The sequence below is a fragment of the Hemitrygon akajei genome, chromosome 2 (assembly GCF_048418815.1).
Source record: "Hemitrygon akajei chromosome 2, sHemAka1.3, whole genome shotgun sequence".
Classification (NCBI taxonomy): domain Eukaryota; kingdom Metazoa; phylum Chordata; class Chondrichthyes; order Myliobatiformes; family Dasyatidae; genus Hemitrygon; species Hemitrygon akajei.
In genome coordinates this window covers 194,251,713-194,323,801 of record NC_133125.1, presented here as the reverse complement: position 1 = coordinate 194,323,801, position 72,089 = coordinate 194,251,713, and the positions used below count along the sequence as shown (strand labels likewise).

Genomic DNA, 72,089 nt, shown 5'->3' with positions numbered 1-72,089 from the left:
ACGGAATAGGCCCTTCCGGCCCTTTGACCCCCACCACCCAGCAACCCCTCATTTAATCCGAGCCTGACCATGGGACAAGTTACAATGGCCCCCACCACCCAGCAACCCCTGATTTAATCCAAGCCTGACCATGGGACAAGTTACAATGACCCCCACCACCCAGCATCCACTGATTTAATCCGAGCCTGACCATGGGACAAGTTACAATGGCCCCCACCACCCAGCATCCCCTGATTTAATCTGAGCCTGACCATGGGACAAGTTACAATGACCCCCACCACCCAGCATCCCCTGATTTAATCCCAGCCTGACCATGGGATGTTACAATGACCCCCACCACCCAGCATCCCCTGATTTAATCCGAGCCTGACCATGGGACAAGTTACAATGACCCCCACCACCCAGCAATTCGTGATTTAATCCGAGCCTGACCATGGGACAAGTTACAATGACCCCCACCACCCAGCAACCCCTGATTTAATCCGAGCCTGACCATGGGACAAGACACAATGACCCCCACCACCCAGCAACCCCTGATTTAATCCGAGCCTGACCATGGGACAAGTTACAATGACCCCCACCACCCAGCAATCCCTGATTTAATCCGAGCCTGACCATGGGACAAGTTACAATGACCCCCACCACCCAGCAACCCCTGATTTAATCCGAGCCTGACCATGGGACAAGTTACAATGGCCCCCACCACCCAGCATCCCCTGATTTAATCCGAGCCTGACCATGGGACAAGTTACAATGGCCCCCACCACCCAGCAACCCCTGATTTAATCCGAGCCTGACCATGGGACAAGTTACAATGGCCCCCACCACCCAGCAACCCCTGATTTAATCCGAGCCTGACCATGGGACAAGTTACAATGGCCCCCACCACCCAGCAACCCCTGATTTAATCTGAGCCTGACCATGGGACAAGTTACAATGGCCCCCACCACCCAGCAACCCCTGATTTAATCCGAGCCTGACCATGGGACAAGTTACAATGGCCCCCACCACCCAGCAACCCCTGATTTAATCTGAGCCTGACCATGGGACAAGTTACAATGACCCCCACCACCCAGCATCCCCTGATTTAATCCGAGCCTGACCATGGGACAAGTTACAATGGCCCCCACCACCCAGCAACCCCTGATTTAATCCGAGCCTGACCATGGGACAAGTTACAATGACCCCCACCACCCAGCAACCCCTGATTTAATCCGAGCCTGACCACGGGACAAGTTACAATGACCCCCACCACCCAGCAACCCCTGATTTAATCCGAGCCTGACCATGGGACAAGTTACAATGACCCCCACCACCCAGCATCCCCTGATTTAATCCGAGCCTGACCATGGGACAAGTTACAATGGCCCCCACCACCCAGCAACCCCTGATTTAATCCGAGCCTGACCATGGGACAAGTTACAATGACCCCCACCACCCAGAAACCCCTGATTTAATCCCAGCCTGACCATGGGACAAGTTACAATGACCCCCACCACCCAGCAACCCCTGATTTAATCCGAGCCTGACCATGGGACAAGTTACAATGATCCCCACAACCCAGCAACCCCTGATTTAATCTGAGCCTGACCATGAGACAAGTTACAATGACCAATTAACCTGCCAATCGTATGGGTTTGGACTGTGAAACCGGAGAACCCAGAGGAAATCCACACGGTCACGGGGAGAACGTACAAACTCCTCACAGCCAGTGACGGGACATGAACCCGGGTCGCTGGTACTGTAAACCGTTGTGCTAACCACTATGCTACCGTACCGTCCATGCAGAAAACCAAGCTGGGTCTCCCTGATTAGTCCTCGCCTTTCCAAATGAATGTCGATCCTGTCTCTCAGAATCCCCTCCATTAATGAACCCACCTCTGACTTTAGGCTCACCGGTCTGTACTTCCCTGGCTTTTCCCTACAGTCGATCTTCAATAAGTGTTCAACATTAGTCTCCCTGGCCTATCACCCATCGCTATCGATGACAAATCTCCAATAGGGCCCCACACTTTCCTCCTGAGCTTCTCACAAAGTCCTGGGATACACTTGATCAGGACCTGGGGATTAATCGACCTTTCTGCATTTTAGGACCTGCAGCATATTTGCTTCTGTAATGTGGTAGAAAATGAGGTCGATCATCTTCTGTAACACGGGGGGATTGAAGGCCCTGTGGAACTGGCACAGAAGAGGAGTGGAGGCCTGGGACTGAGAAGGACAGGGAGGTTTAGAAAGATACGGGCCAAATGAAGGTAATTGGGCCGAGGGGTGATCTAACAGAAATATATAAGGTTATGAGGGGTGTAGACTGAGCAGAGGAGAAGGGGAGTGATGAGACAGCAGTCTGAAGTGACTGTGGACTGAAGATTGGTGAAAGATGGCAGGCAGCTTGTTCCAGGTAGCGGAAGGGTGGGGAGTGTGGACTGTGGAGTTGGGAGACACTGGGAAGTGAAACCAACACCAACACAGTGAAAGTTTTGATCGCTAGTCGGAGCGGGGTTGCGGGGATAGTTGGGAGATGGGAAGGTGGGAGACAGCTGTGGGAGGGTGAGAAACAGGAGCACAAAGGCTAACCTGTGCTGGAATCTGATCAGTAAAGGAGGTTCCACTCTATCCGCCCAAAGGGGAACTTCCCAGTGGCCAAACATTTTAATTCCCATTCCAAAATATTGGTCCATTTCCGCCTCTTGCGCCAAGATGAGGCCATCCTCAGGATGGAGGAGAACACCTTATATTCTGCCTGGGTAGCCTCTGACCTGATATCATTAATATTGATTTCCTCTTCAGGTAAATTTTTTCTCACCTCCCTCCCCTCTTCTATTCCCCACTCTGGCCTTTAACCTCTTCTCACCTCCTTATCACTACTCCCTGGGCCCCCTCCTCCTTCCCTTTCTCTTATGGTCCACTCTCCTCTCCGATCAGATTCCTTCCTCTCCAGCTCTTTAACATTCCCACCCCCTGGCTTCACCTATCACCTTCTCGCTAGCCTCTCTCCCCTCTCCCCACCTTTTTATTCTGGCATCTCCCCCCCACTTCAATTTTAATCCTGAAGAAGGGTCACAGCCCAAAACATCAACTGTTTATTCATTACAATAGATGCTGCCTGACCTGCTGAGTTCCTCCAGCATTTTGTGTGTGTTGATTTGGATTTCCAGCATCTGCAGACTTTTTCCTGTTTATGACAATGGGAACCATTAGGGGAGAGATGAATGGCAGATGGAACCAGGACCAGATGGGGGAGGGGTGGAAAGCCTGTGGTGAACTGTGTGTGTAGACGGAAACAGAAGGTGAAGGGGGATGAATATGGGTGATAAGGGTCTCCTTTCTCACAAACCCTCTCCCCACAGCCCCTCATTAGGACAGAGGATGAATTTGCAGAGACTCTGGCAGATATATTTGCTTCACATTTCCCCACAGGTGAGCTGCTGGAAGACGGGAGGGTGGCTCAGGTGCTGCCGTAAGAAGGGCTGGAAGGTCACACCAGGGAACTCCAGGGGAGTCCAGAACTAGAGGGCCGAGATTGAAGGTGAGAGGGGAAAGTTTTTCTAGGGATCTGCAGGGCAACTGTCTCACTGTGAGGGAAGTGGGTACGTGTGGAATTTGCTGCCAAAGGAAGCCGTAGAAAAAGGTAAAATTAAAATATTATAAAATCAATTTAGACAGGTACAACAATAGGCAATGGTTAGAAGGATATGGGACAAACACAGGAAATGTGTCTGTGTCTCTGACAATGTGTCCCACTCCGATGGTGCATTTGGATATTATCAATATATCAATGTATCAATGTGTGCGTGTGTGTTGGTTGTGGTAAATATCAGTGAGTGTGTGTACACAATGAAGGTGAGTGTGCACATTGAACTATTTGGATGTTACAGTGTGTCTTCACATGTCCAGTGTGTGTTGACAATGTGTGACACGTGTGTGAATTGTTCAAATAGAAACCATTCACTGTATGTTTCACCTCGCTTAATGCTGTCCAACGGTTCTCCCAATACTATGTCGACCAAATAGAGGAGATAGAATGTTTCAACCAGCAGGGCACCATCTGTCACTCACAATGTCTGTTCTTCATTACTAATCCTGTAAATATTATTCTTCTGGTTATAAACTGAACATCAGTGATATTTGAACTATTTTGCAAATCCATACAGAGTTTCAGTAAAGACTATGTCTTACCTCCTCTTCCGACGAGCTTCCTCCTGAAATAAATAAAACACATATTTCAATTGAGAAGATCATCGGCATCCGAACAGCAGGAATCTGAGACAAGTTATTACAAGCTGCTGAAAATTCCCACTTAACTCTCTCCCACTGAAACGAATGGAGAAAGAGGGGAACCACGGAAGAAAGTACAAGGAATGGGTATGAAATTTATACCATAACTGAAAGGATGGAACTCACAGGAGAGACTGGACAAGTTGTGTATTTTTATCTGGATACGAAGTTAAGAAGGATTGTTACAATCCAGCAACAATGAGAGAGCTTTTTATGACACAAGTAAAACATTTATTAAACACTGCTAAAAAACCCAAAAGTAAACAAACGACTAACTTAACCGGAAGTCAGCTGTGATACATCAGCTCCAACAGTTCTTAAAGTGAGAAACGTTCTTTACAGTAGTATTGCAAAAAATCCAAAAAGATTTACACAGTCAAAGGACAGACTTTCCTTGAAGTAATTAAATCCTCTTTCACGATGTTACTGCTGATCCCAGCCGAAGTATGCTTTGCCGAGGGATTTACGATTGAAGGAAATAAAGCGGTTTAAAGACACTGACCTTTCCTTGGCGAAACTCTGCATCCAACTCTGCTCTTTTTTGCAAAGCAGGAGTTAACACAGACACAGGTTACTAATTCATCATGCGAAGATTAAATAAAGATTGAACCTGCTTCACAGCCCACATCAACTTTCCTGGATCTTTCAGCTTCCGGAACTTAGACAAATCTTCACTCTCCGACTGGATTTTAGCTGGCAGTGTTGTAGCAAAACTGCCGGCAATAACCTTTGACTTCAGGCAGAAAGTAAAACTCCACTTTCAAATAAAACTGCGTCATAACGTTGAATACGCAGCGAAACAGGAGTGTCTGGCGAATTCAACCAGACTGCCCCCCAACACAGGGAGGGGCTCTCCTTTTATACCCATTGAAGAAAAACTATCACATGACCTCTCACTGGCGGGAAAATGACGTCACTCCACCATCACAAGACCATTATCTCATGTCCAGCATGAGATCTCATGGTCACGTGACAGGTACAAGATACCCACAGGTACGTAACAGGATCAGATGGAGGAATTTAACATTCTGAATGGATTTGATGGGGTGGGAGTGGAGAAAACATTTCTGCTTGTGTGAGACCAAAAGTCAAAGATAAGACATCATTTGGTTGTTAATAGATCCCACAAGAAATGTGGTGAAGAGAATATCAGAAACACACTCACAGCCTGTGACTGTAACTGGGTGTTACTCTGAGTCTCAGGGGATATTACACGTGGGAATCACAGAAACGATCACCAGCTCAGTGCTCTGATCAGAGTAACTCATTCCCGAGAAGGTTGCAGACTGTCCTGTGATGTACAGATGTTGTGGGAGGCCGGTTTGGGACAATGACAATCCTTTACAGTCAAGAGGTTGGCATGGTGGAAATCAGTTTCCAACAACGGTATTTGAGATAAAATACATCATGTTGTGACTGGTCACTTTTACAGAACCAAACTGAAATCTCTCACCATGAGGAATGTGATATTTTCTTGTTGATCCATTCGTTCCTGTAACTTTAAGATTTCCTCCTGGATAGAATTTAAATTCTCTTGAATCTCTCGAAGATTTTTCTCCATTAGATTCAGAATCCTCTCCTCTTCTTCCCTGAGATCTCGGAGTGCACGCTGCTCTTTCTCAGTGAGAACCCGGCGCAGTTCAGCAAACTGGGATGTGATCTGGGACTGAAGGCTGTGTGTCTGTTCCTGTCAAATGAAAGGAGAGGCTAGTTTATTATTTGAGGCTATTTTTTGTATTTCCTTCTGACATGGAAGGTAACCATTCAGCCCATTAACGTCTCTGCTGCTTCCTAGAACAATCCCCTCCATCACATTCCCCCACATCTCCCTGAAACCTATACTCCGTCTCTGACCCACTAACTCTGACCTGATTCACAGAACACCCAATGTCACAAGGTTAATTACAGTCGCCAATTTACCGTTCAACCATGCAATGTCGGCTAAAGGAAGGTACTGGTTACAGGGAGAACATGCAAACTCCACGCAGACAGCTCCAGGGGTCAGGATCGATCCCAGGTTACTGGAGCTGCGATACTTTGCTATTCTGCATTAAATGGAACAAAACTACACAGCAAATTTGTAAATTCTGCTCTGGAAGCCTCACCCGAACTCCAGAAATCTTCTCTTTCTGTTGCTCCATTTCCTCGAAGTCTGATTTCTTTTTAGTGAGAGAGTCTAAGGAAGATTTAACCCGACCCTGGGAATCAGACAGTGAAGACATTAGACCAAAATATGCAAGTAAGTAAACAGCTGATCAAAACCTATTGAATAGTGCAAGTGAAGGAATAATGGGGGAATCAGTGGGAATCTCTGTGTCATCCCCGGCACAAAGAAGATGGTTGTGGTGTTTGGAGCCGATAATCTCAGCCACAGGACATCTCTGCAGGAACTCCTCAGGACAGAGTCCTCGGCCCAAACACCCTCAGCTGCTTCCTCAACGACCTTCTGTCCATCGTAAGGTCAGAGGTCGGGATGGTCACTGATGACGACACAATGTTCAGCTCCATCTGCCACCCCTCAGGTAATGAAGCAGCCCACAACACAAATGCAGCAAGACCTGGACAATATCCAGGCCTGGGCTGATAGGTGGCAAGTGACAATCACACCACACAGTGTCAGGCAGTGATGTCTGAGGAAGGGTTCCCACATTGGTTCTACAGAGATAGCTAATTGCAGAGCCATTAATATGAAAAATAACCTTGGACAGAAGGTCGTTGAGGAAGCAGCTGAGGGTGTTTGGGCCGAGGACTCTGTCCTGAGGAGTTCCTGCAGAGATGTCCTGTGGCTGAGATGATCGGCTCCAAACACCACAACCATCTTCTTTGTGCCGGAGATGACACACAGATTCCCACTGATTCCCCCATTATTCCTTCACTTGCACTATTTATTTTATAATTCATAGTGATGTTATGTCTCTGCACTGCACTGCTGCTCAAAGCAACACATTTCACATCATATATAACAGAGATAATTAACCCGATTCTGAATCTGTTTCCACAGATTAGTCAGGCCCAGTGACCTGTCTGATCCGACCTCTTCCAATCATGTGTGTAAACCTTCCCAACATCCCATAATTTCTCCGTTCATCCATCGGATCACCCCTTCCCACACACACAACTGTAAACACAACTCCTTCCCTCCACAACAGTGAGATTTGCAAATATGTTGTTCTACTTGAGAGACACATTCAGACAGTTCCTTTTGATTTAGAGGTGATCTACTGTAAACAGAGTACAATTTGTCCATTAAATGATTGAAAATGATTTATTCCATGAACTTCTCTCTCTGAATCGCCTACTGCAAGTTCTAATCTGTGATTAAGATAGGGCCAAATTATCACATCAGGGTAATGTTCCTTGAGAATTGTAGCAACACTAGATTTGACACCAAGCATTACACTCACCCCATCACTAGCCAATGCTACAAGGTTCTGTTTCAAGTAAGTGTCATCAAACCCATGGTTATTGAGACAGTTCAATAGTTTCAGCTTTCTGATCAGGCAGTTCAATGAGATCTAAAAACAGAAAATGGGGATCACCTTCCTTATCACTTTCACATTTCAAATAAACTATTAGAACAGTCTCAATGCTCAGGCTTCTTGATTCATCAATGACAACAGAAAATTTGTCATTTATCTGCTTGATATGCTGGCAAATTTGCTTTTTCATATTAATGGTTCTGCGATTAATCATCTCTGTAACACCAGTGTGGGAATGTCCAATTCCAATGTCAATGCCATCTTTTACTGAAGCTCCAATAAGCCAAAGTGATCAGAGTATGGTCTGTCGTTCTGAGCTAAATAATATGCAGGATGAAAAATTTCAGCTTCTTTCTGCTTTATTGTGCGAATGCTCGATTTGTTCTGACCGACCTTACGGCCCACTTCGGCAAGCGACATGTCAATTTAAAAAGATATCAGAGCCTGGACTGACACCATCTTACTGCCCTCTACTGTGCCTATTGTCTTGTTTATTATTTATTGTAATGCCTGCACTGTCTTGTGCACTTTACGCAGTCCTGGGTAGGTCTGTAGTTCAGTGCAGTTTTTGTATTGTTTCATGCAGCACCATGGTCCTGAAAACGTTGTCTCGACTTTACTGTGTACTGTACCAGCAATTATGGTCGAAATGACAATAAGAAGTCACTTGACTTGACCTGAAGCAGAAAATAGCACAAATCTTAAAACAACACACACAAAATGCTGGTGGAACACAGCAGGCCAGGCAGCATCTATAGGAGAAGCACTGTCGACGTTTTGGGCTGAGACCCTTTGTCAGGACTAACTTCTCCTATAGATGCTGCCTGGCCTGATGTGTTCCACCAGCATTTTGTGTGTTGTTTGAATTTCCAGCTTCTGCAGATTTCCTCGTGTTTGCTCAATGAATCTTAAATATCATTTTCTTTATACCCTGTGTGACCAGCAGGGGGCGGAATTGCTCCAGTTATTCGCTCTCACTCTCTGCTTTCACCCAGTCGGGACGGAGTGTGTCAACAGATGCCAAGTGCACACTCGCCGCTCCCCACTGTCCAGCAGGGGTTGTGGGAATTACTCTGGTACACCTTCCCCCCCCCCCCCCCCCCCATCCTTGCTGCTCTGTTAGATATTAGTGCCACGGAGTAACCGAAAGTACACTGCATTCAAATAAAGGAAATATATTTATGAATCTTAACCAAAGGGTTAGTAAAGAAAAACAAAAAGAGAAGGGCCGTTTTAATTAAACAGTTAAATGTTCACAAGTTGGAGCTCAACGTTTCACCATATTCACCGAACCTCAATCGGTCTCGGCACCGGACCATCGAATCACAGTCCCGCACCGGATCGAATCTCACGACCTGTTCTCTCCAGAATCTTCTCTCTTCATCTACCCCCGAACAAAAGCCCCAAGCCCAACTTCAGTGTCCCTCACCAGGAAACCTCCCCTAGTTCCACCATCCTGACTGGATGACACATTTATTCAGAAAGGTAGGCTTATTCAGAAAGTCAGAAGGCATGGGATCCAGGGAAGTTTGGCCAGGTGGATTCAGAATTGGCTTGCCTGCAGAAGGAAGCGGGTTGGGGTGGAGGGAGTACATTCAGATTGGGGGGTTGTGACTAGTGGTGTCCCACAAGGATCTGTTCTGGGACCACAACTTTTTGTGATTTTTATTAACCACCTGGATGTGGAGGGAGAAGGGTGGGTTGGCAAGTTTGCAGACGACAGAAAGTTTGGTGGTGTTGTAGATAGTGTAGAGGATTGTGGAAGATTGCAGAGAGACATTGATAGAATGCAGAAGTGGGCTGAGAAGTGGCAGATGGAGTTCAACCTGGAGAAGTGTGAGGTGGTACACTTTGGAAGGACAAACTCCAAGGCAGAGTACAAAGTAAATGGCAGGATACTTGGTAGTGTGGAGGAGCAGAGGGATCTGGGGGTACATGTCCACAGATCCCTGAAAGTTGCCTCACAGGTAGATAGGGTAGTTAAGAAAGCTTATGGGGTGTTAGTTTTCATAAGTCGAGGGATAGAGTTTAAGAGTCGCGATGTAATGATGCAGCTCTATAAAACTCTAGTTAGGCCACACATGGAGTACTGTGTCCAGTTCTGGTCACCTCACTATAGGAAGGACGTGAAAGCATTGGAAAGGGTACAGAGGAGATTTACCAGGATGCTGCCTGGTTTAGAGAGTATGGATTATGATCAGAGATTAAGGGAGCTAGGGCTTTACTCTTTGGAGAGAAGGAGGATGAGAGGAGACATGATAGAGTTGTACAAGATATTAAGAGGAATAGACAGAGTGGACAGCCAGCACCTCTTCCCCAGGGCACTACTGCTCAGTACAAGAGGACATGGCTTTAAGGTAAGGGGAGGGAAGTTCAAGGGGGATATTAGAGGAAAGTTTTTCACTCGGAGAATGGTTGGTGCGTGGAATGCACTGTCTGAGTCAGTGGTGGAGGCAGATACACTAGTGAAGTTTAAGAGACTACTAGACAGGTATATGGACGAATTTAAGGTAGGGGGGTTATATGGGAGGCAGGGTTTGAGGGTCGGCACAACATTGTGGGCCGAAGGGCCTGTACTGTGCTGTACTATTCTATGTTCTATATTGTATCTGTGTAATGACTGCATGGTATAAAAAGAATGGTATTTGCTTCAGAGGAGACAGACCTTTGAAGCAGCCCCCTAGACAGAGTGCTTAAGGAGGGTTCTCTCAGGTAACTTGCTAATAAGGAGTTAAGTTAGTCGCTCCCTCTGTCACTTTTCCGGTTTAATCGTCTCTCTCCCCCTGATCCATCTGCCCATCACCCACACACTCCTCCACCACCCTCCACATCTGCCCATCACCCACACAGTCCTCCCCACCCTCTCCATCTACCCATCACCCACACACTCCTCGACCACCCTCTGCATCTGCCCGTCACTAACACACTCCTCCCCACCCTCTCCATCTGCCCATCACCTACACATTCCTCCCCACCCTCTCCATCTGCCCATCACCCACACACTCCTCCCCACCCTCTCCATCTGCCCATCACCTACACACTCCTCCCAACCACCTCCATCTGCCCATCCCCCACACACTCCTCCCAACCACCTCCATCTGCCCATCCCCCACACACTCCTCCCCACCTCTCCATCTGCCCATCACCCACACACTCCTCCCCACCCTCTCCATCTGCCATTCACCCACACACTCCTCCCCATCCTCTCTCTCTGCCCATCTCCCACATACTCCTCCCCACACTCTCCATCTGCACGTCACTCACACACTCCTCCCCACCTCTCCATCTGCCCATCACCCACACACTCCTCCCCACCCTCTCCATCTGCCCATCACCCACACACTCCTCCCCCAACCTCTCCATCTGCCCATCATCTGCACACTCCTTCCCCTCCCTCTCCATCTGCCCGTCACCCACACACTCCTCCCCACCCTCTCCATCTGCCCATCACCCACACACTCTTCCCCACCTCTCCATCTGCCCATCACCCACTCACTCCTCCCCACCCTCTCCATCTGCCCATCACCCACACACTCTTTCCCACCTCTCCATCTGCCCATCACCCACACACTCCTCCCCATCCTCTCTCTCTGCCCATCTCCCACATACTCCTCCCCACCCTCTCCATCTGCCATTCACCCACACACTCCTCCCCATCCTCTCTCTCTGCCCATCTCCCACATACTCCTCCCCACACTCTCCATCTGCCCATCACCCACACACTCCTCGACCACCCTCTCCATCTGCCCATCAACAACACACTACTCCCCACCCTCTCCCTCTGCCCATCACCCACACTCCTCCCCACTCTCTCCATCTGGCCATCAAACACACACTCCTCCCCACCCTCTCCATCTGCCCATCGCCTACCTACTCCTCCCCATCCGCCCATCAACCACACACTCCTTCCCACCCTCTCCATCTGCCCATCAACCACACACCTCCCCTCCCTCTAACTCACCCGCACAGTCCTCCCCACCCTCTCCATCTGCCCATCACCACACACTCCTCCCCACCCTCTCGATCTGCCCATCACCCACACAGTCCCCCCCACCCTCTCCATCTGCCCATCACCCACACACTCCTCCCCCACCTTCTCCATCTGCCCATCGTCTGCACACTCCTCCCCCACCCTCTCCATCTGCCCATCCCCCACACACTCCTCCCCACCCTCTCCATCTGCCCGTCACCCACACACTCCTCCCCACCCTCTCCATCTGCCCGTCACCCACAAACTCCTCCCCACCCTCTCCATCACCCACACACTCCTCCCCACCCTCTCCATCTGCCCATCACCCACACACTCCTCCGCACCCTCTCCATCTGCCCATCACCCACACAGTCCCCCCCACCCTCTCCATCTGCCCATCACCCACACACTCCTCCCCACCCTCTCCATCTGCCCATCACCCACACACTCCTCCCCACCCTCTCCATCTGCCCGTCACCCACACACACCTCCCCTCCCTCTAAATCACCCACACAGTCCTCCCCACCCTCCCCATCTGCCCGTCACCCAAACACTCCTCCCCACCCTCTCCATCTGCCCGTCACCCACACACTCCTCCCCACCCTCTCCATCTGCCCATCACCCACACACTCCTCCCCAACCTCTCCATCTGCCCATCACCCACACACTCCTCCCCACCTCTCCATCTGCCCATCACCCACACACTCCTCCCCACCCTCTCCAACTGTCCATCACCCACACTCTTCCCCACCCTCCCATTCTGCCCATCACCCACACACTCCTCCCCACCCTCTCCATCTGCCCGTCACCCACACACACCTCCCCTCCCTCTAAATCACCCACACAGTCCTCCCCACCCTCCCCATCTGCCCGTCACCCACACACTCCTCCCCACCCTCTCCATCTGCCCGTCACCCACACACTCCTCCCCACCCTCTCCATCTGCCCATCACCCACACACTCCTCCCCAACCTCTCCATCTGCCCATCACCCACACACTCCTCCCCACCTCTCCATCTGCCCATCACCCACACACTCCTCCCCACCCTCTCCATCTGCCCGTCACCCACACACTCCTCCCCACCCTCTCCATCTGCCCATCACCCACACACTCCTCCCCAACCTCTCCATCTGCCCATCACCCACACACTCCTCCCCACCTCTCCATCTGCCCATCACCCACACACTCCTCCCCAACCTCTCCATCTGCCCATCACCCACACACTCCTCCCCACATCTCCATCTGCCCAACACCCACACACTCCTCCCCACCCTCTCCATCTGCCCATCACCCACACACTCCTCCGCACCCTCTCGATCTGCCCATCACCCACACAGTCCCCCCACTCTCTCCATCTGCCCATCGTCTGCACACTCCTCCCACACCCTCTCCATCTGCTCATCACCCACACACTCCTCCCCACCCTCTCCATCTGCCCGTCACCCACACACTCCTCCCCACCCTCTCCATCTGCCCATCACCCACACACTCCTCCCCACCCTCTCCATCTGCCCATCACCCACACACTCCTCCCCCACCCTCTCCATCTACCCATCACTCACACTCCTCCCCACCTCTCCATCTGTCCATCCCCCACACAGTCCCCCCCACCCTCTCCATCTGCCCATCACCCACACACTCCTCCCCATCCTCTCCATCTGCCCATCCCCCACACACTCCTCCCCACCCTCTCCATCTGCACCATCACCCACACAGTCCTCCCCACCCTCTCCATCTGCCCATCAACCACACACTCCTCCCCACCCTCTCCATCTGCCCATCACCCACACACTCCTCCCCACCCTCTCCATCTTCCATCACCCACACACTCCTCCCCACCTCTCCATCAGCCCATCACCCACACACTCCTCCCCACCCTCTCCATCTGCCCATCACCCACACAGTCCTCCCCACCCTCTCCATCTGCCCATCACCCACACACTCCTCCCCCACCCTCTCCATCTGCCCATCACCCACACAGTCCTCCCCACCCTCTCGATCTGCCCATCACCCACACACTCCTCCACACCCTCTCCATCTGCCCATCACCCACACAGTCCTCCCCACCCTCTCCATCTGCCCATCCCCCACACACTCCTCCCACCCTCTCCATCTGCCCATCACCCACACACTCTTCCTCACCTCTCCATCTGCCCATCGTCTGCACACTCCTCCCCCACCCTTTCCATCTGCTCATCACCCACACACCTCCCCACCCTCTCCATCTGCCCATCACCCACACACTCCTCCCCCACCTTCTCCATCTGCCCATCGTCTGCACACTCCTCCCCCACCCTTTCCATCTGCTCATCACCCACACACTCCTCCCCACCCTCTCCATCTGCCCGTCACCCACAAACTCCTCCCCACCCTCTCCATCACCCACACACTCCTCCCCACCCTCTCCATCTGCCCATCACCCACACACTCCTCCGCACCCTCTCCATCTGCCCATCACCCACACAGTCCCCCCCACCCTCTCCATCTGCACATCACCCACACACTCCTCCCCACCCTCTAAATCACCCACACAGTCCTCCCCACCCTCCCCATCTGCCCGTCACCCACACACTCCTCCCCACCCTCTCCATCTGCCCATCACCCACACACTCCTCCCCAACCTCTCCATCTGCCCATCACCCACACACTCCTCCCCACCCTCTCCATCTGCCCATCACCCACACACTCCTCCCCCACCCTCTCCATCTGCCCATCACCCACACACTCCTCCCCACCCTCTCCATCTGCCCATCACCCACACACTCCTCCCCCACCCTCTCCATCTGCCCATCGTCTGCACACTCCTCCCCCACCCTCTCCATCTGCTCATCACCCACACACTCCTCCCCACCCTCTCCATCTGCCCATCACCAACACTGTCCTCCCCACCCTCTCATCTGCCTATCACCCACACACTCCTCCCCACCCTCTCCATCTGCCCATCACCCACACACTCCTCCCCACCCTCTCCATCTGCCCGTCACCCACACACTCCTCCCCACCCTCTCCATCAGCCCATCACCCACACACTCCTCCCCACCCTCTCCATCTGCCCATCACCCACACACTCCTCCCCCACCCTCTCCATCTACCCATCACTCACACTCCTCCCCACCTCTCCATCTGTCCATCCCCCACACAGTCCCCCCCACCCTCTCCATCTGTCCATCACCCAAACACTCCTCCCCACCCTCTCCATCTGTCCATCACCCACACACTCCTCCCCCACCCTCTCCATCTGCCCATCACCCACACACTCCTGCCCATCTTCTCCATCTGCCCATCCCCCACACTCTCCTCCCCACCCTCTCCATCTGCCCATCACCCACACACTCCTCCCACCCTCTCCATCTGCCCATCACCCACACACTCCTCCCCCACCCTCTCCATCTGCCCATCACCCACACACTCCTCCCCACCCTCTCCATCTGCCCATCACCCACACACTCCTCCCCCACCCTCTCCATCTGCCCATCACCCACACACTCCTCCCCACCCTCTCCATCTGCCCATCACCCACACAGTCCTCCCCACCCTCTCCATCTGCCCATCACCCACACACTCCTCCCCACCCTCTCCATCTGCCCATCACCCACACACTCCTCCCACCCTCTCCATCTGCCCATCACCCACACACTCCTCCCCACCCTCTCCATCTGCCCATCACCCACACAGTCCTCCCCACCCTCTCGATCTGCCCATCACCCACACAGTCCCCCCCACCCTCTCCATCTGCCCATCGTCTGCATACTCCTTCCCCTCCCTCTCCATCTGCCCGTCACACACACGCACCTCCCCTCCCTCTAAATCACCCACACAGTCCTCCCCACCCTCCCCATCTGCCCGTCACCCACACACTCCTCCCCACCCTCTCCATCTGCCCGTCACCCACACACTCCTCCCCACCCTCTCCATCTGCCCATCACCCACACACTCCTCCCCAACCTCTCCATCTGCCCATCACCCACACACTCCTCCCCACCTCTCCATCTGCCCATCACCCACACACTCCTCCCAACCCTCTCCATCTGCCCATCACCCACACACTCCTCCCCAACCTCTCCATCTGCCCATCACCCACACACTCCTCCCCACCCTCTTCATCTGCCCATCACCCACACACTCCTCCCCACATCTCCATCTGCCCAACACCCACACACTCCTCCGCACCCTCTCGATCTGCCCATCACCCACACAGTCCCCCCACTCTCTCCATCTGCCCATCGTCTGCACACTCCTCCCACACCCTCTCCATCTGCTCATCACCCACACACTCCTCCCCACCCTCTCCATCTGCCCGTCACCCACACACTCCTCCCCACCCTCTCCATCTGCCCATCACCCACACACTCCTCCCCACCCTCTCCATCTGCCCATCACCCACACACTCCTCCCCACCCTCTCCATCTGCCCATCACCCACACACTCCTCCCCACCCTCTCCATCTGTCCATCCCCCACACAGTCCCCCCCACCCTCTCCATCTGCCCATCACCCACACACTCCTCCCCATCCTCTCCATCTGCCCATCCCCCACACACTCCTCCCCACCCTCTCCATCTGCACCATCACCCACACAGTCCTCCCCACCCTCTCCATCTGCCCATCAACCACACACTCCTCCCCACCCTCTCCATCTGCCCATCACCCACACACTCCTCCCCACCCTCTCCATCTTCCATCACCCACACACTCCTCCCCACCTCTCCATCAGCCCATCACCCACACACTCCTCCCCACCCTCTCCATCTGCCCATCACCCACACAGTCCTCCCCACCCTCTCCATCTGCCCATCACCCACACACTCCTCCCCCACCCTCTCCATCTGCCCATCACCCACACAGTCCTCCCCACCCTCTCGATCTGCCCATCACCCACACACTCCTCCACACCCTCTCCATCTGCCCATCACCCACACAGTCCTCCCCACCCTCTCCATCTGCCCATCCCCCACACACTCCTCCCACCCTCTCCATCTGCCCATCACCCACACACTCCTCCCCCACCTTCTCCATCTGCCCATCGTCTGCACACTCCTCCCCCACCCTTTCCATCTGCTCATCACCCACACACCTCCCCACCCTCTCCATCTGCCCATCACCCACACACTCCTCCCCCACCTTCTCCATCTGCCCATCGTCTGCACACTCCTCCCCCACCCTTTCCATCTGCTCATCACCCACACACTCCTCCCCACCCTCTCCATCTGCCCGTCACCCACAAACTCCTCCCCACCCTCTCCATCACCCACACACTCCTCCCCACCCTCTCCATCTGCCCATCACCCACACACTCCTCCGCACCCTCTCCATCTGCCCATCACCCACACAGTCCCCCCCACCCTCTCCATCTGCACATCACCCACACACTCCTCCCCACCCTCTAAATCACCCACACAGTCCTCCCCACCCTCCCCATCTGCCCGTCACCCACACACTCCTCCCCACCCTCTCCATCTGCCCATCACCCACACACTCCTCCCCAACCTCTCCATCTGCCCATCACCCACACACTCCTCCCCACCCTCTCCATCTGCCCATCACCCACACACTCCTCCCCCACCCTCTCCATCTGCCCATCACCCACACACTCCTCCCCACCCTCTCCATCTGCCCATCACCCACACACTCCTCCCCCACCCTCTCCATCTGCCCATCGTCTGCACACTCCTCCCCCACCCTCTCCATCTGCTCATCACCCACACACTCCTCCCCACCCTCTCCATCTGCCCATCACCAACACTGTCCTCCCCACCCTCTCATCTGCCTATCACCCACACACTCCTCCCCACCCTCTCCATCTGCCCATCACCCACACACTCCTCCCCACCCTCTCCATCTGCCCGTCACCCACACACTCCTCCCCACCCTCTCCATCTGCCCATCACCCACACACTCCTCCCCACCCTCTCCATCTGCCCATCACCCACACACTCCTCCCCCACCCTCTCCATCTACCCATCACTCACACTCCTCCCCACCTCTCCATCTGTCCATCCCCCACACAGTCCCCCCCACCCTCTCCATCTGTCCATCACCCAAACACTCCTCCCCACCCTCTCCATCTGTCCATCACCCACACACTCCTCCCCACCCTCTCCATCTGCCCATCACCCACACACTCCTGCCCATCCTCTCCATCTGCCCATCCCCCACACTCTCCTCCCCACCCTCTCCATCTGCCCATCACCCACACACTCCTCCCACCCTCTCCATCTGCCCATCACCCACACACTCCTCCCCCACCCTCTCCATCTGCCCATCACCCACACACTCCTCCCCACCCTCTCCATCTGCCCATCACCCACACACTCCTCCCCCACCCTCTCCATCTGCCCATCACCCACACACTCCTCCCCACCCTCTCCATCTGCCCATCACCCACACAGTCCTCCCCACCCTCTCCATCTGCCCATCACCCACACACTCCTCCCCACCCTCTCCATCTGCCCATCACCCACACACTCCTCCCACCCTCTCCATCTGCCCATCACCCACACACTCCTCCCCACCCTCTCCATCTGCCCATCACCCACACAGTCCTCCCCACCCTCTCGATCTGCCCATCACCCACACAGTCCCCCCCACCCTCTCCATCTGCCCATCGTCTGCATACTCCTTCCCCTCCCTCTCCATCTGCCCGTCACACACACACTCCTCCCCACCCTCTCTATCTACTCATCACCCACACTCCTCCCCACCTCTCCATCTGCTCATCCCCCACACAATCCTCCGCACCCCCTCCATCTGCCCATCACCCACACACCCCTCCCCACCCTCTCCATCTGCCCATCACCCACACACTCCGCCCCACCCTCTCCATCTGCCCATCCCCCACACACTCCTCCCCACCCTCTCCATCTGCCCATCACCCACACACTCCTCCCCACCCTCTCCATCTGCCCGTCACCCACACACACCTCCCCTCCCTCTAAATCACCCACACAGTCCTCCCCACCCTCCCCATCTGCCCGTCACCCACACACTCCTCCCCACCCTCTCCATCTGCCCATCACCCACACACTCCTCCCCAACCTCTCCATCTGCCCATCACCCACACACTCCTCCGCACCCTCTCGATCTGCCCATCACCCACACAGTCCCCCCACCCTCTCCATCTGCCCATCGTCTGCACACTCCTCCCACACCCTCTCCATCTGCTCATCACCCACACACTCCTCCCCACCCTCTCCATCTGCCCGTCACCCACACACTCCTCCCCACGCTCTCCATCTGCCCATCACCCACACACTCCTCCCCACCCTCTCCATCTGCCCATCACCCACACACTCCTCCCCCACCCTCTCCATCTACCCATCACTCACACTCCTCCCCACCTCTCCATCTGTCCATCCCCCACACAGTCCCCCCCACCCTCTCCATCTGCCCATCACCCACACACTCCTCCCCATCCTCTCCATCTGCCCATCCCCCACACACTCCTCCCGACCCTCTCCATCTGCACCATCACCCACACAGTCCTCCCCACCCACTCCATCTGCCCATCAACCACACACTCCTCCCCACCCTCTCCATCTGCCCATCACCCACACACTCCTCCCCACCCTCTCCATCTTCCATCACCCACACACTCCTCCCCACCTCTCCATCAGCCCATCACCCACACACTCCTCCCCACCCTCTCCATCTGCCCATCACCCACACAGTCCTCCCCACCCTCTCCATCTGCCCATCACCCACACACTCCTCCCCCACCCTCTCCATCTGCCCATCACCCACACAGTCCTCCCCACCCTCTCGATCTGCCCATCACCCACACACTCCTCCACACCCTCTCCATCTGCCCATCACCCACACAGTCCTCCCCACCCTCTCCATCTGCCCATCCCCCACACACTCCTCCCACCCTCTCCATCTGCCCATCACCCACACACTCCTCCCCCACCTTCTCCATCTGCCCATCGTCTGCACACTCCTCCCCCACCCTTTCCATCTGCTCATCACCCACACACTCCTCCCCACCCTCTCCATCTGCCCGTCACCCACAAACTCCTCCCCACCCTCTCCATCACCCACACACTCCTCCCCACCCTCTCCATCTGCCCATCACCCACACACTCCTCCGCACCCTCTCCATCTGCCCATCACCCACACAGTCCCCCCCACCCTCTCCATCTGCACATCACCCACACACTCCTCCCCACCCTCTCCATCTGCCCATCACCCACACACTCCTCCCCATCCGTTCCATCTGCCCGTCACCCACACACACCTCCCCTCCCTCTAAATCACCCACACAGTCCTCCCCACCCTCCCCATCTGCCCGTCACCCACACACTCCTCCCCACCCTCTCCATCTGCCCATCACCCACACACTCCTCCCCAACCTCTCCATCTGCCCATCACCCACACACTCCTCCCCACCCTCTCCATCTGCCCATCACCCACACACTCCTCCCCCACCCTCTCCATCTGCCCATCACCCACACACTCCTCCCCACCCTCTCCATCTGCCCGTCACCCACACACTCCTCCCCACCCTCTCCATCTGCCCATCACCCACACACTCCTCCCCACCCTCTCCATCTGCCCATCACCCACACACTCCTCCCCCACCCTCTCCATCTACCCATCACTCACACTCCTCCCCACCTCTCCATCTGTCCATCCCCCACACAGTCCCCCCCACCCTCTCCATCTGTCCATCACCCAAACACTCCTCCCCACCCTCTCCATCTGTCCATCACCCACACACTCCTCCCCCACCCTCTCCATCTGCCCATCACCCACACACTCCTGCCCATCCTCTCCATCTGCCCATCCCCCACACACTCCTCCCCACCCTCTCCATCTGCCCATCACCCACACACTCCTCCCACCCTCTCCATCTGCCCATCACCCACACACTCCTCCCCCACCCTCTCCATCTGCCCATCACCCACACACTCCTCCCCACCCTCTCCATCTGCCCATCACCCACACACTCCTCCCCCACCCTCTCCATCTGCCCATCACCCACACACTCCTCCCCACCCTCTCCATCTGCCCATCACCCACACACTCCTCCCCCACCCTCTCCATCTGCCCATCACCCACACAGTCCTCCCCACCCTCTCCATCTGCCCATCACCCACACACTCCTCCCCACCCTCTCCATCTGCCCATCACCCACACACTCCTCCCACCCTCTCCATCTGCCCATCACCCACACACTCCTCCCCACCCTCTCCATCTGCCCATCACCCACACAGTCCTCCCCACCCTCTCGATCTGCCCATCACCCACACAGTCCCCCCCACCCTCTCCATCTGCCCATCACCCACACACTCCTCCCCCACCCTCTCCATCTGCCCATCGTCTGCATACTCCTTCCCCTCCCTCTCCATCTGCCCGTCACACACACACTCCTCCCCACCCTCTCTATCTACTCATCACCCACACTCCTCCCCACCTCTCCATCTGCTCATCCCCCACACAATCCTCCCCACCCCCTCCATCTGCCCATCACCCACACACCCCTCCCCACCCTCTCCATCTGCCCATCACCCACACACTCCGCCCCACCCTCTCCATCTGCCCATCCCCCACACACTCCTCCCCACCGTCTCCATCTGCCCATCACACACACACTCCTCCCCACCCTCTCCATCGGACCATCACCCACACACTCCTCCCCACCCTCTCCATCACCCACACACTCATCCCCACCCTATCCATCTGCCCATCACCCACACACTCCTCCCCACCCTCTCCATCTGCCCATCACCCACACACTCCTCCCCAGCAACTCTATCTGCCCATCACTCACACACTCCTCCCCACCCTCTCCATCACCCACACACTCCTCCCCACCCTCCCCATCTGCCCGTCACCCACACACTGCTCCCCACCCTCTCCATCACCCACACAGTCCTCCCCACCCTCTCGATCTGCCCATCACCCACACACTCCTCCCCCACCCTCTCCATCTGCCCATCGTCTGCACACTCCTCCCCACCCTCTCCATCTGCTCATCACCCACACTCCTCCCCACCCTCTCCATCTGCCCATCACCCACACACTCCTCCCCAGCCTCTCCATCTGCCCGCCACCCACACACTCCTCCCCACCCTCTCCATCTGCCCATCACCCACACACTCATCCCCACCCTCTCCGTCACCCACACACTCCTCCCCACCCTCTCCATCTGCCCGTCACCCGCACACTCCTCCCCACCCTCTCCATCTGCCCATCACCCACACAGTCCTCCCCACCCTCTCGATCTGCCCATCACCCACACAGTCCCCCCCACCCTCTCCATCTGCCCATCACCCACACACTCCTCCCCCACCCTCTCCATCTGCCCATCATCTGCACACTCCTTCCCCTCCCTCTCCATCTGCCCGTCACCCACACACTCCTCCCCACCCTCTCCATCTGCCCATCACCCACACACTCCTCCCACCCTCTCCATCTGCCCATCATCCACACACTCCTCCCCACCCTCTCCATCACCCACACACTCCTCCCCACCTCCCTCCCTTTACTCCGGTGTCCACTTTCCACTCCTGTCGGAGTCCAAAATCTTCTGCCCTCTTGTCACTGACACCTCCTACCTTCCAGTTTCTGACACATTTCCACCGCTCACTCATTTATTACCCCTCCCTCAGCTATTACCCCTCACCTGCCCATTTCCTTCCACAGATGTTACCTGACACGGTGGGAGACCCAGACGCTTTGTGTGTTACCATCACTACATGTCCCGTGTTACCAAGATTCACCCTGACCTCCCTCTGCCAGTCAGCACCACCACCACTTGCCCCAGTTACCCTGTCAGTCCCGGTGGACTTTAGCACCCGGGGGAGCCGGGGAGCTCAGGACCCGCCGCCCGCGGCTGCTGCTGAATCCGCAGTGTTTCTGTTCCGTTGACGGATGCAGTGAACGAGTTAAAATTAATGAATCGATAATTCTCAAATCATGTTTATTTCACTCTCCGCACATTTATATTTACACTGACTTACTCCTGACTCCGGTCCCGGACCCGACCCGTTTACAGACCCGGAGCGGAACCGGAGCAGATTCTCAGCCACTCGTTTTCATATCCAGTCCAGAAGAAAGGATAAAGTTTCTCCGTGAATTTATTCCCAGTGAAGGTGTGGAGATGGGACTTGGTCTCCGCGTTGTAAAATGAAACTGTCCCGGACTCGTAACTGAGATAAACTCCCACCCTCCCGGGGATGGGACCGGCAGGGAGACGGGACAAAGGGGAGGTGAGAACCCACATCGTGTCATCAACCCGCCCGATTCTCCAGAATCCGGTCTCCGGACTCACTGTGACCCCTCCCTTCCTCTCCACAGACTCTGCGGCGACTCCCAGATCCCACCACCGATTCCCCGTCACCTCCACCTCCCAGTAATGTCTCCCCGATGTGAATCCCTCCGATCCCAGCACACAAAGCCAGTATGTGAACCTCTTCGCAGTGTCAGGGAGATTCCTCCATGTCTCAGTGTATCTCACACTCTTCCGATCCTCAGACACCTCGAGCCGCGGAGTCGCCGTTTCCACATCCAGGGTGACAGAGACTGGGGGGAGAAGCAGAGAATTAGAGAGCCCCCGGGGATCGGGGGCAGACTCGGGCAGCGCGGCCCCGGGGATCGGGGGGAGACTCGGGCAGCGCGGCCCCGGGGATCGGTGGAGAGGCCGCTCGGCCTCAGGTACAGTCGGGGGGGGGGGAGGGGAGACAGGACCCTTTCCCGGGGTTTTACCCAAGCACAGCGGACGGACAATCAGCATCTTCCCGAGGTTTTTCTTCAACATGGAGAGCGGATATTCTGGAGAATCTCAGCGGGTCAAGCAGCGTGTGATAAGGGAGATGTACAGTCGATGTTTCAAGCCAAGACCTTACCTCACGAACGGAAAGAAAGACGGGAGATAGCAGTGGAAACGGGTATGAGGAAGGGGCGGAGCAACAACTGGATCCAGATGAGGATGGGGTGAGTAAACACTGGAGGCATTTAAAGAGGCAGAATTCATCCGTGCCGACCAACTCACTTTAATGAACTAGTTCCATTTTCCTGTATTTGCCCATTATTCCTTTAAAACTTTCCTAACCACGTACCCGTCCAGGTGTATTTTAAATCGTTGTAACTGTATCCACCTCCACGGTTTCCTTTGGCAGCCTCCTGAGCTCCAGGAAAAAGACCAAGAATATTCAGCCTCTCCTTATAACCCAAACCCTCCCGTCCCAGTAACATCCTTGTAAATCTGTTTTATACCCTCTCAGTTTAATGACATTCTTCCTGTAGAAAGGTCACCAGCACTGGACAGACTGATCCAAATCATAAAGACAAGGAAGTCTGCAGATGCTGGAAATCCAAAGCAACACACACAAAACCTTGGCCCAAATCATTGAGTGTTTATTCATATCCAGAGCTGCTGCCTGACCTGCTGAGTTCCTCCAGCAGTTTGTATGTGTTACTCTGCTCCAAATGTGGCCTTCCCAATGTCTTGTACACTCATAACGTGACGTCCCAGCTCCTGTACTCAGTATTCTGACTGATGAAGGCAATCACCTCCTGGTCTCTCTGTTCCACAACACTCTCCAGGGTCCCCGATTGCTGTGTAAATCCTGTCCTGGTTTGCCTTCCAAAATGCAACACCCTCATCTCTCTGAATTAAAATCAATTTCCATCCAATGGCCAAGAGACCCAATTAATCAAGATCTCGTTGTAATCTTGGATAAACCATGAGCAAGAGGGTTATGTAGTCGATAACACAATACTGTTGCACCTCGGGGCGTTCCGGAGTTCAGAGTTCAATTCCTACACCATCCGTAAGGAGTTTGTACTTTCTCCCCAGGACCTCGTGCATTTCCTCCGGGTGCTCCGGATTCATCACTCAGATTGGGGAGGAGTGGACAGTGAGGAAGATCATCATTACTTGCAGTGGGATCTGGAGCAGCTGGGAAAATGGGCTGAAAAGTGTCAGCTGGAATTTAATGCAGACAAGTGTGAGCTGTTGCTCTTCGGTAGGACCCCAGTGTCGGTCTTTCACAATGAATGGTCGGGCACTGAGGACTCTGTTCTACAGCAGATCTGGGAACACAGGTCCAGAATACATCGAAAGTGGTGTTACAGGTTGATAGGGACATAATAAAAGCTTTTCTTTGGCCTTCCTAAATCAAAGTATTGAGTACAGGAGATGGATGTTATGTTGAAGTTGTATGAGATGTTGTTGAGGTCTAATTTGGAGTATTGTGTACAGTTTTGGTCACCTACCAACAGGAAAGATGTAAACAAGTTTGAAAGAGTACAGAGAAAATTTCCAGGGATGTTGCCGGGACTGGAGGACCTGAGTCATGAGGAAAGATTGAATAGTTTAGGACTTTATTCCTGTAACATAGAAGACTGAGGGGAAATTTGATAGAGGTATACAAAATTGTGAGGGGTATAGATTGGGTAAATGCAAGCAGGCTTTTTCCATGGAGGTTGGGTGGGATTACAAGCAGAGGTCATGGGTTAAAGGTGAAAGATGAAAAGTTTAACAGGAACATGAGGGGAAACTTCTTCATTTAGAGGGTTGTGAGAGTGTGGAACGAGCTGCCAGTGCAAGTGGTGCATGCAAGCTCGATTTAAACATTTAAGAGAAGTTTGGACGGTACATGGATGGTCGGAGTTGGAGGACCATGGTCCCAGTGCAGGTCGATGGGAGCAGGTAGTTTAAATGCTTCAGTATAGACCAGATGGGCTGAAGGGCCTGTGCTGTTTGTTTCTATCACTGTGTGACGCTCGTACAAAGACATAACGGTTTGTAGGTTAAATGGTCATTGTACATTGCCCCGTGATTAAGCTGGTTTTAAATAGTTCGGGTGCTGCGTGGAGCGGGTCATTGGTCTGGGACGGCCTGTTTCACACTGTCTCTAAATAAATAAATAACCTCTTCACTGTCCATGAAACCACCAATTTTAGAGTTCTTCACAAACCTACTAAACACGTCACCTACATTCTCTCCAAATCATTCATATGAATGATGAAAAACAGTGAACCCAGCACCGATCCCTGCAGCACAACCACTGGTCACAGGACTCCACCCAGACAACTCTGTATCCTATTCCAGATCGTCAGAGGAAGTCAGAGATTGCATAGCATTAACAAAAAGGAACTATCACAGAGCTAAGGTGAGTGGGAGGACAGATGATTGGGAAATTTTTTAAGGAACAACAGAACTTAACTAAAAAGGTAATACGGGGAGAAAAAATGAGGTATGAACACAAGCGAGCCAGGAATATAAAGGAGGATAGCAAAAGCTTTTTTAGGTCGGTAAAGACAAAGAAGATAGTTAAGAACAATGTTGGGCCCTTGAAGAATGAATTGGGTGAAATTGTTATGGGAAACAGAGAAATGGCAGAAGAATTTAATAATTACTTTAGATCTGTCTTCACCAGGGAAGACACAAGCAATCTCCCAGATGTATGGATGGGCCAAACACATAGGGTAACAGAGGAAATGAAACAGATTGACATTAGGAAGGAAACGGTGATGAGTAGACTGATGGGACTGAAGCCTGACAAATCCCCAGGTCCAGATGGTCTGCATCCTAGGGTACTAAAGGAGGTGGCCCTGGAAACTGCGGATGCATTGGTAATCATTTTCCAATGTTCCTTAGATTCAGGATCAGTTCCTGAGGATTGGAGAATGGGTAATGTTATCCCACTTTTTAAGAAAGGAGGGAGGGAGAAAACAGAGAACTATCGTCCATCAGCCTAACATCAGTAGTGGGGAAGATGCTAGAGTGCATTATTAAAGATGAAATAGTGGCATATCTAGACAGCAGTGATAGGATTGGGCCAAGCCAGCATGGATTTACCAAGGGCAAATCATGCTTGACTAATCTATTGGAGTTTTTTGAGGATGTAACCAGGAAGTTAGACAAGGGAGATCCAGTGGATGTAGTGTACCTTGATTTTCAGAAGGCATTTGATAAGGTCCCACATAGGAGATTGGTGGGTAAAATCAGAGCTCATGGCACTGGGGGGAGGATATTGACATGGATAGAAAACTGGCTGGCAGATAGAAAGCAAAGGGTAGCGGTGAATGGGTGTTTCTCGGAATGGCAGGTGGTGACACAGGGCTCGGTATTGGGACCACAGCTGTTTATGATTTACATCAGCGATTTAGATGAAGGCATTGAGAATAACATCAGCAAATTTGCTGATGATACTAAGCTGGGTGGCAGTGTGACATGTGATGAGGATGTTTGGAGAATTCAGGGTGACTTGGATAGGCTGTGAGTGGGCAGATACTTGACAGATGACGTTTAATGTGAATAAGTGTGAGGTTATCCACTTTAGGAGTAAGAACAGGAAGGCAGATTATTATCTGAATGGTGTAGTTAGGTAAGGGAGAAATACAAAGAGATCTTCATCAGTCACTGAAGGTGAATGAGCAAGTGCAGCAGGCAGAGAAGAAGGCTAATGGAATGTTGGCCTTTATTACAAAGGGAATTGAGTACAAGAGCAAGGAAATCCTCTTGCATTTGTACAGGGCCCTGGTGAGACCACACCTGGAGTATTGTGTACAGTTTTGGTCTCCAGGGTTAAGGAAGGACATCCTGGCTATAGAGGAAGTGCAGCGTAGATTCACAAGGTTAATTCCTGGGATGTCCGGACTGTCTTACGCAGAGAGGTTAGAGAGACTGGGCTTGTACACGCTGGAATTAAGGAGATTGAGAGGGGATCTGATTGCAACATAATAGATTATTAAGGGATTGGACAAGAGGCAGGAAATATGTTCTAGATGCTGGGAGAGTCCAGTACCAGAGGGTATGGTTTGAGAATAAGTGGTAGGTCATTTAGGACAGAGTTAAGGAAAAACTTCTTCTCCCAGAGAGTTGTGGGGGTCTGGAATGCACTGCCTCGGAAGGCTGTGGAGGCCAATTCTCTAGATGTTTTCAAGAAGGAGCTAGATAGGTATCTTATGGATAGGGGAATCAAGGGATATGGGGGCAAGTCAGGAACCAGGTATTGACAGTAGATGATCAGCCATAATCTCAGAATGGCGGTGCCGGCTCGAAGGGCCGAATGGTCTTCTTCTGCACCTATTGTCTATTGTACTGTATCCCATGTGATCGAACTCTCTGCTACCTTGTCATGTCCCTCGCTGAACTCCATGGAGACAATGTCTACTGCATTTTCATCAGCTGTAATTTACTTATAGAGAAACAGCACGGAATAGGCCCTTCCGGCCCTTTGACCCCCATCACCCAGCAACCCGATTTAATCTGAGCCTGACCATGGGACAAGTTACAATGACCCCCACCACCCAGCAACCCCTGATTTAATCCGAGCCTGACCATGGAACAAGTCACAATTACCCCCACCACCGAAACCCCTGATTTAATCCGAGCCTGACCATGGAACAAGTCACAATTACCCCCACCACCCAGGAACCTCTGATTTAATCCAAGCCTGACCATGGGACAAGTTACAATGACCCCCACCACCCAGCAACCCCTGATTTAATCTGAGCCTGGCCATGGGACAAGTTACAATGACCCCCACCACCCAGCAAACCCTGATTTAATCCGAGCCTGACCATGGAACAAGTTACAATGACCCCCACCACCCAGCAACCCCTGATTTAATCCGAGCCTGACCATGGGACAAGTTACAATGACCCCCACCACCCAGCAACCCCCGATTTAATCCGAGCCTGATCATGGAACAAGTTACAATGACCCCCACCACCCAGCAACCCCTGATTTAATCCGAGCCTGACCATGGGACAAGTTACAATGACCCCCACCACCCAGCAACCCCCGATTTAATCCGAGCCTGACCATGGGACAAGTTACAATGACCCCCACCACCCAGCAACCCCTGAATTAATCCGAGCCTAACCATGGGACAAGTTACAATGACCCCCACCACCCAGCAACCCCTGATTTAATCCGAGCCTGACCATGGGACAAGTTACAATGACCCCCACCACCCAGCAACCCCTGATTTAATCCGAGCCTGACCATGGGACAAGTTACAATGACCCCCACCACCCAGCAACCCCTGATTTAATCCGAGCCTGACCATGGGACAAGTTGTAATGACCAATTAACCTGCCAACCGTTACGGGTTTGGACTGTGAAACCGGAGAACCCAGAGGAAATCCACACGGTCACGGGGAGAACGTACAAACTCCTCACAGCCAGTGACGGGACATGAACCCGGGTCGCTGGTACTGTAAACCGTTGTGCTAACCACTATGCTACCGTACCGTCCATGCAGAAAACCAAGCTGGGTCTCCCTGATTAGTCCTCGCCTTTCCGAATGAATGTCGATCCTGTCTCTCAGAATCCCCTCCATTAATGAACCCACCTCTGACGTTAGGCTCACTGGTCTGTACTTCCCAGGCTTTTCCCTACAGTCGATCTTCAATAAATGTTCAAAATTAGTCTCCCTCCAGTCTTCTGGCCCCTCACCCGTAGTTATCGATGACACACATATCTCCAAAAGGGCCTCTCAATTTCTTCCTGAGCTTCTCACAATGTCCTGGGATACACTTGATCAGGACCTGGGGATTTATCGACCTTTCTGCATTTTAGGACCTGCAGCACATTTGCTTCTGTAATGTGGTAGAAAATGAGGTCGATCATCTTCTGTAACACGGGGGGATTGAGGGCCCTGTGGAACTGGCACAGAGAGGAGTTGAGCCCTGGGACTGAGAAATGATGACGGGGAGGTTTAGAAGGATACGGACCAAATGCAGGTAAATAGACTGGGAGGTGATCTGACAGAAATATATAAGGTTATGATGGGTTAGTTTGAGCAGAGGAGAAGGGGAGTGATGAGACAGGAGTCTGAAGTGACTGTGGACTGAAGATTGGTGAAAGATGGCAGGCACGATGCTCCAGGTAGTGGAAGGGTGGGGAGTGCAGACTGTGGAGTTGGGAGACACTGGGAAGTGAAACCAACACCAACACAGTGAAAGTTTTGATCGCTAGTCGGAGCGGGATTACGGGGATAGTTGGGAGATGGGAAGGTGGGAGACAGCTGTGGGAGGGTGAGAAACAGGAGCACAAAGGCCAACCTGTACTGGAATCTGATCAGTAAAGGAGGTTCCACTCTATCCGCCCAAAGGGGAACTTCCCAGTGGCCAAACATTTTAATTCCCATTCCAAAATGTCGGTCCATGGCCGCCTCTTGCGCCAAGATGAGGCCATCCTCAGGATGGAGGAGAACACCTTGTATTCTGCCGGGGTAGCCTCTGACCTGATGGCATGAATATTGATTTCTTCTTCAGGTAAAATTTTTCTCATCCCCTCCCCTCTTCTTCTATTCCCCACTCTGGCCTTTAACCTCTTCTCACCTCCCTATCACTACTCCCTGGGTCCCCTCCTCCCCTTTCTCTTATGGTCCACTCTCCGCTCCAATCAGATTCTTTCTTCTCCAGCCCTTTAGCTTTCCCACCCCCCTGCTTCACCTATCACCTTCTCGCTAGCCTCTCTCCCCACTCCCCACTTTTTCTTCTGGCATCACCCCTCTTCAATTTTAGTCCTGAAGAAGGATCACAGCCCAAAACATCAACTGTTTATTCATTACAATAGATGCTGTCTGACCTGCTGAGTTCCTCCAGCATTTTGTGTGTGTTGATTTGGATTTCCAGCATCTGCAGACTTTTTCCTGTTTATGACAATGGGAACCATTAGGGGAGAGATGAATGGCAGATGGAACCAGGACCAGATGGGGGAGGGGTGGAAAGCCTGTGGTGAACTGTGTGTGTAGATGGAAACAGAAGGTGAAGGGGGATGAATATGGGTGACACGTGTGAATTGTTCAAATAGAAACCATTCACTGTGTTTGAAGAGAATAGTTTCCAGGTTACTGAGGGGATTAACAATGTGCAATGTTGAGACTCTAACTACAATCTGCTGAACCTTCTTGTGAATGTGTGTGAGGGAGATTTGCCAGACCAGTTATGCTGTGTCCACCAATGTTAAAGCTGGTTGGTGTGTCCGGGTTCAGTCTCAATGTGGTGGTTTGATCACAACAGTGAGACTGGCGAGTCCAGCAGGGGGCAGAGCTGAGTCAATCAGACTGCGGTCACGGACAGGTCAGACAGGGTGAGTGGCTCGAAGGACTGGTGTATTTTTCTGACAATCCCTGTCACCACAGTGATACCAGATTTTATCCACTTTAATTACATTAATGGAATATTAATTCCAGAGCTACCATGTCAGGATTCAAACCCGTGCATTGGTTTGTTTGTCCAGTGCAAATGGGATCAGGATGCAGTGATTTGACCAGTGAGTTGTTGGTATATTTGCCCCTGGTTCGGTGTGTTTAAGGGTCTGACATCTCCAGCTGACCATGTGGCAGTGATGCCTCCCGGCAGGTGGGGTTGGTGCCGGAATGAATCTGTATGTTTTACCTCGCTTAATGCCGTCAAACGCTTCTCCCAATGCTGTGTCGAACAAATAGGGGTGATAGAATTTTTCAACCAGCAGGGCACCGTCTGTCACTGACAATGTCTTGTCATTATCACCAATCCTGTAAATATTATACATCTGGTTATAAACTGAACATCAGTGATATCTGAACTATTTTACAAATCCATACAGAGTTTCGGTCAAGACCATGTCCTACCTCCTCTTCCGACGAGCTTCCTCCTGAAATAAATCAAACACAGATCTCAATTGACTGAGACTGACCATCGGCATCCGAACAGCAGGAATCTGAGACAAGTTATTACAAGCTGCTGAAAATTCTCACTTAACTCTCTCCCACTGAAACGAATGGAGAAAGAGGAGAACCACGGGAGAAAGTAGAAGGAATGTTTATGAAATTTATACCATAACTGAGAGGATGGAACTTGCAGGAGAGATTGGACAGGTTGTGTATTTTTATCTGGATATGATGTCAGGGAGGATCAGATGGAGGAATTTAAACCTCCGAATGGATTTGATGGGATGGGAGTGGAGAAAATATTTCTCCTTGTCTGAGACCAATAGTCAAAGATAAAGCATCAGTTGGTTGTTAATAAATCCCACAAGAAATGAGGTGAAGAGAATATCAGAAACACACTCACAGCCTGTGACTGTAACTGGGTGTTACTCTGAGTATCGGGGATATTATACGTGGGAATCACAGAAACGACCACCAGCTGAGTGCTCTGATCAGGGTAACTCATTCCCGAGAAGGTTGCAGACTGTCCTGTGATGTACAGATGTTGTGGGAGGCCGGTTTGGGACAATGACAATTCTGAACAGTCAGGACGTCCACATGGTGGAAATCAGTTTCCAGCTACACTATTTGAGATAAATTACATCATATTGAGACTGGGCACTTTTACAGATCCAAACTGAAATCGCTCACCATGAGGAATGTGATATTTTCTTGTTGATCCATCCGTTCCTGTAACTTTGTGATTTCCTCCTGGATGGAACTTAAATTCTCTTGAATCTTTCGAAGATTTTTCTCCATTGGATTCAGAGTCCTCTCCTCTTCTTCCCTGAGATCTCGCAGTGCACGCTGCTCTTTTCCAGTGAGAACCCGGCGCAGTTCAGCAAAATGGGATGTGATCTGGGACTGAAGACTGTGTGCCTGTTCCTGTCAAATGAAAGGAGAGGCTAGTTTACTATTTGAGGCTATTTTTTGTATTTCCTTCTGACATGGAAGGTAACCATTCAGCCCATTAAAGTCTATGCTGGTTCTCAGAACAATCCCCTCCATCACATTCCCCCACATCTCCCTGAAACATATACTCCGTCTCTGACCCACTAACTCTGACCTGATTCACAGACCACCCAACGTCACAAGGTTAATTACAGTCGCCAATTTACCGTTCAACCATGCAATGTCGGCTAAAGGAAGGTACTGGATACAGGGAGAACATGCAAACTCCACGCAGACAGCTCCAGGGGTCAGGATCGATCCCAGGTTACTGGGGCTGCGATGCTCTGCTATTCTGCATTAAAGGGAACAAAACTACACAGCGAATTTGTAAATTCTGTTCAGGAGCCTCACCTGAACTCCAGAAATCTTCTCTTTCTGTTGTTGCTCCATTTCCTCGAAGTCCGATTTCTTTTTAGTGAGAGAGTCTAAGGAAGATTTAACCCGACCCTGGGAATCAGAGAGTGAAGACATTAGACCAAAATATGCAACTAAGTAAACAGCTGATCAAAACCTGGTTAGTTTTACCTTGTAGATTTCAATGGCTTCGTTAACCAGCATGAAGTTGTGAGACTTGTGTTCCCGCGCAGTCGCACAGATCAGGCAGATCAGTGTCTCGTCCATCTCACAAAACAGCTTCAGTTCTTCCCCATGTTTCTCGCAGTGAAGTTTACTTTCCTCCTCTTTCGGATTCAGGTTTAGTTTTCGAGCTTTCTCAGACAGATTTGCTAAAACCCGATTGACCCTGAGGGTGCGGTCCGCAATCTCCTCTCTGCATTCCGGACAGGGGTTTCTCTGCTCCCTTTCCCAACACTGTGTGATACAGGAGCGGCAGTAGTTGTGTCCACACTCCAGTATAACCGGATCGGTAAAGAAATCCAGGCAGATGGGACAAATTACCTCCTCGGTTAAACTCTCGACCTGTCCTTTCGAAGCCATGTTAACTCCCGATACTTCCCGGTTCAGGGTCCTTTCACTTCCAGGGAGCTGCTGAATGCCTGCGGTACCGCGGCTGTCCACCTGGGGCGCTGCAGTCTGGGGAATGAATGTTCATTTTCAGTGAAGCAGGAATCGTGTTCATTTCCACAGCAGCGATCAGAAACACATTAAACAAGTCTAACATAGATAAAGCCGGAGAGAAGAGCTTGGTTCAGTCTACGGCAGAACTGAAAGGGCAAGTCCTGAAAAGAGAGACAGAAGGGACTGTAAATGCAAGAGTCTGGAAGGAACTAAGCGAGTCAGACATCATTTGTGGAGAAAAATAGACAGAAGATATTCCGGGTTGAGACAGTCCAGACGAAGGTTCTCTACCTGAAATGTCAATTGCCCATTTCTCTCCACAGATGCTGCCTGACCCTCGGTGTTCCTCCAAAAGCAGGATTCGTTTAGCTGGAGGACTAAAGAGAGACTGAGGTGTAAAAACAGTGAATAATGTAAATTTATAGCAACTATTAAATCAGTTAATGGTATGGGACACGGGATGTGGAGAGAATCCGCTGTGAGGAGACTGATGCTGTGCCGATGACAAAGATGTGTCTGCAGGAATCACCACAGGACTGGACATTGTACGTCACAGTGTGGAAAACATTCAACTCCTGATTTCCATTTCCCTGCTTGACCCGGCCCGGCTCCAAAGATCTGGTCTCACTTGTTCGGAACAGGGTCAACGTGTGGAAATGATTTCCCCGCCTGTCTTCTGAACCCCATCAGCCCCAGAGAGCAGGGGCACTGGGCTGGAATCTCCACTCACAAACACAGGAGATTCTGCAGATGCTGGAATTCCAGAGCAACACACACAATATCCTGGAGGAACTCAGCCGGTCAGGCAGCATATGGAGAGGAATAAACTGCGTTCAAGGGTCTCGGTCTGAAACGAGGACTGTTATCCTCTCCAGAGCTGCTGCCTGACCCCCTGAGTTCCTCCAGTATTTTGAGTGTGTTGCTCTGCAATCTCCACGTCGCTGAGTCTGACAGTCTTCATCAGGCAGCGTCCACAACAGCAGCTCGAGGGACAGAGGGACTGGGGGTTGGGATGTGGGTGTGGGGACCCGTCTCCCACTTAAATACGGTTCAGATGGAACAGCACAGAAAGAACCTGCCAGACAGCGGTGGTGAGTTTCGGGAACAAGTCAGTTTATTCAGACCCTGTTACAGTGAGCATTGGGAAACACTTCGAGTGTGATCTCAAAGATACTCCACTGAGTCAATAATCGTACGGGTTTCTGTTATACAATGGTGACGTGGATTTCACAAAAAATCATCAGAAACCTACATTTCTCTGTAGTATTCAGCCTTTGATTATTTCTATGTGGTGTCTCTCTATCTCACTGACAGTCATTTCCCAATGCTCTCTGTAATTCATTGTCTTCATTTCTGACCCTGTTTTCCTGCCGTGACTCTCCTTATCTGATGATAAACTCTCCTGCCGTGGTCTGCAATCCGACCTCCACCTGTTTACCTTTGATCCAGTGAGCTTCACCTTGCTGACTGAACACGTCCACAGTCTAATCACTGACCTGACTGTCATATCGTCACCTCTCAGTCACCTTCTCCCTTGGCCTAATTAATTTTACCATCATTCCCCAGATTGTAAGGCACCTAGTTTAAATATTTAAGAATTTTCCCAATTCTCATGATTCCCAGAGATTCCTTCCTCAGACATCACTGCCTGACACTGTGTGGTGTGATTGTCACTTGCCACCTATCAGCCCAGGCCTGGATATTGTCCAGGTCTTGCTGCATTTGTGTTGTGGGCTGCTTCATTACCTGAGGGGTGGCAGATGGTGCTGAACATTGTGTCATCATCAGTGACCATCCCGACCTCTGACCTTACGATGGACAGAAGGTCGTTGAGGAAGCAGCTGAGGGTGTTTGGGCCGAGGACTCTGTCCTGAGGAGTTCCTGCAGAGATGTCCTGTGGCTGAGATGATCGGCTCCAAACACCACAACCATCTTCTTTGTGCCGGGGATGACACACAGATTCCCACTGATTCCCCCATTATTCCTTCACTTGCACTATTTATTTTATAATTCATAGTGATGTTATGTCTCTGCACTGCACTGCTGCTGAAAGCAACACATTTCACATCATATATAACAGAGATAATTAACCCGATTCTGATTCTGTTTCTGCAGATCTGGAGTTTTTGTACCAGGTTGCTCTTTCAGTCCATGCAGTGATCTTATGCTCCATTGGATCAGTTTGTCTTCATAAACAATCGTAGTAGTGCGTTTCTGTAAACACTCTGACAGTAAACCAAGTTCATGCAAGGTGTCATACATTAGAGCTCAGTCCGATAGAAACTGTTCTGAAGAGAGTCTGTTGAACAGACCTTCACAGCGTTTTCTGTCACTCCCAGATCTTGATTCATCCTTCATTGCTTTTTCAAAATAAAAACACAGTGCTTCATCATTTTGCCACACTGCTGAAACTGTTCGAAACGAGCTAGCTATCTACCTGGTGCCCAGAACACAGACTATTTTGTAAATGTGTTGTTCTATTTGAGAGACACATTCAGACAGTTCCTTTTGATTTAGAGGTGATCTACTGTAAACAGAGTACAATTTGTCCATTAAATGATTGGAAATGATTTATTCCATGAACTTCTCTCACAGAATCACCTACTGCAAGTTCTAATCTGTGATTAAGACAGGGCCAAATTATCACATCAGGGTAATGTTCCTTGAGAATTGTAGCAACACTAGATTTGACACCAAGCATTACACTCACCCCATCACTAGCCAATGCTACAAGGTTCTGTTTCAAGTAAGAGTCATCAAACCCACGGTTATTGAGACAGTTCAATCGTTTCAGCTTTCTGATCAGGCTGTTCAATGAGATCTAAAAACAGAAAATGGGGATCACCTTCCTTATCACTTTCACATTTCAAATAAACTATTAGGACAGTCTCAATGCTCAGGCTTCTTGATTCATCAATGAGAACAGAAAATTTGTCATTTATCTGCTTGATATGCTGCAAATTTGCTTTTTCATATTAATGGCTCTGCGATTAATTATCTCTGTAGCACCAGTGTGGGAATGCAGTCCCACTCCAATGTCAATGCCACTTTTTACTGAAGCTCCAATAAGCCAAAGTGATCAGAGTATGGTCTGTCATTCTGAGCTAAATAATATGCAGGATGAAAAATTTCAGCTTCTTTCTGCTTTATTGTGCGAATGCTCAATTTGTTCTGACCGACCTTACGGCCCACTTCGGCAAGCGACATGTCAATTTAAAAAGATATCAGAGCCTGGACTGACACCATCTTACTGCCCTCTACTGTGCCTATTGTCTTGTTTATTATTTATTGTAATGCCTGCACTGTCTTGTGCACTTTACGCAGTCCTGGGCAGGTCTGTAGTCCAGTGTAGTTTTTGTGGTGTTTTACGTAGTTCAGTGCAGTTTTTGTATTGTTTCATGCAGCACCATGGTCCTGAAATCGTTGTCTCGTCTTTACTGTGTACTGTACCAGCAATTATGGTCGAAATGGCAATAAAAAGTCACTTGACTTGACTTGAAGCAGAAAATAACATGAATCTTAAAACAACACACACAAAATGCTGGTGGAACACAGCAGGCCAGGCAGCATCTATAGGAGAAGCACTGTCGCCGTTTTGGGCTGAGACCCTTTGTCAGGACTAACTTCGTCAGGGTCTCGGCCGGAAACGTCGACAGTGCTTCTCCTATAGATGCTGCCTGGCCTGATGTGTTCCACCAGCATTTTGTGTGTTGTTTGAATTTCCAGCTTCTGCAGATTTCCTCGTGTTTGCTCAATGAATCTTCAATGTCATTTTCTTTATACCCTGTGTGACCAGCAGGGGGCGGAATTGCTCCAGTTATTCGCTCTCACTCTCTGCTTTCACCCAGTCGGGACGGAGTGTGTCAACAGATGCCAAGTGCACACTCGCCGCTCCCCACTGTCCAGCAGGGGTTGTGGGGGATTACTCTGGTACACCTCCCCCCCCCCCCCACCCCCCCATCCTTGCTGCTCTGTTAGATATTAGTGCCACGGAGTAACCGAAAGTACACTGCATTCAAATAAAGGAAATATATTTATGAATCTTAACTAAAGGGTTAGTAAAGAAAAACAAAAAGAGAAGGGCCGTTTTAATTAAACAGTTAAATGTTCACAAGTTGGAGCTCAACGTTTCACCATATTCACCGATCCTCAATCGGTCTCGGCACCGGACCCTCGAATCACGGTCCCGCACCGGATCGAATCTCACGACCTGTTCTCTCCAGAATCTTCTCTCTTCATCTACCGCCGAACAAAAGCCCCAAGCCCAACTTCAGTGTCCCTCACCAGAGAAACCTCCCCTAGTTCCACCATCCTGACCGGATGACACATTTATTCAGAAATGTAGGCTTATTCAGAAAGTCAGAAGGCATGGGATCCAGGGAAGTTTGGCCAGGTGGATTCACAATTGGCTTGCCTGCAGAAGGAAGAGGGTCATGGTTGGGGGCGGGGGGGAGTACATTCAGATTGGACAGTTGTGACTAGTGGTGTCCCACAAGGATCTGTTCTGGGACCTCTAATTTTTGTGATTTTTATTAACCACCTGGATGTGGAGGTAGAAGGGTGGGTTGGCAAGTTTGCAGATGACACAAAGGTTGGTAGTGTTGTAGATAGTGTAGAGGATTGTCGAAGATTGCAGAGTATCATTGATAGAACGCAGAAGTGGGCTGAGAAGTGGCAGATGGAGTTCAACCTGGAGAAGTGTGAGGTGGTACACTTTGGAAGGACAAACTCCAAGGCAGAGTACAAAGTAAATGGCAGGATACTTGGTAGTGTGGAGGAGCAGAGGGATCTGGGGGTACATGTCCACAGATCCCTGAAAGTTGCCTCACAGGTAGATAGGGTAGTTAAGAAAGCTTATGGGGTGTTAGTTTTCATAAGTCGGGGGATAGAGTTTAAGAGTCGCAATGTAATGATGCAGCTCTATAAAACTCTAGTTAGGCCACACTTGGAGTACTGTGTCCAGTTCTGGTCACCTCAGTATAAAAAGGATGTGGAAGCATTGGAAAGGGTACAGAGGAGATTTACCAGGATGCTGCCTGGTTTAGAGAGTATGGATTATGATCAGAGATTAAGGGAGCTAGGGCTTTACTCTTTGGAGAGACGGAGGATGAGAGGAGACATGATAGAGTTGTACAAGATATTAAGAGGAATAGACAGAGTGGACAGCCAGCACCTCTTCCCCAGGGCACCACTGCTCAGTACAAGAGGACATGGCTTTAAGGTAAGGGGAGGGAAGTTCAAGCGGGATATTAGAGGAAGGTTTTTCACTCGGAGAATGGTTGGTGCGTGGAATGCACTGTCTGAGTCAGTGGTGGAGGCAGATACACTAGTGAAGTTTAAGAGACTACTAGACAGGTATATGGACGAATTTAAGGTAGGGGGGTTATATGGGAGGCAGGGTTTGAGGGTCGGCACAACATTGTGGGCCGAAGGGCCTGTACTGTGCTGTACTATTCTATGTTCTATATTGTATCTGTGTAATGACTGCATGGTATAAAAAGAATGGTATTTGCTTCAGAGGAGAGAGACCTTCGAAGCAGCCTCCTAGACAGAGAGCTTAAGGAGGGTTCTCTCAGGTAACTTGATAATAAAGAGTTAAGTTAGTCGCTCCCTCTGTCACTTTTCCGGTTTAATCGTCTCTCTCCCCCTGATCCATCTGCCCATCACCCACACACTCCTCCACCACCCTCCACATCTGCCCATCACCCACACAGTCCACCCCACCCCCTCCATCTACCCATCACCCACACACTCCTCGACCACCCTCTGCATCTGCCCGTCACTAACACACTCCTCCCAACCCTCTCCATCTGCCCATCACCTACACATTCCTCCCCACCCTCTCCATCTGCCCATCCCCCACACACTCCTCCCAACCACCTCCATCTGCCCATCACCCACACACTCCTCGACTACCCTCTGCATCTGCCCATCACTAACACACTCCTCCCCACCTCTCCATCAGCCCATCACCCACACACACCTCCACACCCTCTACATCTGCCCATCACCCACACACTCCTCCCCACACTCTCCATCTGCCCATCAACCACACACTCCTCCCCACCCTCTCCATCGGCCCATCAACCACACACTCCTCCCCACCCTCTCCATCTGCCCATCAACCACACACTCCTCCCCACCCTCTCCATCTGCCCATCAACCACACACTCCTCCCAACCACCTCCATCTGCCCATCACCCACACACTCCTCCCCACCGTCTCCATCTGCCCATCACCACACACTCCTCCCCACCCTCTCGATCTGCCCATCACCAACACACTCCTCCCCACCCTCTACATCTGCCCATCCCCCACCCCACACACTCCTCCCAACCACCTCCATCTGTCCATCAACCACACACTCCTCCCCACCCTCTACATCTGCCCATCCCCCACACACTCCTCCCAACCACCTCCATCTGCCCATCACCCACACATTCCTCGACCACCCTCTCCATCTGCCCATCACCACACACTCCTCCCCATCCTCTCGATCTGCCCATCACCCACACACTCCTCCCCACCCTCTCCATCTGCCCATCACCCACACACTCCTCCCCACCCTCTCGATCTGCCCATCACCCACACAGTCCCCCCCACCCTCTCCATCTGCCCATCGTCTGCACACTCCTCCCCCATCCTCTCCATCTGCCCGTCACCCACACACTCCTCCCCCACCCTCTCCATCTGCCCATCGTCTGCACACTCCTTCCCCTCCCTCTCCATCTGCCCGTCACCCACACACTCCTCCCCACCCTCTCCATCTGCCCATCACCCACACACTCCTCCCCACCCTCTCCATCTGCCCATCACCCACACACTCCTCCCCACCTCCCTCCCTTTACTCCGGGGTCCACTTTCCACTCCTGTCAGATTCCAAAATCTTCTGCCCTCTTGTCACTGACACCTCCTACCTCCCAGTTTCTGACACATTTCCACCGCTCACTCATTACCCCTCCCTCAGCTATTACCCCTCACCTGCCCATTTCCTTCCATAGATGTTACCTGACACGCTGGGAGACCCCGGCGCTTTGTGTGTTACCATCACAACATGTCCTGTGTTACCAAGATTCACCCTGACCTCCCTCTGCCAGTCAGCACCACCACCACTTGCCCCAGTTACCCTGTCAGTCCCGGTGGACTTTAGCACCCGGGGGAGCCGGGGAGCTCAGGACCCGCCGCCCGCGGCTGCTGCTGAATCCGCAGTCTTTCTGTTCCGTTGACGGATGCGGTGAACGAGTTAAAATTAATGAATCGATAATTCTCAAATCATGTTTATTTCACTCTGATGCACCATCAATAACTCACGCCGAGACTTAGGAAGTGAGATATCGGCTTTTATTGACTGAAGAACAACACTACATCCTGGGGAAAATGAGGGAGAGCAGCAGACCACAGTCGCCTTTATACAGGGGTCTGTGGGAGGAGCCACAGGGGCAGTCAGCAGGGTCTTGGGAAGAGCCACAGGAGCAGTCAGACAGGTATATCTAGTTCACCACACACTCTCCGCACATTTATATTTACACTGACTTACTCCTGACTCCGGTCCCGGACCCGACCCGTTTACAGACCCGGAGCGGAACCGGAGCAGATTCTCAGCCACTCGTTTTCATATCCAGTCCAGAAGAAAGGATAAAGTTTCTCCGTGAATTTATTCCCAGTGAAGGTGTGGAGATGGGACTTGGTCTCCGCGTTGTAAAATGAAACTGTCCCGGACTCGTAACTGAGATAAACTCCCACCCTCCCGGGGATGGGACGGGCAGGGAGACGGGACAAAGGGGAGGTGAGAACCCACATCGTGTCATCAACCCGCGCGATTCTCCAGAATCCGGTCTCCGGACTCACTGTGACCCCTCCCTTCCTCTCCACAGACTCTGCGGCGACTCCCAGATCCCACCACCGATTCCCCGTCACCTCCACCTCCCAGTAATGTCTCCCCGATGTGAATCCCTCCGATCCCAGCACACAAAGCCAGTATGGGAACCTCTTCCCAGTGTCAGGGAGATTCCTCCATGTCTCGGTGTATCTCACACTCTTCCGATCCTCAGACACCTCGAGCTCCGGATTCGCCGTTTCCACATCCAGGGTGACAGAGACTGGGGGGAGAAGCAGAGAATTAGAGAGTCCCGGGGATCGGGGGGAGACTCGGGCAGCGCGGCCCCGGGGTCGGGGGGAGACTCGGGCAGCGCGGCCCCGGGGATCGGGGGGAGACTCGGGCAGCGCGGCCCCGGGGATCGGGGGGAGACACGGGCAGCGCGGCCCCGGGGATCGGGGGGAGACTCGGGCAGCGCGGCCCCGGGGATCGGGGGGAGACTCGGGCAGCGCGGCCCCGGGGATCGGGGGGAGACTCGGGCAGCGCGGCCCCGGGGATCGGTGGAGAGGCCACTCGGCCTCAGGTACAGTCAGTGGGGGGGGGGAGACAGGACCCTTTCCCGGGGTTTTACCCAAGCACAGCGGACGGACAATCAGCATCTTCCCGAGGTTTTTCTTCAACATGGAGAGCGGATATTCTGGAGAATCTCAGCGGGTCAAGCAGCGTGTGATAAGGGAGATGTACAGTCGATGTTTCAAGCCAAGACCTTACCTCACGAACGGAAAGAAAGACGGGAGATAGCAGTGGAAACCGGTACGAGGAAGGGGCGGAGCAACAACTGGATCCAGATGAGGATGGGGTGAGTAAACACTGGAGGCATTTAAAGAGGCAGAATTCATCCGTGCCGACCAACTCGCTTTAATGAACTAGTTCCATTTACCTGTATTTGCCCATTATTCCTTTAAAACTTTCCTAACCACGTACCCGTCCAGGTGTATTTTAAATCGTTGTAACTGTATCCACCTCCACGGTTTCCTTTGGCAGCCTCCTGAGCTCCAGGAAAAAGACCAAGAATATTCAGCCTCTCCTTATAACCCAAACCCTCCCGTCCCAGTAACATCCTTGTAAATCTGTTTTATACCCTCTCAGTTTGATGACATTCTTCCTGTAGAAAGGTCACCAGCACTGGACAGTGTGATCCAAATCATAAAGACAAGAAAATCTGCAGATGCTGGAAATGCAAAGCAACACACACAAAACCTTGGCCCAAATCATTGAGTGTTTATTCATATCCAGAGCTGCTGCCTGACCTGCTGAGTTCCTCCAGCAGTTTGTGTGTGTTACTCTGCTCCAAATGTGGCCTTCCCAATGTCTTGTACACTCATAACGTGACGTCCCAGATCCTGTACTCAGTATTCTGACTGATGAAGACAATCACCTCCTGGTCTCTCTGTTCCACAACACTCTCCAGGGCCCCCAATTGCTGTGTAAATCCTGTCCTGGTTTGCCTTCCAAAATGCAACACCCTCATCTCTCTGAATTAAAATCAATTTCCATCCAATGGCCCAGAGACCCAATTAATCAAGATCTCGTTGTAATCTTGGATAAACCATGAGCAACAGGGTTATGTAGTGGATAACACAATACTGTTGCACCTCGGGGCGTTCCGGAGTTCAGAGTTCAATTCCGACACCATCTGTAAGGAGTTTGTACTTTCTCCCTGGGATCTCGTGCATTTCCTCCGGGTGCTCCCGATTCATCCCTCAGATTGGGGAGGAGTGGACAGCGAGGAAGACCATCATTACTTGCAGTGGGATCTGGAGCAGCTGGGAAAGTGGGCTGAAAAGTGTCAGCTGGAATTTAATGCAGACAAGTGTGAGCTGTTGCTCTTCGGTAGGACCCCAGTGTCGGTAAATGCAAGCAGGCTTTTTCCATGGAGGTTGGGTGGGATTACAAGCAGAGGTCATGGGTTAAAGGTGAAAGATGAAAACTTTAAGGGGAACATGAGGGGAAACTTCTTCATTTAGAGGGTTGTGAGAATGTGGAACGAGCTGCTAGTGCAAGTGGTGCATGCAAGCTCGACTGAAACATTTAAGTGAAGTTTGGACGGTACATGGATGGTCGGAGTTGGAGGACCATGGTCCCGGTGCAGGTCGATGGGAGCAGGTAGTTTAAATGCTTCAGTATAGACCAGATGGGCTGAAGGGCCTGTGCTGTTTGTTTCTATCACTCTGTGACGCTCATACAAAAACATAACGGTTTGCAGGTTAAATGGTCATTGTACATCGCCCCGTGATTAGGTTGGTTTTAAATAGTTGGGGTGCTGGGTGGAGCGGGTCATTGGTCTGGGACGGCCTGTTTCACACTGTCTCTAAATAAATAAATAACCTCTTCACTGTCCATGAAACCACCAGTTTTAGAGTTCTTCACAAACCTACTAAACACGTCACCTACATTCTCTCCAAATCATTCATATGAATGATGAAAAACAGTGAACCCAGCACCGATCCCTGCAGAACAACCACTGGTCACAGGACTCCACCCAGACAACTCTGTATCCTATTCCAGATCGTCAGAGGAAGTCAGAGATTGCATAGCATTAACAAAAAGGAACTATCACAGAGCTAAGGTGAGTGGGAGGACAGATTATTGGGAAATTTTTTAAGGAACAACAGAACTTAACTAAAAAGGTAATACGGGGAGAAAAAATGAGGTACGAACACAAGCGAGCCAGGAATATAAAGGAGGATAGCAAAAGCTCTTTTAGGTCGGTAAAGAGAAAGAAGATAGTTAAGAACAATGTTGGGCCCTTGAAGAATGAATTGGGTGAAATTGTTATGGGAAACAGAGAAATGGCAGAAGAATTTAATAATTACTTTAGATCTGTCTTCACCAGGGAAGACACAAGCAATCTCCCAGATGTATGGATGGGCCAAGGACATAGGGTAACAGAGGAAATGAAACAGATTGACATTAGGAAGGAAACGGTGATGAGTAGACTGATGGGACTGAAGCCTGACAAATCCCCAGGTCCAGATGGTCTGCATCCTAGGGTACTAAAGGAGGTGGCCCTGGAAATTGTGGATGCATTGGTAATCATTTTCCAATGTTCCTTAGATTCAGGATCAGTTCCTGAGGATTGGAGAATGGCTAATGTTATCCCACTTTTTAAGAAAGGAGGGAGGGAGAAAACAGAGAACTATCATCCATCAGCCTAACATCAGTAGTGGGGAAGATGCTAGAGTGCATTATTAAAGATGAAATAGTGGCTTATCTAGATAGCAGTGATAGGATTGGGCCAAGCCAGCATGGATTTACCAAGGGCAAATCATGCTTGACTAATCTATTGTAGTTTTTTGAGGATGTAACCAGGAAGTTAGACAAGGGAGATCCAGTGGATGTAGTGTACCTTGATTTTCAGAAGGCATTTGATAAGGTCCCACATAGGAGATTGGTGGGTAAAATCAGAGCTCATGGCATTGGGGGGAGGATATTGACATGGATAGAAAACTGGCTGGCAGATAGAAAGCAAAGGGTAGCGGTGAATGGGTGTTTCTCGGAATGGTAGGTGGTGACTAGTGGGGTGCCACAGGGCTCGGTATTGGGACCACAGCTGTTTATGATTTACAACAACGATTTAGATGACGGCATTGAGAATAACATCAGCAAGTTTGCTGATGATACTAAGCTGGGTGGCAGTGTGACATGTGATGAGGATGTTTGGAGAATTCAGGGTGACTTGGATAGGCTGTGAGTGAGCAGATACTTGACAGATGACGTTTAATGTGAATAAGTGTGAGGTTATCCACTTTAGGAGTAAGAACAGGAAGGCAGATTATTATCTGAACGGTGTAGTTAGGTAAGGGAGAAATACAAAGAGATCTAGGAGTCCTTGTTCATCAGTCACTGAAGGTGAATGAGCAAGTGCAGCAGGCAGAGAAGAAGGCTAATGGAATGTTGGCCTTTATTACAAAGGGAATTGAGTACAAGAGCAAGGAAATCCTCTTGCATTTGTACAGGGCCCTGGTGAGACCACACCTGGAGTATTGTGTACAGTTTTGGTCTCCAGGGTTAAGGAAGGACATCCTGGCTATAGAGGAAGTGCAGCGTAGATTCACAAGGTTAATTCCTGGGATGTCCGGACTGTCTTACGCAGAGAGGTTAGAGAGACTGGGCTTGTACACGCTGGAATTAAGCAGATTGAGAGGGGATCTGATTGCAACATAATAGATTATTAAGGGATTGGACAAGAGGCAGGAAATATGTTCCAGATGCTGGGAGAGTCCAGTACCAGAGGGTATGGTTTGAGAATAAGGGGTAGGTCATTTAGGACAGAGTTAAGGAAAAACTTCTTCTCCCAGAGAGTTGTGGGGGTCTGGAATGCACTGCCTCGGAAGGCTGTGGAGGCCAATTCTCTAGATGTTTTCAAGAAGGAGCTAGATAGGTATCTTATGAATAGGGGAATCAAGGGATATGGGGACAAGGCAGGAACCAGGTATTGACAGTAGATGATCAGCCATGATCTCAGAATGGTGGTGCCGGCTCAAAGGGCCGAATGGTCTTCTTCTGCACCTATTGTCTATTGTCTATTGTACTGTATCCCATGTGATCGAACTCTCTGCTACCTTGTCAAGTCCCTCGCTGAACTCCATGGAGACAATGTCTACTGCTCTTTCATCAGCTGTAATTTACTTATTGAGATACAGCACGGAATAGGCCCTTCCGGCCCTTTGACCCCCACCACCCAGCAACCCCCGATTTAATCCGAGCCTGACCATGGGACAAGTTACAATGACCCCCACCACCCAGCAACCCGATTTAATCCGAGCCTGACCATGGGACAAGTTACAATGACCCCCACCACCCAGCAACCCCTGATTTAATCCGAGCCTGACCATGGGACAAGTTACAATGACCCCCACCACCCAGCAACCCCTGATTTAATCCGAGCCTGACCATGGGACAAGTTACAATGACCCCCACCACCCAGCAACCCCTGATTTAATCCAAGCCTGACCATGGAACAAGTTACAATGACCCCCACCACCCAGCAACCCCTGATTTAATCCGAGCCTGACCATGGGACAAGTTACAATGACCCCCACCACCCAGCAACCCCTGATTTAATCCGAGCCTGACCATGGGACAAGTTACAATGACCCCCACCACCCAGCAACCCCTGATTTAATCCGAGCCTGACCATGGGACAAGTTACAATGACCCCCACCACCCAGCAACTCCTGATTTAATGCAAGCCTGACCATGGGACAAGTTACAATGACCCCCATCACCCAGCAACCCCTGATTTAATCCGAGCCTGACCATGGAACAAGTTACAATGACCCCCACCACCCAGCAACCCCTGATTTAATCTGAGCCTGACCATGGAACAAGTTACAATGACCCCCACCACCCAGCAACTCCTGATTTAATCCGAGCCTGACCATGGGACGTTATAATGACCCCACCACCCAGCAACCCCTGATTTAATCCAAGCCTGACCATGGAACAAGTTACAATGACCCCCATCACCCAGCAACCCCTGATTTAATCCGAGCCTGACCACGGGACGTTACAATGACCCCCACCACCCAGCAACCCCTGATTTAATCCGAGCCTGACCATGGAACAAGTTACAATGACCCCCACCACCCAGCAACCCCTGATTTAATCCGAGCCTGACCATGGAACAAGTTACAATGACCCCCACCACCCAGCAACTCCTGATTTAATGCAAGCCTGACCATGGGACAAGTTACAATGACCCCCACCACCCAGCAACCCCTGATTTAATCCGAGCCTGACCATAGGACAATTACAATGACCCCCACCACCCAGCAACCCCTGATTTAATCCGAGCCTGACCATGGAACAAGTTACAATGACCCCCACCACCCAGCAACCCCTGATTTAATCCGAGCCCGACCATGGGACAAGTTACAATGACCCCCACCACCCAGCAACCCCTGATTTAATCCGAGCCTGACCATGGGACAAGTTACAATGACCCCCACCACTCAGCAACCCTGATTTAATCCAAGCCTGACCATGGGACAAGTTACAATGACCCCCACCACCCAGGAATCCCTGATTTAATCCGAGCCTGACCATGGGGCAAGTTACAATGACCCCCACCACCCAGCAACCCCTGATTTAATCCGAGCCTGACCATGGGACAAGTTGTAATGACCAATTAACCTGCCAACCGTTACGGGTTTGGACTGTGAAACTGGAGAACCCAGAGGAAATCCACACGGTCACAGGGAGAACGTACAAACTCCTCACAGGCAGTGACGGGACATGAACCCGGGTCACTGGTACTGTAAACCGTTGTGCTAACCACTATGCTACCGTACCGTCCATGCAGAAAACCACGCTGGGTCTCCCTGATTAGTCCTCACCTTTCCGAATGAATGTCGATCCTGTCTCTCAGAATCCCCTCCATTAATGAACCCACCTCTGACGTTAGGCTCACTGGTGTGTACTTCCCTGGCTTCTCCCTAGAGTCGATCTTCAGTAAATGTTCAAAATTAGTCTCCCTCCAGTCTTCTGGCCCCTCACCCGTAGTTATCGATGACACACAAATCTCCAAAAGGGCCTCTCAATTTCTTCCTGAGCTTCTCACAATGTCCTGGGATACACTTGATCAGGACCTGGGGATTTATCGACCTTTCTGCATTTTAGGACCTGCAGCACATTTGCTTCTGTAATGTGGTAGAAAATGAGGTCGATCATCTTCTGTAACACGGGGGAATTGAGGGCCCTGTGGAACTGGCACAGAGAGGAGTTGAGCCCTGGGACTGAGAAATGATGACGGGGAGGTTTTGAAGGATACGGACCAAATGCAGGTAAATAGACTGGGAGGTGATCTGACAGAAATATATAAGGTTATGATGGGTTAGATTGAGCAGAGGAGAAGGGGAGTGATGAGACAGGAGTCTGAAGTGACTGTGGACTGAAGATTGGTGAAAGATGGCAGGCACGACGCTCCGGGTAGCGGAAGGGTGGGGAGTGTGGACTGTGGAGTGGGAGACACTGGGAAGTGAAACCAACACCAACACAGTGAAAGTTTTGATCGCTAGTCGGAGCGGGGTTGCGGGGATAGTTGGGAGATGGGAAGGTGGGAGACAGCTGTGGGAGGGTGAGAAACAGGAGCACAAAGGCCAACCTGTACTGGAATCTGATCAGTAAAGGAGGTTCCACTCTATCCACCCAAAGGGGAACTTCCCAGTGGCCAAACATTTTAATTCCCATTCCAAAATGTCGGTCCATGGCCGCCTCTTGCGCCAAGATGAGGCCATCCTCAGGATGGAGGAGAACACCTTGTATTCTGCCTGGGTAGCCTCTGACCTGATGGCATGAATATTGATTTCTTCTTCAGGTAAAATTTTTCTCATCCCCTCCCCTCTTCTTCTATTCCCCACTCTGGCTTTTAACCTCTTCTCACCTCCCTATCACTACTCCCTGGGTCCCCTCCTCCCCTTTCTCTTATGGTCCACTCTCCTCTCCGATCAGATTCCTTCCTCTCCAGCCCTTTAGCATTCCCACCCCACTGGCTTCACCTATCACCTTCTCGCTAGCCTCTCTCCCCACTCCCCACTTTTTATTCTGGCATCACCCCCCACTTCAATTTTAGTCCTGAAGAAGGATCACAGCCCAAAACATCAACTGTTTATTCATTCCAATAGATGCTGCCTGACCTGCTGAGTTCCTCCAGCATTTTGTGTGTGTTGATTTGGATTTCCAGCATCTGCAGACTTTTTCCTGTTTATGACAATGGGAACCATTAGGGGAGAGATGAATGGCAGATGGAACCAGGACCAGATGGGGGAGGGGTGGAAAGCCTGTGGTGAACTGTGTGTGTAGATGGAAACAGAAGGTGAAGGGGGATGAATATGGGTGACACGTGTGAATTGTTCAAATAGAAACCATTCACTGTGTCTGAAGAGAATGGTAACCTCCAGGTTACTGAGGGGTTTAACAATGTGCAATGTTGAGACTCTGACTACAATCTGCTGAACCTTCTTGTGAATGTGTGTGATGGAGATTTGCCAGACCAGTTATGCTGTGTCCACCAGTGTTAATGCTGATTGGTGTGTCTGGGTTCAGTCTCAATGTGGTGGTTTGATCACAACAGTGAGACTGGCGAGTCCAGCAGGGGGCAGAGCTGAGTCAATCAGACTGCGGTCACGGACAGGTCAGACAGGGGGAGTGGCTCGAAGGACTGGTGTGTTATTCTGACAATCCCCGTCACCATAGTGATACCAGATTTTATCCACTTTAATGACATTAATAGAATATTAATTCCAGAGCTACCATGTCAGGATTCAAACCCGTGCATTGGCTTGTTTGTCCAGTGCAAATGGGAACAGGATGCAGTGATTCGACCAGTGAATTGTTTGTATATTTGCCCCTGGTTTGGTGTGTTCAAGGGTCTGACATCTCCAGCTGACCATGTGGCAGTGATGCCTCCCGGCAGGTGGGGTTGGTGCCGGAATGAATCTGTATGTTTTACCTCGATTAATGCCGTCAAACGCTTCTCCCAATGCTGTGTCGAACAAATAGGGGTGATAGAATTTTTCAACCAGCAGGGCACCGTCTGTCACTGACAATGTCTTGTCATTATCACCAATCCTGTAAATATTATACATCTGGTTATAAACTGAACATCAGTGATATTTGAACTATTTTACAAATCCACACAGAGTTTCGGTCAAGACCATGTCCTACCTCCTCTTCCGACGAGCTTCCTCCTGAAATAAATCAAACACAGATCTCAATTGACTGAGACTGACCATCGGCATCCGAACAGCAGGAATCTGAGACAAGTTATTACAAGCTGCCGAAAATTCTCACTTAACTCTCTCCCACTGAAACGAATGGAGAAAGAGGAGAACCACGGGAGAAAGTAGAAGGAATGTTTATGAAATTTATACCATAACTGAGAGGATGGAACTTGCAGGAGAGATTGGACAGGTTGTGTATTTTTATCTGGATATGATGTCAGGGAGGATCAGATGGAGGAATTTAAACCTCTGAATGGATTTGATGGGATGGGAGTGGAGAAAATATTTCTCCTTGTCTGAGACCAATAGTCAAAGATAAAGCATCAGTTAGTTGTTAATAAATCCCACAAGAAATGAGGTGAAGAGAATATCAGAAACACACTCACAGCCTATGACTGTAACTGGGTGTTACTCTGAGTATCGGGGATATTATACGTGGGAATCACAGAAACGACCACCAGCTCAGTGCTCTGATCAGGGTAACTCATTCCCGAGAAGGTTGCAGACTGTCCTGTGATGTACAGATGTTGTGGGAGGCCGGTTTGGGACAATGACAATTCTGAACAGTCAGGACGTCCACATGGTGGAAATCAGTTTCCAGCTACACTATTTGAGATAAATTACATCATATTGTGACTGGGCACTTTTACAGATCCAAACTTAAATCGCTCACCATGAGGAATGTGATATTTTCTTGTTGATCCATCCGTTCCTGTAACTTTGTGATTTCCTCCTGGATGGAACTTAAATTCTCTTGAATCTTTCGAAGATTTTTCTCCATTGGATTCAGAGTCCTCTCCTCTTCTTCCCTGAGATCTCGCAGTGCACGCTGCTCTTTTTCAGTGAGAATCCGGCGCAGTTCAGCAAAATGGGATGTGATCTGGGACTGAAGACTGTGTGTCTGTTCCTGTCAAATGAAAGGAGAGGCTAGTTTACTATTTGAGGCTATTTTTTGTATTTCCTTCTGACATGGAAGGTAACCATTCAGCCCATTAAAGTCTATGCTGGTTCTCAGAACAATCCCCTCCATCACATTCCCCCACATCTCCCTGAAACATATACTCCGTCTCTGACCCACTAACCCCGACATGAATCACAGACCACCCAACGTCACAAGGTTAATTACAGTCGCCAATTTACCGTTCAACCATGCAATGTCGGCTAAAGGAAGATACTGGATACAGGGAGAACATGCAAACTCCACGCAGACCGCTCCAAGGGTCAGGATCGATCCCAGGTTACTGGGGCTGCGATGCTCTGCTATTCTGCATTAAAGGGAACAAAACTACACAGCGAATTTGTAAATTCTGTTCAGGAGCCTCACCTGAACTCCAGAAATCTTCTCTTTCTGTTGTTGCTCCATTTCCTCGAAGTCCGATTTCTTTTTAGTGAGAGAGTCTAAGGAAGATTTAACCCGACCCTGGGAATCAGAGAGTAAAGACATTAGACCAAAATATGCAACTAAGTAAATAGCTGATCAAAAGCTGGTTAGTTTTACCTTGTAGATTTCAATGGCTTCGTTAACCAGCATGAAGTTGTGAGACTTGTGTTCCCGCGCAGTCGCACAGATCAGGCATATCAGTGTCTCGTCCATCTCACAAAACAGCTTCAGTTCTTCCCCATGTTTCTCGCAGTGAAGTTTACTTTCCTCCTCTTTCGGATTCAGGTTTAGTTTTCGAGCTTTCTCAGACAGATTTGCCAAGGCCCGATTGACCCTGAGGGTGCGGTCCGCAATCTCCTCTCTACATTCCGGGCAGCGGTTTCTCTGCTCCCTTTCCCAACACCGTGTGATGCAGGAGCGGCAGTAGTTGTGTCCACACTCCAGTATAACCGGATCGGTGAAGAAATCCAGGCAGATGGGACAAATTACCTCCTCGGTTAAACTCTCGACCTGTCCTTTCGAAGCCATGTTAACTCCCGATACTTCCCGGTTCAGGGTCCTTTCACTTCCAGGGAGCTGCTGAACGCCTGCGGTACCGCGGCTGTCCACCTGGGGCGCTGCAGTCTGGGGAATGAATGTTCCTTTTCAGTGAAGCAGGAATCGTGTTCATTTCCACAGCAGCGATCAGAAACACATTAAACAAGTCTAACATAGATAAAGCCGGAGAGAAGAGCTTGGTTCAGTCTACGGCAGAACTGAAAGGGCAAGTCCTGAAAAGAGAGACAGAAGGGACTGTAAATGCAAGAGTCTGGAAGGAACTAAGCGAGTCAGACATCATTTGTGGAGAAAAATAGACAGAAGATATTCCGGGTTGAGACAGTCCAGACGAAGGTTCTCTACGCGAAATGTCAATTGCCCATTTCTCAACACAGTTGCTGCCTGACCCTCGGTGTTCCTCCAAAAGCACGATTCGTTTAGTTGGAGGACTAAAGAGAGACTGAGGTGTAAAAACAGTGAATAATGTAAATTTATAGCAACTGTTAAATCAGTTAATGGTATGGGACACGGGATGTGGAGGGAATCTGCTGTGAGGAGACTGATGCTGTGCCGATGACAAAGATGTGTCTGCAGGAATCACCACAGGACTGGACATTGCACGTCACAGTGTGGAAAACATTCAACTCCTGATTTCCATTTCCCTGCTTGACCCGGCCCGGCTCCAAAGATCTGGTCTCACTTGTTCGGAACAGGGTCAACGTGTGGAAATGATTTCCTCCTGCCTGTCTTCTGAACCCCATCAGCCCCAGAGAGCAGGGGCACTGGGCTGGAATCTCAACTCAGAAACACAGGAGATTCTGCAGATGCTGGAATTCCAGAGCAACACACACAATATCCTGGAGGAACTCAGCCGGTCAGGCAGCATATGGAGAGGAATAAACTGCGTTCAAGGGTCTCGGTCTGAAACGAGGACTGTTATCCTCTCCACAGCTGCTGCCTGACCCCCTGAGTTCCTCCAGTATTTTGAGTGTGTTGCTCTGCAATCTCCACGTCGCTGAGTCTGACAGTCTTCATCAGGCAGCGTCCACAACAGCAGCTCGAGGGACAGAGGGACTGGGGGTTGGATTGTGGGTGTGGGGACCCGTCTCCCACTTAAACACGGTTCAGATGGAGCAGCACGGAAAGAACCTGCCAGACAGCAGTGGTGAGTTTCGGGAACAAGTCAGTTTATTCAGACCCTGTTACAGTGAACATCGGGGAACACTTCGAGTGTGATCTCAAAGATACTCCACTGAGTCAATAATCGTACGGGTTCCTGTTATACAATGGTGACGTGGATTTCACAAAAAAATCATCAGAAACCTACATTTCTCTGTAGTATTCAGCCTTTGATTATTTCTATGTGGTGTCTCTCTATCTCACTGACAGTCATTTCCCAATGCTCTCTGTAATTCATTGTTTTCATTTCTGACCCTGTTTTCCTGCCGTGACTCTCTTTATCTGATGATAAACTCTCCTGCCGTGGTCTGCGATCCAACCTCCACCTGTTTACCTTTGATCCAGTGAGCTTCACCTTGCTGACTGAACACGTCCACAGTCTAATCACTGACCTGACTGTCATATCGTCACCTCTCAGTCACCTTCTCCCTTGGTCTAATTAATTTTACCATCATTCCCCAGATTGTAAGGCACCTAGTTTAAATATTTCAGAATTTTCCCAATTCTCATGATTCCCAGAGATTCCTTCCTCAGACATCTGTTATGATACCAGCCCCCTCCTTTGTGAGAATTGCAAGAGCCCTAGTGAAAGGGGGGTCAATGACCCGAGAGAGAGAGCAAGAGAGAGAGAGAGACATACTGAATGGACACAGGAAATGGAAAGACAGCGACGAGCTGGATACCGCATTCCACTGGGACAAAAGCTGGCGACTGTGGCATTGTTCTCAGGAGACACCTGGGAACTGCAGACGTGCCAACTCGCAGGGACATTGTAAAGCCCTCGGGTAAAGTGGGCTGGTTGAGAGAGAGATTGCATCACCTGCAACCTGATTGACACCTGAGATCCCGTGAGGCAGTATAAAGAAGGGTCTGAAAGAGGACCACCCTCAGTCGCACCAAGGAGACACCGAGAAGCACGATGCCGCTTCCCGTGGGAACGGGAAGCCATTTTGAAGGAAGCCACGTGCGTTAAATTCCGAATGCGGGGTTTGTGGCTAGAACCAACGGAAAACCGCTTTTATTTAACACCAGGGAAGCCAAATCCTCTGAGGCTGAGGATTTGATTCATAAAGACAACGGCAAGTGTTCTCTTTTCCTAACAATCTCTCTTCTCTCTCTCCAACACGTGAAACCAAAAGGGAAAAGCCTGCAGACTTCAGAGTGACTCTTTATATTTCCAATTGGACTCAGTGTTATACCCTAGACAACGAAAGAGCTTATTTCTGAGTGATTATTAATGTACCTGCGTTTTAGATTGAGTATTGACGCATGTTATCTGAATGTTTGTATTAACCTTAATTTTTGTGCCCCTTTATTAATAAAACTTTTGAAAATAGTACCATTGGACTTCAACTGACATATCTATCTTTGCTGGTAAGTGAAACCAGTTACTGGTTTCATAACACATCACTGCCTGACACTGTGTGGTGTGATTGTCACTTGCCACCTATCAGCCCAGGCCTGGATATTGTCCAGGTCTTGCTGCATTTGTGTTGTGGGCTGCTTCATTACCTGAGGGGTGGCAGATGGTGCTGAACATTGTGTCGTCATCAGTGACCATCCCGACCTCTGACCTTACGATGGACAGAAGGTCGTTGAGGAAGCAGCTGAGGGTGTTTGGGCTGAGGACTCTGTCCTGAGGAGTTCCTGCAGAGATGTCCCGTGGCTGCGATGATCGGCTCCCAACACCACAACCATCTTCTTTGTGCCGGGGATGACACACAGATTCCCACTGATTCCCCCATTATTCCTTCACTTGCACTATTTATTTTATAATTCATAGTGATGTTATGTCTCTGCACTGCACTGCTGCTGAAAGCAACACATTTCACATCATATATAACAGAGATAATTAACCCGATTCTGATTCTGTTTCTGCAGATCTGGAGTTTTTGTACCAGGTTGCTCTTTCAGTCCATGCAGTGATCTTATGCTCCATTGGATCAGTTTGTCTGCATAAACAATCGTAGTAGTGTGTTTCTGTAAACACTCTGACAGTAAACCAAGTTCATGCAAGGTGTCATACATTAGAGCTCAGTCCGATAGAAACTGTTCTGAAGAGAGTCTGTTGAACAGACCTTCACAGCGTTTTCTGTCACTCCCAGATCTTGATTCATCCTTCATTGCTTTTTCAAAATAAAAACACAGTGCTTCACCATTTTGCCACACTGCTGAAACTGTTCGAAACGAGCCAGCTATCTACCTGGTGCCCAGAACACAGACTATTTTGTAAATGTGTTGTTCTACTTGAGAGACACATTCAGACAGTTCCTTTTGATTTAGAGGTGATCTACTGTAAACAGAGTACAATTTGTCCATTAAATGATTGGAAATGATTTATTCCATGAACTTCTCTCACAGAATCACCTACTGCAAGTTGTAATCTGTGATTAAGACAGGGCCAAATTATCACATCAGGGTAATGTTCCTTGAGAATTGTAGCAACACTAGATTTGACACCAAGCATTACACTTACCCCATCACTAGCCAATGCTACAAGGTTCTGTTTCAAGTAAGAGTCATCAAACCCATGGTTATTGAGACAGTTCAATCGTTTCAGCTTTCTGATCAGGCTGTTCAATGAGATCTAAAAACAGAAAATGGGGATCACCTTCCTTATCACTTTCACATTTCAAATAAACTATTAGGACAGTCTCAATGCTCAGGCTTCTTGATTCATCAAACAGAACAGAAAATTTGTCATTTATCTGCTTGATATGCTGGCAAATTTGCTTTTTCATATTAATGGTTCTGCGATTAATCATCTCTGTAACACCAGTGTGGGAATGCAGTCCCATTCCAATGTCAATGCCATTTTTTACTGAAGCTCCAATAAGCCAAAGTGATCAGAGTATGGTCTGTCATTCTGAGCTAAATAATATGCAGAACGAAAAATTTCAGCTTCTTTCTGCTTTATTGTGCGAATGCTCGATTTGTTCTGACCGACCTTACGGCCCAATTCGGCAAGCGACATGTCAATTTAAAAAGATATCAGAGCCTGGACTGACACCATCTTACTGCCCTCTACTGTGCCTATTGTCTTGTTTATTATTTATTGTAATGCCCGCACTGTCTTGTGCACTTTACGCAGTCCTGGGTAGGTCTGTAGTCTAGTGTAGTTTTTGTATTGTTTCATGCAGCACCATGGTCCTGAAAACGTTGTCTCGTGTTTACTGTGTACTGTACCAGCAATTATGGTCGAAATGACAATAATAAGTGACTTGACTTGACTTGAAGCAGAAAATAGCACAATGAATCTTAAATATCATTTTCGTTATACCCGGTATGGCCAGCAGGGGGCGGAATTGCTCCAGTTATTCGCTCTCACTCTCTGCTTTCACCCAGTCGGGACGGAGTGTGTCAACAGATGCCAAGTGCACACTCGCCGCTCCCCACTGTCCAGCAGGAGTTGTGGGGAATTACTCTGGTACACCTTCCCCCCCCCCCCCATCCTTACCAGGGAGGGAGCATCACAGACTGAGGAGATCACAAGCGAAACCCTCTGGTTTGCTTGGCTGTGTAATTCTCGGGAAGATAATGTCTGGTCTCGTCAAACTTGTGAGATCGAGACGGTTCTCCCACCCCAAACCCCGGTTTGTGTGGATGCTGTGTAATTTGCCACCCTGTTAGATATTAGTGCCACGGAGTAACCGACAGTACACTGCATTCGAATAAAGGAAATATATTTATGTATCTTAACTAAAGGGTTAGTAAAGAAAAACAAAAAGAGAAGGGCCATTTTAATTAAACAGTTAAATGTTCACAAGTTGGAGCTCAACGTTTCACCATATTCACCCATCCTCAATCGGTCTCGGCACCGGACCCTCGAATCACGGTCCGGCACCGGATCGAATCTCACGACCTGTTCTCTCTGGAATCTTCTCTCTTCATCTACCCCCGAACAAAAGTCCCAATCCCAACTTCAGTGTCCCTCACCAGAGAAACCTCCCCTAGTTCCACCATCCTGACTGGATGACACACATTCCTCATCATCCCTTATCTTGAACAATGAGCCGAACAGGCTGAGAGCAGAACAGACTGATCTCACAGAGCTGCTGAATGAAATACCTACCGCAGAACAGGAAAAACGTGACCCAGGGCGTTACACAAGGTACAGAAGTCTGGGAACACGGTGACTCAGCAGCTGTCGAGGGAAAAGTCAGCAAGAGCTGACACAGGCATTATAGACAGTCAGAGTCTCTTTATCCTCAGCGTGGGAAAGTCAGATACTACAGGGAGTGAATATAAGGTGAGAGGAGAAGGTTTAAAGCAGATTGATGAGGCAAGTTTATTTTTTACACAGAGAATGTTCGGTGTAGGTGCCTATGTTGTCGGGAGGTGGTGGAAACAGATACAACAACAACATTTCAGTGGCATTCAAACAGACACATGAACAGACAGGGAATGGCGGGTTGTGGCCAGATACAGGCCACACCTGGACACATCAGGATGCTCTTTATCGAAGCCAGCTCAGCATTCAATACTGTCATCCTCTCAAAACTAATCACTAAACTTCAAGATCTTGGCCTCAATAACTTCTTGTGCAATTGGATCCTCAATTTCTGCGCTTGTCCACCCTTGTCAGGTCAGATTGGCAACATCTCCTCCACAACCTCCATCAGCTCAGATGCACCACAAGGCTGTGTTCTTGGACCCTGCTCAACTCGATTTACACTCCTGACTGTGGCTGAGCACAGCTCCAATGCCAGGGTTAAGTTTGCTGGTGACACCACTATCTCAGGCCAGTCAAAGGTGGTGATGAATCAGCATATCGCAGGAGATTGAAAATCTGGCTGAGAGGCACCAGAACAACAACCTCCTAATGTCAGCAAGACTGAGGAGCTGATTATTGACTTCGGGAAGAGGAAACTAGAGCTCCACGAACCAGTCCACACTGGAGGATCGGAGGTGGAGAGGGTCGGCCACTTTAAATTCCTCAGTGTTATCATTTCGGAGGAACTGATTGGGGCCCAGCACAATTACGAAGAAAGCAGACAGCATGTCTGTTTCCTCTGGGGTTAGCGAAGATTTATCACAACATCTAAAACCTTGACAAACTTATATAGGTGAGTGGTGGAGAGCATTTTGACTGGCTGCATCACAGTCTGGTCTGGAATCACCAATACCCCAGCACTGAGCACATCTACACAGACCATTGTTGCAGGAAAGCTGCACACCCCCACCACCCGGCCCATGCTCTCTTCCCACTGCTGCCATCAGGACCCACATGATCCAGTTCAGATTCACCCTAACCCTAACCCCCACCACCCGGCCCATGCTCTCTTCCCACTGCTGCCATCAGGACCCACATGATCCAGTTCAGATTCACCCTAACCCCCACCACCCGGCCCATGCTCTCTTCCCACTGCTGCCATCAGGACCCACATGATCCAGTTCAGATTCACCCTAACCCCCACCACCCGGCCCATGCTCTCTTCCCACTGCTGCCATCAGGACCCACATGATCCAGTTCAGATAACTTCAGATTCACTCGCCCCATCACTGAACTGTTCCCACAACCTCTGGACTCACTTTCAAGTACACCTCATCTCATGTTCTTGATATTATTCTTTATTTATTTATTACCATTTCTTGTTTTTCTTTCTCCTTGTATTTGCAGTTTGTTGTCTTTTGCACACTGATTGTCTGCCCTGTTTGTGCAATCTTTCATTGATTCTATTGTGATTGTTGGATTTATTGATTATGCCGACAAGAAAATGATTCTCAGGTTTGTATATGGTGACATATATGTAGTTTGACAATAAATTTACTTTGAACTTTGTACTGAATACAGTGAACATGGGGGACAGAGGATGTTCTACACAGAGTGCATTGGTTACCCCTGTGTAATCGAACAGACCGAAGGCCAAAATATTAAATGGCACAAATGTAGATATCTGTATTAAGAAGTTGAGAAATAGCAGCAGATGAGGCCATTTGGCCCCTTGTGCCTACCTTGTCCTTCACTCAGAACGTGGCTGACCTTTGACCTCCTGCACCATCCCCATCATCACGGGGCCCCAGAAATCCAGAAACCTTGTGGAGCGAATTCCAAAGTGTCACTGCATTCTGGGTGGGGAAATTTCTCATCTCAGTCCTGCAGAGGCAACCTCTGAGTCTGTGATCTCTTGTTCCACACATCAGCCAGGTGAAACATTATTCCTGCCTCTGCTCTGTCAATAACCTGTGAGATTGTGCCTGTCTCAATCAGTCCACATCTTATTCTTCTAAATCTGAGACAGGCCCAGTCAGTGTAAGCTCCCTGAGGACACTGCATAGAGGATAAGACTTGAAAGTGAGAGGGTCAAAGTTGAATCAGGATGTTATGTTTCAGGACATTACTGTTCTCCTCACTGAATTCCTCATTTTAAATGTCCTTCTCCATAGAAGTATTTATTTCAGACCTCACCCATCTGCTGTATCTCCACACACAGATGACCACACTGATCCTTCAAGGGACATATTCCCTCACTAGTTACTCATTTTTCCCGACAGATTCACAGAATCTGTTAAAGCTATCTCATCTCATCTTTTTGCCCTTCTGATTTCCCTCTTCAGTGTACTCCTACATTCCTTCTATTCCTCAAGGGAATCGCTTCATCCCTGTTACTTTCACCTGACAAACAACTCCGTCATGTTCCTGACCAGATCCTCAATAACCCTCATCAGCCAGGGTTCCCTCATCCCACCAGTGTTGCCCTTCACTCTAACAGAACATGCAGATACTGAACCCTTCCAAACTCTGATAAGGATCCTCACTCACTAGATGTCCTTTACTTGGGAACACCCTCCTGTTCTACACCTCCATTTACTCCCTGGCCTTTTCTGTCCTTCCTCAGTTCAGTCTGTCCATTGATCTGAAGAGAAATAGGGAGAGAAAAGGTCCCCTTCTGGATCTGTGACTGTGTGATCCTGAGTGAGGTCTGGTTCCCGTCATCTCTGTTTACCGTGGAGAAGAGAATGGAAGCTGGTGTATGTCAGGAAGAGAATAAATGGTATTGTCCTAAAGAATGACAAGTGACGAAGTGCTCAAAGTCTTAAACACGTAAAGCTGGATAAACTCCTAGGGTCGGATCAAGTCCTTCCTCGGACTTCGTGGGGAAACAGGAAATAAATTGCTGGGAACACACACAAAATGCTGGAGGAACGCAGCAGGCCAGGCAGCATCTATAGGAAAAATCACTGTCAACGTTTCGGGTCGAGACCCTTCGGCAGGACTGGAGAAAAGAAGCTGAGGAGTCAGAGTAAGAAGGTGGGGGAGGGGAGTGAGAACCTCCAGGTGATAGGTGAAACCTGGAGGGGGAGGGGAGAGAGATCCTCCAGGTGTTTGGTGAAACCTGGAGGGGGAGGGGAGAGAGAACCTCCAGGTGATAGGTGAAACCTGGAGGGGGAGGGGAGAGAGAACCTCCAGGTGATAGGTGAAACCTGGAGGGGGAGGGGAGAGAGAACCTCCAGGTGATAGGTGAAACCTGGAGGGGGAGGGGAGAGAGAACCTCCAGGTGATAGGTGAAACCTGGAGGGGGAGTGGAGAGAGAACCTCCAGGTGATGGGTGAAACCTGGAGGGGGAGTGGAGAGAGAACCTCCAGGTGATGGGTGAAACCTGGAGGGGGAGGGGAGAGAGAACCTCCAGGTGATGGGTGAAACCTGGAGCGGGAGGGGAGAGAGAACCTTCAGGTGATGGGTGAAACCTGGAGGGGGAGGGGAGAGAGAACCTCCAGGTGATAGGTGAAACCTGGAGGGGGAGGGGAGAGAGAACCTCCAGGTGATAGGTGAAACCTGGAGGGGGAGTGGAGAGAGAACCTCCAGGTGATAGGTGAAACCTGGAAGGGGAGGGGAGAGAGAACCTCCAGGTGATGGGTGAAACCTGGAGGGGGAGGGGAGAGAGAACCTCCAGGTGATCGGTGAAACCTGGAGGGGGATGGGAGAGAGAACCTCCAGGTGATAGGTGAAACCTGGAGGGGGAGGGGAGAGAGAACCTCCAGGTGATAGGTGAAACCTGGAAGGGGAGGGGAGAGAGAACCTCCAGGTGATAGGTGAAACCTGGAGGGGGAGGGGAGAGAGAACCTCCAGGTGATGGGTGAAACCTGGAGCGGGAGGGGAGAGAGAACCTCCAGGTGATGGGTGAAACCTGGAGGGGGAGGGATGAAGCAAAGAGCTGGGTAGTTGATTGGGAAGATTAGAAGCCTCCCTCTGGTGCTCCTCCCCCCCCCTTTTCTTTCTTCCATGACCTTCTGTCTCTTTCACCAATCAACGTCCCAGCTCCTTACTTCATCCCTCCCCCTCCAGGTTTCGTCTGTCACCTTGTGGTTTTCTCTCCCCTCGCCACACCTTTTAAATCTATTCCTCAGCTTTTTTCTCAAATCCTGCCAAAGGGCTTCAGCCCAAAACATCGACTTTTTTCCCATAGACGCTGCCTGGCCTGCTGAGTTCCTCCAGCATTTTGTGTGTGATGTCCTGGGGGATGGTGGTCCTTAATGTCACCTTGTTGAGGCATCACCTTTTGGAAATGTCCTCGGTGGTGGGAGATCTGTGCCCATGATGGAGCTGGCTGACTCTGATCCTGTGCAGCGGCCCCTCCACACCAGACAGTGATGTATCCAGTTAGAATGCTCTCCACAGTACATCTGTAGAAATTTAGTGATAGACCAAGTTTCCCCAACTCCTAACGAAATACAGCCACAGTTGTGCCTTCTTTGTATTTGCGTCAATAGGTTGGTCCTAGGGTAGATGATCAGAGATGTTGACACCCAGTGACTTGAAAACTGCTCACCCTTTCTTCTGCTGATTCCTCAATGATGGCTGATGTGTGTTTCCTGGAATTCCCCTTCCTGAAGTCCACAATCAAATACTTGGTGTTACTGAACTCAGGACATCCCTCTCGCTTCCTTGTGTGTTTACAATCTTGCCATCAAAACAACAATCTTCGCCCTCCATTTAGACCACTTATTTCCAGTTTCATTATGATATCCAACCAAGAGTCTTCTGCCCTGGTATTTTCATCATCAAGTCAAGTCACTTTTTATTGTCACTTCGACCATAACTGCTGGTACAGTACACAGTAAAAACGAGACAACGTTTTTCCGGACCATCGTGCTACAAGAAACAGTACAAAAACTACACTGAACTACGTAAAAACAACACAGAAAACAAACTACACTAGACTACAGACCTATCCAGGACTGTATAAAGTTCACAAAACAGTGCAGGCATTACAATAAATAATCAACAAGGCAATAGGGCAGTAAATTGGTGTCAGTCCAGGCTCTGGGTATTGAGGAGTCTGATGGCTTGGGGGAAGAAAGAATGTATTTCCCCATCAGGTAATTTTGAAAATGGAATGCGTGGGGTGTCCAGTGAGGGGTAGCACCTCTGGTAAAGGGCTTGCTCTATTTATTCTGGGGCAGCTCGCTCACCTTCGGGACCTCACTAGACACTCTGCTCTCAACTATGGCTCCAAGTTGGTGTTTGCATGTGACAGCAGCTACACCCTGGTGTAAAACATCAACAGCCAGGCTAATCCAGGGTAGCTGGTGGATCTCATACCCCACTGAGAGAGGGACATGCTTGTGAAATCAACTCTGGCTAACTTGGTGAATGAGATCAACGGTGAGATCCAATGGCCATGAACACTAATGTCTTAGAACAGAAAATCCTACAAAAGTAGTGGATTCGGCCCAATACATCACAACCATTGAACACATCTGCATGAAACACTCTCCTAGGAAAGCACAGCCATCATCAAATATCCTCAGCACCCAGGCCACGCCCTTTTCTCGTGCTGCCATCTGGTAGAAGGAACAAGTGCCTCAGGACTCAGACCACCAGGATCAAGAACAGTTACTGCCGCTCAAGAATCAGGCTCTTGAACAAAAGAGGATGACTGCACTCATCAATTGAGATGTTCCCACAACCAATGATCTCATTTTAAGGACTCCTTATCTTATATTTCATGCTCTCAATATTTATTGTTGTTGTTATGTATGTACCACAGCTCTGAGGGGCCGAAGGGTGTGAGGGTAGCCCCCTCCTTTGTGAGAATTGCAAGATCACTATTGAGTCAATTCAGGAGACACAGGAAATGAGAGAGAGACAGGCAGAATCCACAAAAGGGTTGGAATGTGTCCTGCCTCCTGGCAGACCCATTGATACCGGCCATTGTCTCTTGGAGACAAATTTGTGGATTGGGGGACTATGCTACCTGCAGCCCTCGGGCAAAGTGGGCTGGTTGAGAGAGAGATTGCATCATCCCAACCTGATTGACATCTGCTACCCGGAGAGTCCAGATAAAAAGAGGGACTGTAGAGACGGCCCCTCAGACACACCAGAAGAGACGCTAGCGATCCCGTAATAACGGGCAGCCATTTGAAGGAAGCCACGTGTGTTCGGTTCCCGTGCCTGGGAGCCGGTGGCTGATACCACAGAGACGATTTTCTTGAACTAACAACGGGGAACCAACTCCCCCGACACATCGGATCGGCCTCATCAAAAGACCCGGGCAAGTTTCTCTTCTCACAAATCTCTCTCTCTCCAACAAGTGAAAACCCAGCGGTCCCCAAAGGCTAAAGCCTGCATGAACTGAGAGACTTTTATATTTCCATCGGGCAATATATTATACCCTAGACAAACGATAGAGCCATTTCTTATTGATGATTATTACTATACCCGTGCTTTAGATTGAGTATTGACGACGTATATTATCTGAATGTTTGTATTAACTTTATTTTTGTGCCCCTTTATAAATAAAGACTTTTAAAAATAGTACCATCAGATTTCAACGGACCTCTCTATCTTTGCTGGTAAGTGACCCAGTTACGGGGTACGTAACAACTTGGGGGCTCGTCCGGGATTTGAAACCAAATTGGAGGGCCAGTGAATCGGGATTGTAAGCCCAAACTTGGATCTGGTACGCGGGTAGCCAGACGGGAAACCAGCAAAGATGGACGTGGATGAATTTATGGAAAACCCGACTCTGGGGGCGCTAGAGGCGGCTACAAAATCAGACTTGGTAAATTTGGCAAAGGGGTTAAGCCTCACAGAGGTGAGGTCGTCAATGAAAAAGCAGGAGGTGCGAAGGGCCATAACTCAGTATTACATTGGGAAGAATGTGTTTGCAGCTGAGGTATTGGAAAATATCCCTGAAAAGGTACCAGCTAGTGGGACGACTCAGTTAGAGTTGGAGAAATTAAGGTGGGAACATGAAATTAAGCTAAAAGAGCTGGACGCAGCTGAGAAGGAGAAGGAAAGAGCTGAGAAGGAGAGGGAGGCAGAGAGAGAGAGGAAACATGCCTTGGAGATGGAGAAGTTAAAGCAAGAGCCACGAAGTCAGGGGTCGGACAGAGATGAGTGGTTTGATGTTAGTCGGGCGTTGAGGTTGGTACCCCCCGTTCGAGGAGATGGATGTTGATAGTTATTTCTTGCTTTTTGAAAAGGTGGCAGTGAATCAGAAGTGGCCCAGAGCACAGTGGGTGGCGTTGTTACAAAGTGTGTTAAGAGGGAAGGCACAGCGGGCATATGTGGCGTTGTCCACGGAAGGGGAAGAGAATTATGACCAAGTAAAGGCGGCCATTCTCCGGGGTTACGAGCTAGTACCTGAAGCCTATAGACAAAAGTTCAGAAATTTACGGAAAGGGTGGAATCAGACGTATACCGAGTTTGCCCATGAGAAGGGGGTGCTCTTGGACCGTTGGTGCACCGCAGAAATAGTGGACGAGGATTATGGGCGTCTCAGGGAGTTAATTTTGATTGAGGAATTTAAAGGGTGTGTTCCAGAGGAGATCCGGATGTATTTGAATGAGATGCCAAATAAGTCCATCTCAGAATTTGCTAGGTTCGCAGATGAATATGCCCTAACCCACAAGACAAAGTTTTCCTCGACAAAAAGTTACCCGAGGGACTGTGGGAACAATCGAGAAAGTCCGCCGGCTGAGGCAGAGGTCCCGCCGGGAGCTAGTGGTAAGGTTGAGGGGAAAAGGCCAGGCGGCCAGAGATTTCCGGGCTTAACCTGTTTTAATTGTGGGAAGAGCGGGCATGTTGCATCTCGGTGCTTTGCTCCGAGGAGGGAGACGGGAAAAGGGAAAGCAGCAGTCCCTATCGGATGTGCCATGGTAATCAGTAAATCGACAAGAGAGCCCCGGGTAGACAGAGTACAAGAGGGGTCTGAGACTTGTCTGTCACACGGGACCGTGTCTTTGAGGAAGGGGGACCCACCAATTCCCATACGAATCTGGAGAGACACGGGGGCTGAGCTGTCGTTTATCAGCCGTAAGGTACTCGAGTTTGGTCAAAAAAAAGGCATGGTAGCGGTGAAGGGGATAAATAAAAGGATAGAAATGGTGTCCTTACATAAGGTCATTATGGATTGTGAGCTGGTGTATGGACCAGTTGAAATAGGGGTGCCATCAGAATTCCCGAGAACTGACGTGGACGTCCTCCTTGGTAACGATTTAGCCGGGGGTAAGGTTTGGGCCGCCATGACGCTGATCAAACCCCCTATGCGTGTTGAGGCTCCGCCCCTAGCTCCCAAGAGCTACCCCGCATGCGCGGTCACTCGCAGCCTGTCGAGAGCGGCAGCTGAGACCGAGAGCAGTTTAAATCTGGCCAGTTTTGATTTGGCCGAGACGTTTTTACCGACGCTGTGCCACGAGGGTTTAGAGGGTGGTAACGCGAAGAGTGGTAAAGTGCAAGAGGGTAAGGGAGAAGAGGTAGATCTGCCCTTAAAGAGGGGCAAGGTTCTAGAGGCAGAAAATAAAGATGAGGAACCGTTAGAGCGGTTAAGAGGTCCAGAGTTGGACATGGATGATCTGTCTGGTGTGGCAGAACTGTTTGACGAAGTTGAAAATTCTAAAGGTGTTCCCGACAATGAAATGAGGGCAGTCCTAGATGAAAAGGGTGCCCTTGCCTTGAAGAAGTCTGCTGGGTTGGCAGATGAGGTTGTTTCAGCCCGTGGGGTTGAGTTTACTCCGGAAGTGAGTTGCCCAGAGAGTACCTGGGAGGATCAGGGGAATTTAGAATTTGAAAAAGGTAAGGGTATTGAAAGCCTGGAAGAGGCCAATGTCCCGTTTGAGTGTGTCCAAGATGGGGATGCACGTGGTCCTGAACCTAGTCACGGAGCTCAGAAAAAGTCTGAGGTATTTGATTCAGCTGAACGAGATGGCCGTCCTTTTGGGTCGGATAGACTTGGTTCAGTGGAAAAGGGGTTAACCCTGGTAATCGTGGGAAGTGAGAGTTCCCCGAGGTTTGTGCTCGAAGGGGTGGTGAAACTTAATGCGGAGCTCCAGACTGGGGAGATAAATATTATTAGTGAAGGAAACGGGAAATCTGTAGTTCCCAAATCGAATGAAGAAATTTAAAACCCTGCAGATCGCTTACAGATTAAGCCGGGAGATGCCGGGGCCCCCCACCCTATTGTTATTCCAGAATGGGGTGTGACGAGGCAGAATCTGAAACGCTGCTTGAACAAAGAGTTCGAATTAAAAACCCATAGCCTGAAGGGTCCTGACGAGAGGGATAGCCACCTGTGTAAAATTAAAGAATTGGGTGGAAATGGTCTAAGTTTGGGACACGGTGTTGATAAAATAACCCCTGTGAACGAGGCGGGCGGAAGTTTACCTCGCCAAACTACCCGAGTTCCTCCCGTAGGAACTCACCAGAAAAGAGACGATGGTTAATGAAGGGCGCCATTTTTAAATAGCCCAGCCGGTTGTACGGGATTTCAGCAAAGCATGTGAATAATAAAGACAAACCCCTTGGAAGCCTGCCTGTTAAGTTGAAAGCAACATAACGATTGATATTTGCATGACCTGTGGTAGCATACACGTAAGCTTAAGATCACAACTCGTTAGTTTTGGTTGCTGAAAAAAAAATACAGGTGGTTATTACGTTGAAGCCTGCTGCTATAAGACTTTAGTAAGGTACAAGATGTTAAGCTAGTAAAGGAAGTGACACTGTAATCGTTAACTGTTTAGATGCTGAATTAAATGTATAACTGTATTGCTCTGTAGTGAAAAGAAAAGCTTTTGTATTGTGTTAGATTCTAAAATCCTGTAAGACTCTGTACTATTTCATTTTCACCGCTGGTGAAAACGCTTTGAAGAAAGGGGGTGTTATGTATGTACCACAGCTCTGAGGGGCCGAAGGGTGCGGGGGTAGCCCCCTCCTTTGTGAGAATCGCAAGATCACTATTGAGTCAATTCAGGAGACACAGGAAATGAGAGAGAGACAGGCAGAATCCACAAAAGGGTTGGAATGTGTCCTGGCCTCCGAAAGGCGGACCCATTGATACCGGCCATTGTCTCTTGGAGACACATTTGTGGATTGGGGGACTATGCTACCTTCAGCCCTCGGGCAAAGTGGGCTGGTTGAGAGAGAGATTGCATCATCCCAACCTGATTGACATCTGCTACCCGGCGAGTCCAGATAAAAAGAGGGGCTGTAGAGACAGCCCCTCAGACACACCAGAAGAGACGCTAGCGATCCCGTAATAACGGGCAGCCATTTGAAGGAAGCCACGTGTGTTCGGTTCCCGTGCCTGGGAGCCGGTGGCTGATACCACAGAGACGATTTTCTTGAACTAACAACGGGGAACCAACTCCCCCGACACATCGGATCGGCCTCATCAAAAGACCCGGGCAAGTTTCTCTTCTCACAAATCTCTCTCTCTCCAACAAGTGAAAACCCAGCGGTCCCCAAAGGCTAAAGCCTGCACGAACTGAGAGACTTTTATATTTCCATCGGGCAATATATTATACCCTAGACAAACGATAGAGCCATTTCTTATTGATGATTATTACTATACCCGTGCTTTAGATTGAGTATTGATGACGTATATTATCTGAATGTTTGTATTAACCTTATTTTTGTGCCCCTTTATAAATAAAGACTTTTAAAAATAGTACCATCAGACTTCAACGGACCTCTCTATCTTTGCTGGTAAGTGACCCAGTTACGGGGTACGTAACACTATTTATTGATATTTGCATTTGCACAGTTTGTTGTCTGATATGCTCTTTCATTGTTTGTTGATCTTTCATTGATCTTGTTTCTAGTTACTCTTCTATGGATTCGCTGAGTCTGCCCACACAAGAAATAATCTCAGGGTTGTATGTGGTGACATATGTGTACACTGATAATAAATTTTAATTTGAACTTTGTACTCAGAACTTTGAAGATGGTTCTGCAATGCTCCGTGGAGAGCGAAGGGTTTGACAAGGCATGAAAGAAGTCATGGTCATCCACTGGAACCAAGGAAGACTCCAGTCTGCAACAAATACTCGTACCACTGGACCCAGACTTCCAAGGGTGAGAGAACGGAACGACCTCAGTGCAACAGCTTTCCACTTTAAAATCTCTCCTGCACGGGTTTTCTGTCATTGTTGGATAGATGGAGAACCAGCAACTTTGATAATAACACTTCTGCGAGGTACCCAGTCACAGTACACCAAGTACCATGGTGTAGCTTACATGGACGTTATTGTACATGACAAATCAGCAATATGAGTAACTGTCCAAGTCAATGAAATGGAACCATGGCAATGAACCAACCCTTGAACATGAGCATCTATCAGTTTACAACACACGGAACCGAGAAGGAAATGTGGTTCTGCTGTGGCTAGCTGCCATTGCTGTTTTGTCAAACAGAGCAGGAAGGCCAGGCACTGTCGACGTTTTGGGCTGAGACCCTTCGTCAGGACTGACGACAGTGCTTTTTCCTATACATGCTGCCTGGCCTGCTGTGTACCACCAGCATTTTGTGTGTGTGTTGGTTGAAGAAATTGCTGGGACTTTGCCAAGACAATTAGAACAATTTATAGTAATTTTTATATGTTGTACTATAGTCATGGGGTCGAGCAGCATCAGGGAGTGGGGGTGTGGTGGGAGGAACATTTCCCTTCCATAGGTTTTTCTCCAGAAGATGTGGGCATGTGTTCACTGGTGGAGGAGCCTTGATCAAAAGGGATATGTTTCCAGGCGCAGGGTATGCAGGAGTTAGAATCGAGTTTATTATGGTGAACATGTTGTGAATTTTGTTTCTTTGCTGCTGCTGTACAGTGTAATAAAGAGAAATCACTGAGGGATATGAAATATGTTTGTACAATAAAAGTCAATAAGTATTGCAATAAGCAAGAAAATCAGTGAGGTAGTGTTCATGAGTTCATAGACTGTTCAAGAATCTCATGGCAGAGAAGAAGTGGTTGCTAAAATTTGAGTGTGTGTCTTCAGGCTCCTGTACCTCCTCTCTGATGGTAGTAATGAGAAGGTGGCATGTTCTGGATGATGAGGGTCTTTCAAGATGGACGCCGCCTTCTTGTGGCGTCACCTGTTGAAGATGTATTCTCTGGTGGGGAAACTCGTGTCTTTGATGGAACTGGCTGAGTTCACAACCCGCTGCAGAGTTTTCTGATCCTACACACTGGAGCCTCCATACCAGGTGGTGGTGCAACCAGTCAGATATCCGTCGAAATTTGACAGGTCTCTGTTGACAAAGCAAATCACCTCCAACTCCTGATGAAATATAATTATGGCATGCTCATCATAATTTCATCAATATGTTGGGCCAAGATAGATCTTCCGAGATGTTGATACCCAGGAACTGGAAACTGCTCACCCTGCCTACTGATCTCTCAATGAGTACTGGTGTGTGCTTCCATGACGTTCCCTTCCTGAAGCCCACAATCAATTCCTTGGTCGTACTGACATTTGGTGTAAGATTGTTGTTGTGACCCCACTCAAACAGCTGATCCATCTCACTCCTGTACGCCTCCTCTTCACCATCTAAGGTTCTGACAGTCACAGCTCTGTAATCGGCAAATTTGTGTTTGAGCTGTGCCGAGCCACTGAGATCTCACTGCTGCTGGGCAAACGTTTGAAGGGTTTATTGTTCAAAGAGGAAACATGAGTGATATTGGTACTTTGTACATGGGCTGTATTAGTGATGACACCACACACCTGACATCATTCTGAATGTACAGACAGGGTGATATTATTAATATACAATCATGCACTGTTTTATTTCTGCCATAGCTTTTAATGCGTAAAGTTTAATCCTGAAATAAAAAGAGGAAATGATCTGTTTTATGGGGGTTGAGAGCTTTATGGTCCGAGTGTGAACATCACCAGCCTGTCCTGATTTATCTACATTGATGTCACTGACAAGAAAACTCACCAACATCTCTACTTCCTCAGGAGGCCAGCAAAATTGGGCATGTCCTCATCGATTCCTACCTGTTTTTATCAGTGCACCATAGGAAGCATTCTGTCTGGATACACAACAGCTTCGTATGGCAACTGCTCTGTACGTGACAGCAAGAAACCGCAGAGAGCTGAGGACACAGTTCAGCACATCGCAGAAAACAGCCTCCCCTCCACAGACTCTGTCCTTACTTCTTGCTGCTTCAGTAAAGCAGCCGGAATAATCACAGACCCTACTCACCCCAGGTATTCCCTCTTCTTCCACAAGACTTTGGAGCAGACTTAAGCCATTCATCCTAGCTAGTCTGCTCTACCATTTGATTATCGTTGATTCATTTCCCTCTCAACCCAATTCTAAATGGACCTCCCTCTATTCTGATGTTCTGCACTCTGGTTTTCGATTCCCCCATAATAGAAAACATCCTCTCCAATCCAGTCTATCAAGGCTTTTCAACATTTGATAGGCATCAATGAGATTCCCCATTCTTCTTCTAAATTTCAGTGCCTACAGGCCTGGAGCCATCAAACACTCGTTTCCTACCCTCTCGTATCAGAAGCCTGAAAGCACAAACCAACAGCTTCGATCAGACTCTTGAATGACCTCTTCATTGGTTCAATGGTTTCATTTAATATCAGAGAATGTATACAATATACAACCTGAATTTCTTACTCTCCACAGAAATCCTCAAAACATAAAAAACCTAAAGAGTGACTGACAGAAAAAAAGTAAGAACTCAAAAGCTCCTCCCCCTCCCTTGCATAAGCGGCAGCAAGCAGCATTTACTCTCTACTCTCCCCTGCCCCACACTCTAGCACATCAGCATACTCACCTCCCACCAGGCGAGCAACAGCAAAGCCCCCAAAGACAGACCATGGTCTACAGTAGATCAAAAACTAATTGTTCACTCCAACAGTTCGACATCCCTCAGGCCCTCTCTCTCACTAACTTGTATGCCATCTATATAGAAGATCATTTCTTTAAAAGAGAACATTCAGGTGGTTTGAGGGAAAACTATTACAGAATGCAGAAAGCAATGTTCCAGTTACAGAGAAAGTGCAGGCTGACAATAAGGTGCAAGACCATAATCGGGTAGCTTATGAAGTCAAACGTCTAGATTAATGTACTTGGGCACTGTTCAATAGTCTTATAACAGTGGGATAGAAACTGCCTGAGCCTGGAGATACGTGCTTTCGGTGTTTGTATCTACTGTCTGATGGGAGGGGGAGATGAGAAAATGTCTGAAATCTCTTTGATTATGTTGGCTGCTTTACCGAGGCAGTGAGAAGTGTAGAAAGCGTCCAGGAGAGGATGTTGGTTTCTGTGATGTATACAGCTGTTTCCAAAAAATCTCTGCGGGTTCTTGTGATTTCAGGCAAAATACTGCCAAGACGTGATGCATCTGGGCAGAGTGCTTTCTCTTGTGCATCTTCAAAATTGATGAGGGGCAAAGGGAACATGCCCAATTACTTTACCCTCCTCAGAAAGTGGAGGCTTTCATGGTCATGATGCCCAGGTGGTAGGAACAAGAGAGGCTATTTTGATGTTCATTCCTGGTAACTGGGAGCTCTCAACCCTTTCAACGGCAACATCATTGATGTCGTCAGGAACTCAGCAAACACTCCTCACACTGTCTCATAAAGATTCCCAGCGGAGGGCAACACAGATGAGAGTCAGAGCAAACATAAGAAATAACAGCAGGAGTCGGGCTTCTGGCCGTCAATTCTACTTCACCATTCAATATGATCATGTCTGATCTGCCAGTGGACAACAACACGATAAGATACAGGATAGCAGAACTGGGATATTCTACTGTTGGATGACTCGGCCCCACAGCTGTCTGTGGACATGAGTTCC

General features: G+C 49.8%; 2 protein-coding genes across 3 annotated transcripts; both read right to left on the bottom strand.

Moving 5' to 3' along the window:
- Positions 1-22,631: 22,631 nt before the first annotated feature.
- On the bottom strand, positions 22,632-33,308 carry LOC140719606 (zinc-binding protein A33-like). 2 transcript variants are annotated; one of them, XM_073034324.1, is made up of 7 exons: positions 32,856-33,308; positions 32,682-32,777; positions 32,031-32,264; positions 31,302-31,324; positions 31,087-31,205; positions 23,784-23,847; positions 23,061-23,247 (listed from the first exon to the last, which is right to left on the bottom strand). In XM_073034324.1, the coding sequence occupies exons 1-7, from the start codon at positions 33,264-33,266 to the stop codon at positions 23,196-23,198; spliced, it is 999 nt and encodes a 332-aa protein (XP_072890425.1). In that variant the 5' UTR covers positions 33,267-33,308; the 3' UTR covers positions 23,061-23,195. The 2 variants fall into 2 exon arrangements, with proteins under 2 accessions (XP_072890421.1, XP_072890425.1); XM_073034320.1 differs by lacking the exon at positions 23,784-23,847 and having other exon boundaries at positions 22,632-23,247.
- Positions 33,309-40,670: 7,362 nt separating this feature from the next.
- Positions 40,671-51,972, bottom strand: LOC140719600 (zinc-binding protein A33-like). Its single transcript, XM_073034308.1, has 6 exons — positions 51,448-51,972; positions 51,274-51,369; positions 50,623-50,856; positions 49,894-49,916; positions 49,679-49,797; positions 40,671-41,446 (listed from the first exon to the last, which is right to left on the bottom strand). The coding sequence occupies exons 1-6, from the start codon at positions 51,856-51,858 to the stop codon at positions 40,914-40,916; spliced, it is 1,416 nt and encodes a 471-aa protein (XP_072890409.1). The 5' UTR covers positions 51,859-51,972; the 3' UTR covers positions 40,671-40,913.
- Positions 51,973-72,089: the final 20,117 nt, after the last annotated feature.

What these genes read in the sequence shown, in the direction of transcription:
- LOC140719606 (XM_073034320.1), bottom strand. Translation starts at nt 33,266, where the DNA reads ATGGCTTCGAAAGGACAGGTCGAGAGTTTAACCGAGGAGGTAATTTGT. An exon ending in AGAAGATTTCTGGAGTTCAG is followed by an intron (nt 32,265 to 32,681) that starts GTGAGGCTCCTG and finishes TTCATTTGACAG; the next exon opens with GAACAGGCACACAGTCTTCA. An exon ending in AAAATATCACATTCCTCATG is followed by an intron (nt 31,325 to 32,030) that starts GTGAGCGATTTC and finishes GATTTATTTCAG; the next exon opens with GAGGAAGCTCGTCGGAAGAG.
- LOC140719600 (XM_073034308.1), bottom strand. Translation starts at nt 51,858, where the DNA reads ATGGCTTCGAAAGGACAGGTCGAGAGTTTAACCGAGGAGGTAATTTGT. An exon ending in AGAAGATTTCTGGAGTTCAG is followed by an intron (nt 50,857 to 51,273) that starts GTGAGGCTCCTG and finishes TTCATTTGACAG; the next exon opens with GAACAGACACACAGTCTTCA. An exon ending in AAAATATCACATTCCTCATG is followed by an intron (nt 49,917 to 50,622) that starts GTGAGCGATTTA and finishes GATTTATTTCAG; the next exon opens with GAGGAAGCTCGTCGGAAGAG.